The following is a 72,089-nucleotide window of genomic DNA, read 5'->3' on the forward strand; positions in this document are numbered from 1 at the left end:
CATTACAGGTTTTTGTGGCGATACAGTTTTGTACAGAACAGAACTTCTCTAGGAAGATCTGTTGAGTCTGTGTTTCCAAAGGTAGTTATGCTGAATAACTGGACACAGACTACAGAAATAATTAAACAGGTCTTTAGTAATTGAGGGTCAGGGCTGAACTGGAATACACTTTGCTCCACAGGGTTTATATACCGGTGTGGTCACCACCGGTACTACAATGTACAGGAGCCATCAAAAAGTAGTCCATCACCTTAAGGTGTCCTCTTAAGGTGGTACAGGTTACATACACTACAATTCCTCCCCTTTTAGCTTAACAGTGTACACCCCAATTTAAACATTACATGGATAACATATATACAACTTTCACACAAAACTGTTCAAAGATTCAGACTCTGAGGAGGCCTCCTGATCCGGGCCGGATAACGCCTTTCAGGGGTCTCTGGTTCTCGTTGCTGGGGTGACTCATCCGTTTGATCTCCTATGGATTGAACATCACCATGTACGTTCGAGTCTGAGGTAGATGCTACAGGCACAATAACTTCTTCAACTGGTGTCTCTGCCGTAGACATGGGGTCGACCCTTGTTCTCGATTCCACAAGTTGGTCAGCATGACGTCGTATTACGTTCTCTCCAACGTCTACCGTGTACATCAAGGGCCCTTGTCGGGCACGAATTGTTCCGGATTGCCATTTATCATTCCTATAGTCCCTGGCCAACACTGGTTGTCCTATTTTGAAACTCCGAGTGGCCTTGTTATTTACGTGCTGGAATTGCTTGTTTTCGACTTCCCTACGCACATTGGGTTTTAACAAATCCAACCGGGACCGCAACCTCCTGTTATAGAACATTATGGCAGGGCTTTGATTTGTCACTGCATGCGTGGCGTTTCGATATGCCATCAGGAAATTGTCCACCTTGTAGCCGGATGATATGGGGCAGATGTATAGTGTTTCACCCCATTCTTTTTCATGAATTTCTGGAATTCTTCTGACACGAACTGTGGTCCGTTGTCTGAACATATTTGTTCCGGCAACCCATTCCTTGCAAATATGGTTCTTAGAACTGCGATCGTCTTTTCAGAGGTAGTGGTCGACATCTTAATCACTTCTGGCCATTTAGAATGTGCGTCTACTGCTATTAAAAACATGGAATCCATGAATGGACCTGCAAAGTCGATATGCACACGTTGCCATGGGGTTGAAGGCCATTCCCACGGATGCAGCGGTGCAATTGGAGGTGCGTTTTGAACTTTTTGGCACCCTGAGCAGCTTTTAGTCAGATCCTCTATTTGTTTGTCGATACCTGGCCACCACACATAAGCCCTAGCAAGGCTTTTCATCTTGACTCCCCCCAGATGACCTTCATGCAATTCCTTCAGAACTCTCTCCCTTAATTTAGGAGGAATAATCACCCTTGTGCCATACATCAATGTTCCTTGACAGACGGGCAGCTGTTCTCGTCTGGCTGAGAATGCTGGTAACAGTGGGTCGCCATGTGCTGGCCATCCCTTCACTGTCAAATCGTAGACCCGAGACAGCGTTGGGTCATTTCGGGTCTCTCTCTCAATACCCGCATTGGTGACTGGTAAGCATTCGATGATGGTCGAGTGAAATATCTCGACAGGGTCAACTGCCGGTGCCTCTTCCGCTGTAGGTAGTGGCAGGCGCGACAGCCCATCAGCATTACCATGTTGCTTTGTACCTTTGAATTCGATATCATATTGATGTGCCCCTAGGAAAAGGGACCATCTCTGAAGCCTCTGCACCGTCATAACCGGAACACCCTTCTTAGGGTTAAAAATGGAAACCAACGGCTGGTGATCTGTCAGCAGCGTAAACTTTTGGCCTTGCAGGTAATGGTTAAATTTCTTAACTCCCCACACGAGGCTGAGAGCCTCCCTATCTATCTGAGCACAGTTGCGCTCAGCGGAGGTCAATGATCTGGATGCGAACGCGACTGGCCTTTTCAAGCCATTAGGAAACTTATGTGAGAGCACTGCCCCGATACCATATGGAGAAGCATCACAAGCTAAGCGAATAGGCAGCGCTGGGTTAAAGTGAGCCAACACTTCGTTAGAGGTGATCAGTGCCTTGCTTTTTTGAAAAGCCCGCTTACAATCCTCGCTCCACTTCCATGGTATTCCCATTTGCAAAAGAGTGTTCAGCGGGTGTAACACCGTGGATAAATTTGGAAGAAACTTGTGGTAATAGTTAACCAACCCAAGGAACGACCTCAACTGGGATATATTTTCCGGAGCGGGAGCTTTCACAACAGCTTTGATCTTGTCAGGTGACTTATGGAGCCCCTCCTGGTCAATGACATGGCCGCAGTACGAGATTCGCTTTTGAAAGAACTCACATTTCTGGCGATTAACTCTGAGCCCATATTCTTTCAATCTGGTGAGCACCTGCTCCAAATTCGCGAGGTGATCCTTATCATCATCTCCTGTAATCAGAATGTCATCCAGGTAGCATTGTGTGCCAGGAATTCCCTGCAATACCTGCTCCATGGCCCTTTGCCAAATCGCTGGAGCCGGTGCCACTCCAAAACCAGTCTATTATACCAAAATAAGCCCTTATGTGTGTTGATCGTGAGATACTGGCATGACGCTTCATCAACTTCCATCTGTAGGTACGCCTGCACCAGGTCTATCTTGGTGAAGTGTTTCCTGCCAGACAGCGAAGCGAAGATATCTTCAATCCGCGGAAGCGGATATTGCACCGTGTGAAGAACCGGATTAACAGTGATCTTGAAATCGCCACAGATGCGAACCTTCCCAGGTTCCCCCGGCTTGTTGCTCAACGAACGCTTCATGACAGGAACAATGGGTATGGCCCATTCGCTCCAGTCCACCTTTGACAGTACTCCTGAACGTTCTAGCCCTTCCAGCTCTGCTTCCACAGCAGGTCGTATCGCATAAGGCTTTGAAAAATTTTGGGTTTGCATGTTCTTCAACCTTGATGTTTGCCGTAATTCCTTTCAGTGTTCCCAGTCCCTGTTGGAACACCTCCTTAGCATCGTCCAATATTTTGGACAGTCGTTTAGGTTTGACGTCATCCTCTTTACAGGAATCTACAGTCAGTGCTTGTATGGCATGCCAGTCCACATTTATTCTCCGGATCCATTCCCGTCCCAGTAGTGGTGGGCCTCCATCAGGTAACACATGCAAGTCCATTTCCTGACTTTCTTTACCATTGTAGACCACATTTACTTTTATCTTTCCAATGGGGTATACTATTTGCCCCGTGTATGTTTTCAATACAATCTCCGTATCCCTCAGGGGAATGTGCGAGAATAACCTTTTGTAATCTTGCTTATTCATGACCGTCAATGCCGATCCAGTGTCCAATTCCATCTTCACTTGGACTCCTGCTATCCGAAGCGTGACCCAGATAGTTTGGTGGTCTGCTGTGTTACCCACATTATGTATTTTTAGACAACCCAGTTCCTTACTGCTGGAGTCTGAATCCATCTTCTGTTCATCCGAACTGTTCTCTGTCACCTTGTGTACTTTTTTGTACTTCTCCTGCGGCGACTTTTTGCTGCTGGTCTTCTTTCCTGACCGGCATACTCTCACTATGTGACCAAGTTTGCCACATTGCCTGCATTCTTTATCTTTGAACCAGCACTGGTTCTGGTCATGCGTTGTCCTTCCGCAACAATAGCACTTTACTGCGCCCAATGCCATTTCATTGGTGCTGAATTCCAATGGCCTTTGCTGTATCTCTGCAGCGCCTCATGCTGCTGCCTCGTGCGATGCTGCAATGCTGAAAGCTTTGTCCAGCGTAAGATCCTTTTCCTCTAGCAGTCGCTTCTGGGTTCCTTCCCTTAGGAGCCCACACACAAACTTATCTCTCAGTGCGTCTGCTGGTCCTGTACCAAACTGACAGTACTTTGATAACTTACGCAGTTCGATTAAGAATTCAGCGTTGCTTTCCTCTTTAAGTTGAATTATTTTGTAGAATTTAAATCGTTCCGCTATCAGCAGCGGCGTGGGGTTTAAATGCTCTTGCAGGATAGTAACAATATCTGCGAAACTCTTTCCTACCGGTTTATCTGGTGTTACAAGGTTCCTTAATAACCCGTATGTCTTTGCACCCATCGAGTTTAATAGGGTTACTGCTTTCTTATCCTTCGGTACCTCATTCGTTGTACAGTAAACTTCGACGCGTTCCACATAAGTGGCCCAATCTTCCACATCGCTATCAAAAGCAGTGATGTTACCTGTTTTTGGCATCCTTGTTGAGTTTCCTTTCCTTCGGATATGATTATTATTTTATTTTATTTTATTTTTTCAAAATGGTGGCTTCCCGCGCTTGGCGGCTTTTCCCGCGCTTGTCTTCTTCTCCCGCCGACTCAAAATGGCGATTACCGCGCTGTTGCCGTTCTTGCCTCCCAGCGGTCCTTTATTTTCCCCTACGCTGCTGCTCTTGTTCCCCGCCGCTCCCGCGGTCCTTGTGGACATAAACGCTTTTCTGGCTGCTGCGCGTCTCTGCCCCGATTGCAGTCCGGCCCCTGACACCGGCTGCGGTTGTGTTCTCCGCCCTTTTCGTCATTTCGCTCCCCAACTCGGCCGACTTGCCCCCCGTGCTGCTCGATCGGGCTTACCCGCCGCTGTCGTCGAAGGGATGCTCACTGATGTTTGACTTCGTGGCCAGAAACCAACCCGGGTTCCCGATTGCCTCCCGTGCTATACAGTGCCCAGCAGGATGTTGAGGGTGGATGTCCTTGATCGACGCCCGTTTCAGAGGCGAAGCTTCCTTTGATGCAACTGCCGCTAGGTAAGATCAGACTCGTCGCCACTGTTGAGTCTGTGTTTCCAAAGGTAGTTATGCTGAATAACTGGACACAGACTACAGAAATAATTAAACAGGTCTTTAGTAATTGAGGGTCAGGGCTGAACTGGAATACACTTTGCCCCACAGGGTTTATATACCGGTGTGGTCACCACCGGTACTACAATGTACAGGAGCCATCAAAAAGTAGTCCATCACCTTAAGGTATCCTCTTAAGGTGGTACAGGTTACATACACTACAAGATCCACTCTGGAGAGGACACTGATAGCAAGAGCCAACAGTCCGTTCAAAAGAAATCTAACTTTTTGAACTAAAGATGGTCAGGTCTGTTTGATTCAAATGGTGAATTCTGTGGTATCAACCAAGTCCAGTGGGCTTCTAGCAGATCAGCAGGTGCCCTGTATCTGTACTCCAGGGCCACCCAGGCAAATACCTAAACTCCAATGTGACAAGCAACGGGATACAGCCTTCCCAGTGATACAGTGGATTATCTGGTCTCTGAAAAAACATTAAATTGTAACCTGAGTTAAGTTATTCAGATCAGCTAGATATTTGAGTTGAGAACAATTATCAATAAACTGCTAACAAAATTTAGACAGAGCTGCGAAATTGGCCCCAATATTTACAGGGAGGTGGAGAATGTGCTGGGGGAGGAATTCCGGACGGAAACCCAGAAGTACGGGTTTCCCGGCTGTCCTGTTGAAATTAACAGCAGGACGTATTTTTAATTTTTTCACCACGCTTCCTGCCCGACAGCCATCCTGATTGACAGGTTGGCTGTCTGTCAGACGGGAAAGCTGGGGAGCGGAGAGGATCTGGGGAGAAATCGGGAGGTGGGGCTTCATGGGGGGTGAGGAGATCTCAGGGTGGGGGAGATCGTGGGAGGTGGAGAGATTGCAGGGGAGATCGTGGAGGTCGGGGGGAGATTATGAGGGAGATTGTGGTGGTCGCGGGGAGATCGTGGGGAAGATGGGTGGGGGCCAGCCGATCATGGGGTAAATGAAGAGCTTTGCTTCTTGGGCCTGAAGGAAACGCTCCTGCTCCTTCTGACCCACAAGCAGTGCTGTAAAAGCCACTTACCTGATGGACCGGCCCTTCTCGCCTCCTTTTACCTGCCGGGTTTCCCAAGGCTCAGGAAGCCCAGCCGAAATGGGTAAAAACTAAAAAGCCTGTTAAAATGGAGGCATGCAGCCTCCTTAAAAGATTTTACAAACCTGTCTCCTGAAAGCAGCATGGTTACTTGCCTCCTGACCCACCCCTGTTAAAGTCCTGTCGGCAATTTGGGGTCAGGTTTGAGATTTAAAATTTTGCTTTTACTCACCTGCCCCCAACTCACCCTTTCTTGGGGGTTAAAATCACTCCCTATGTGTCCATGACTTGTTAGGCTGACTTAAATTGTGTGCATTCTCCTGCACACATATTCCTTTCATATGGATGGACTGGAATATAAATGATGTACATACCTAGTAACCAAATGTTATCATAAAAATGGCTGTGTTCTATGTTCTATTCCAAGAAATGGAAATGTGAATAATGAAAATTGCATGTGTGAAGAACGTGAATACCTTAACTGGGATTCTGAAGGATTCAAACGTTATTACAGTTATGACCCATGTTCACAGGAAGCACCTGAGAACTAATGAGAAGTAGAATTTTTATTGGAGTAAAGAAATAATACTAGAGAGCAAATAAATCAAATCCCGAAGAGGTGTGAGCCTATTCCTTATATACAAGACAAAAAAGATTATCCAAGTATGAAGGCATTTCTGCTTGGCCTTTCTGAAGGAGAATGCAGCTATAATAGACTCCATATATAGTGGTCAGATAGCATCACTACCATGGAGTCCGCACTAATGGATACAATGAATAATAGAGTGTTCGACAGCCATCCATAGCGACTAAATGTTTGCAGCATGATATTTATGCTCAGAGTTTGAGTACAGCTGATAAAATCTCCAAAAAGCCATCCCCAAACAGTAATGTTGAGGTTGCGGATGGCATTAAACGGGAAATTAGAGACGCGTGCAATAAGGGCACAGTAGTTATCATGGGTGACTTTAAACTACATATAGATTGGGCTAACCAAATTAGTAACAATACTGTGGAGGAGGAATTCCTGGGTTGTGTACGGGATGGTTTCCTGGACCAATATGTTGAGGAACCAACTAGAGATCGGGCCATCATAGACTGGGTATTATGTAATGAGAAAGAATTAATTAGCAATCTTGTTGTGCGAGGCCCCTTGGGGAGGAGCGATCATAATATGGTAGAAGTCTTCATAAAGATGGAGAGTGAAGTATTTGACTCAGAGTCTAGGGTCCTGAATTTAAATAAAGGAAACTACGATGGTATGAGGCGCGAGTTGGGTAGGATGGATTGGGGAATGTTACTTAAAGGGTTGATGGTGGATAGGCAATGGCAAACATTTAAAGTTTGCATGGATGAACTACAGAATTTGTTCATCCCTGTTTGGCATAAACATAAAACAAAAATGGTGACTCAACCATGGCTAACAAGGGAAATTAGGGATAGCATAAGATCCAAGGAGAGGACATATAAATTGGCGAGAAAAAGCAGCAAACCTGAGGATTGGGAGCAGTTTAGGATTCAGCAAAGGAGGACAAAGGGATTAATTAAGAAGTGGAAAATAGAGTATGAGAGTAAGCTTGCAGGCAACATAAAAACTGACTGTAAAAGCTTCTGTAGATATGTGAAGAGAAAAAGATTGCTGAAGTCAAGCATAGGTCCATTGCAGTCAGAATCAGGGGAATTTATAATGGGGAACAAAGAAATGGCAGACCAATTAAATACATACTTTGGTTCTGTCTTCACAAATGAGAACACAAATAACCTCCCAGAGATGTTGGGGAACATAGGGTCTAATGAGCGGGAGGAACTGAATGAAATCAGTATTTGTAGGGAAATGGTGTTAGGGAAATTGATGGGATTGAAGGCCGATAAATACCCAGGGCCTGATAATTTACATCCTAGGGTACTTAAGGAAGTGGCCCTAGAAATAGTAGATGCATTGCTGGTCATCTTCCAAAATTCTACAGACTGTGGAACAGTTCCCATGGATTGGAGGGTAGCTAATGTTACCCCACTATTCAAAAAAGGTGGTAGAGAGAAAACAGGGAATTATAGACTGGTAAGCCTGACATCAGTAGTGGGGAAAATGCTAGAATCCATTATAAAAGATGTAATAGCAGAGTACTTGGAAAACAGTGACAGGATCGGACAAAGTCAACATGGAGTTACAAAAGGTAAATTGTGCTTGAATAATCTACTGGAATTTTTTGAGGATGTAACTGATAGAATAGATAAGGGAGAACCAGTGGATGTGGTATTTTTGGACTTTCAGAAGGCTTTCGATAAGGTCCCGCATAAGAGATTAGCAGTTAAAGTTAAAGCACAAGGGATTGGGGGCAAGGTACTGACTTGGATAGAGAACTGGTTGGCAGACAGGAAGCAAAGAGTTGGAATAAACAGGTCTTTTTCCGAGTGGCAGGCAGTGACTAGTGGGGTATCGCAGGGATCGGTGCTAGGATCCCAGCTATTCACAATATATATTAATGATCTAGACGAGGGAACTAGATGTAATATCTCCAAGTTTGCAGATGACACAAAGCTAGGTGGGCGTGTGTGCTGTGAGGAGGATGCTGAGAAACTCCAGTATGATTTGGACAGGTTGGGTGATTGGGCAGATGCATGGCAGATGCAGTATAATCTGGATAAATGCAAGGTTATCCAGTTTGGTGGCAAAAACAGGAAGGCAGACTATTATCTGAATGGCAATAGATTGGGAGAAGGGGAAGTGCAACGAGATCTGGGTGTCCTTGTGCACCAGTCGCTGAAGGTAAGCATGCAAGTGCAGCAGGCAGTTAAGAAGGCAAATGGTATGTTGGCCTTCGTAGCGAGAGGATTCGATTACAGGAACAAGGATGTCTTGATGCAGTTGTACAGGGCCTTGGTGTGACCGCAACTTGAGTATTGTGTGCAATTTTGGTCACCTTAACTGAGGAAGGATGCTCTTGCCATTGAGGGAGTGCAGCGAAGATTCACCAGACTGATACCTGGGGTGGCAGGAATGACGTATGAGGAGAGATTGTGTCGATTGGGCTTATACTCGCTGGAGTTTAGAAGAATGAGAGGGGATCTCATTGAAACTTATAAAATTCTAACAGGACTAGACAGACTAGATGCAGGAAGGATGTTCCCGGTGGCGGGGGAGTCTAGAACTAGGGGTCACAGTGTAAGGATAAGGGGAAAGCCATTTAGGACTGAGATGAGGAGGAATTTCTTCACCCAGACAGTGGTGAACCTGTGGAATTCTCTACCACAGAAGGCAGTTGAGGCCAATTCATTAAATATATTCAAGAAGGAGTTAGATGTATTTCTTAAGGCTAACGAGATCAAGGGATATGGGGAGAAGGCAGGGGCAGGGTACTGAGTTTGGATGATCAGCCGTGATCTCATTGAATGGCGGAGCAGGCTCGAGGGGCTGAATGGCCTACTCCTGCTCCTGTCTTCTATGTTTCTATGTTTCTATCTCAGCTTGGCTTAGCTGGTAGTTCTCCCACCTCTGAATGAAAAGATTGTGCCTGAAGCCACATTCCAGCACTTGAGCACAGCCTATAGACCTCAGTGCGGCACTGATGGAATGCTGCGCTATCAGAAGTCCTGTCATTTGGATGAAACATTAAACGGTCTGTTCTGGTGGTTCAGGTGGATGTGAATGATCCAATTGCACTTATTAAAGGAAAGTTAGAAGTTGTCCCAGTGTCTTGTGGAGCAAAGCACTTGTTAAATATCCCCACCAATTTCCACTTAGCTTCTATTCACTCACTATCTGTTCCTCTCAGGAGGCTCAATCACATTTATTAATGCTCTTTTTACTGATATGCTTATATAATACTGCTAATTTTATAATTTTTGGAGATTCTCTCCTCATACTTTCTTCTTGCTTTCCTTATCGCTTTCTTAGCCTCTTATGTTCACATAATCCCTCTTATTTTTATCATACCTATAAGCACCGCATTCCCTCATCTTCAATTTTATTGTGATCTGTAGGATTTCGCAATCATTTCAAAATTTCCTACAGCTCCGAAGATTAATTTTGATTAAAGAATACCTGGGCAATATACCATTAAAAATCCAGGGGATCAAAATGGCCGCCAGACCGCATGGCAAAAGACAAAGGACTTGAAAAGGCAGCTTGTATGTGTCTGTGGAAAAGGGTTCAATGGAGCAGTCAAAACTGCCAATCAAAGGGCAGTTCCCCCCCTCCCTGCAGAGACAATCGATGTGTTTACAGAAACTGCTACACAAAGGATTAAGCACTTGAGACTGGTTTCAGTCTGACCACAAGGGCAATGACTTTTGTTTACACTACTCAAGCAATCAAGGAAATAGTTCAAACCACGGCAGTTTTATTCAAAGGACACATTTAAACTGCAAATTTATTCAAAGCCATCACAGACAATGAGGACACATTTAAACTGGAAACAGTTTAAACGAATGGGTGATTCTTCCAAACCCATTACAAGACAATGGGGCAGTTTGGATCCCTTTTGTTTAGCCCAGGTCCATCCGGATCTGGGTGGGAACATTTTGGCCCCAAATTGGGGTGTAAAAGATAGCTTCTCAGAAGCCATCTCTCTCTCTGTGGCCTCACCTCCATGCTCTCTGCAACGTGGGAGCCTGCCTGAAGAAGTGGAACACCAGCAGTTTACTTTTAAAATACTGGGGTGTTTTTACTTTGGGGCAGTGAAGATCAAAGATCGCAGGGCACGGGGAAGGTGTTTTCATTGGTGAGCATATATTTTTCTGGCCCTTTTTAGTCGATCTTCCCTCGTTGTGTCCGTTCTCTCCTCCCCTATTTAAGTAACAGTGTTGCACTAGCAGATAAGGCTGTAGTGAACACTGAGAGTAGCTGTACTAAAGTGCTATTTTAAGTAAAAGCCACTAAGCAAAGGTGCTGTAATGAGCAAGGTGCTTCAGTATTTAAAAGTGCTGTATTTTTATAAAGGAGTGTTGCACTGAGCAGAGAAGTGCTCCAGTGAACACTGAGTGGCTGTATTTAAAAGTGCTGTATTCTAATAAAGGAATTTTGCACTGAGCAGAGAAGTGCTCCAGTGGACACTGAGTGGCTGTATTTAAAGGTGCTGTATTTTAATAAATGAGTGTTGCACTGAGCAGAGAAGTGCTCCAGTGGACACTGAGTGGCTGTATTTAAAAGTGCTGTATTTAAAAGGGAGTGTTGCCCTGAGCAAAGAGCGCTCTAGTGGACACTAAATGTACTGTGTTAAGCAAAAGTGCTGTACCAGGCATAGCTGTGCTGTATCGATTTTTAAGTTGTTTCTTTCTTTTTGTTTCAATAAATACTGATCTGTTTTGCACCCAAACCACGAGTCACATTTTTCTGTCCACGTTGCTACCGAATAAGTCCGGCAGTCAGAACCAGGAATAGGGGAGCGCTTCAAAACTGCACGGGGGTCCCTGGAGCAGCTCAGAGGCTTCTGACTGGCTAGAGACAATAACCCCAACCCGGCTGTTAATTCCTACAAAATGGCAACCACGGCAGGACCGTCGGCAACGGTGTGCGATGTGGCAGACAGTGGTTTGGGTGTGGAAAGAGCAGCAGTTATTGGGTTTCTTTTTATCCCACTGGTTTGTTTGTGGTTAGGTTCCTGCAGGCTTGGAGAGGTTACCTGCAGGCTTAGGGAAGCCAGGGCAGAGAGTTGGGATAGGGAAAGGGAGGTTGAGGAATGCCAGGCCAAGATAGAGCACCTGGTGTTCCAGTTTAGTGAGGGCGAAAGCCACACGAGGTACGAGTCAGTGTACCTGAAGTGCCTAGTTGCAGAGGCCAAGAATAATGAGATGAGGGTGTGGGAGGAGAACGCTCGCCTCATACAAGAAATAAAAGAGCAGGTGGAAAAGGTTAGGGAAGAAAAGGCAGCATATAAGCTAGCCTGCGAGCAAGGGTTTGAGAAAGCAGATCATGGTCCCTGTAGAGCAGAGATAGAAAGCCTGAGTATGGCGTTAAAAAGAGCAAAGGGGATGATATGTCTGATCAGCCCGAAGGCAGGTCAGTCAGATTTTACTGGCAACCCAAGTAAAACCGTCCCACTGGCAACACCCAGGGAAAGGTTGGTCAGGGAATCAGAGGTCCCATGACCGCCACCCACAGGTCCAAGAAACAGGAGAGTTATTGAGACGCCCCAGCCCAAGGGAAAAGTGCATGAGGTTAAACCTGGGAGCCAGAGTAAGAAAGAGTGGCACCAGGAGGGGAACCGGCCCTCTCAGGCTAGGTTAAATTGCCATGGGTGCGGGAAAGACGGTCACTGGAGAAAAGACTGTAAAAATCCTTGGAAGGACAAAGGAAAGGATCCCACAGCCACAGTCCAAAGGGTAGAGACAGGAGTTTCCCCCGCCTCAGTCGAGTCACTACTGGAGGCAGTGTGGTCTCTTCTGACCAACCAGGGGAGAGTAGCAGCCACCACCGGTGTTCTAACCCGTCTGCCCCACCTCACTCCCAGCAATGACTAGAGCCAGCGCAGCCTGTTGACCTGTGTCCCCGCGAAAATGCTGAGGTGAGCAGGCCCTATGTTGAGATGAGGGAGGAGGTGGTGCAGGGGAGATATTCGGTGGAGACTGGAGCTTCCAGCACAGTGGTCCACTCGGAGGACCTGACCAATTCACCCCGGTCTAACAAGGTCCCATTTAGCTTAATGGGACCCACAGGGAAACAGGCAGCTGGGAGTGAACCTGAGAATAGTAATCCCCAGCCCACAGCAAGTCCAAGTTCACAGGCTGCACAGGCAGGCACTGTGGCTTGCGTTAGGGGAGGAGCTATTCATGATTTTGAACAGGATTATTGGCAGGCAGCCAGTTATATCAAACAGTGCGGTTTGTTTAAGCAGGGGGCAGGGGAACAGGCAGCTGGGATTGTAGAAGCTCCCCAGCACTTGGCCCGAGTGATTCCCCCTCTCTTGTGGGACTCCGGGAAGGAGCCTGAACCAGGTTTGAGACCTGAAGGGGAAGGCTCTCAGCCACCGGCAGCCGGTGGCAAGGGATTGCCTGTCCCCAGCCCAGGTTTGGGAAGGGAGGGACCCGAAGGAGGAGGTCCCCAGCCAGCAGGGAGTGTGACCCAAGCTAAGGGTCTGCTTGCTAGGGTAGCCCCACCGGCAACACTCCCTAGGAGATCTCTTTGGGTACCCCAGCCCAAGAAAGTATGGTCACCCACTGTCCAGTGGAGTAGGGCAGCCTCCCGAGTCAGGGAGAGGCCAAAGAGCAGAGGTTCCCAACCAGCAGCCATAAGCTGCGAGGGACCAGAAGCTGGAATCAGTCCAGCCACGCCGCAGGGAACAGCCTGTGGCAGCCCAACCAGGGACTGAGCGGGCCACCCGGAGACGGGCGGCGCTTGTATATAGTTTTGTTCAAGTAATGTGTGATTAAAGAATTAAGGTAGAACGTGTTATTAAGGTAGAACGTGTTAAGTTTTGTTTTTATATTGAAATTAATATTAGTGTATAAGTTTTGAGTGTGGTACGGTTCCAGAATTGTATTGTGCATCAAGGTCACGGGACCTGATTAAACTTCCCCGAGCCAGGGGACCTGGCGAGATGTTTTCTTTTGTTTTTTCAGAGTTCGGGAAGGCACCGAGGACCAGCGTGTCGTGAGACCCGAGGAAGAAAGCACTCCCAGCTCGTGAAGAAAAGGGGACCGCGGGAGGCGGATGCCCACAACTTTTAAAAACTGCTGCTGGAAATACAATTTAAGACTAAGGATTTACAGATTTATTTTTACTGCTTGTTTGAAGTTAAGGGAACGGATTGCATATGCCTAGGAATTGTTGTGCCTGCAGTTCCATGAATATTTAAAATACATTTCTGGCTGACGAACAGTGCCATTTAATAAAGTGCCTCATTGCAATAAAAAGAAAAGGAAGCTCGTTGTCTTCCATCTGTTTTTTTTTGCAGCTATGTTGGCTGGGTGACAATCCCTTTAAAGATGTTAAAATTATGTTACAAGCGGTGCAGGGGCATAGGTCCCCTCCATGCTTGACTTATTATGAATATAAGCGGTGCAGGGGCAGTGGTTTTTCTGTCAATAGATGCCAGCCATACTATGATTCTCTCTGGGCAGGGGAGATGGAGGTGTCGGGGGATCAAAGATAGATTTAGTTAAGTATAAGGGAAGGTTGTTTGTGGGAGGTCAGAAATTATTGCTCACTTTTGGCAAGGATACTACAAGCAAGTTTTAGTATCCGAGGGGGGACTGTAGGATTTTGCAATCATTTCAAAATTTCCTACAGCTCCGAAGATTAATTTTGATTAAAGAATACCTGGGCAATATAACTTTAAAAATCCAGGGGATCAAAATGGCCACCAGACCACATGGCAAAAGACAAAGGACTTGAAAAGGCAGCTTGTATGTGTCTGTGGAAAAGGGTTCAACGGATCAGTCAAAACTACCAATCAAAGGGGAGTTCCCCCCCTCCCTGCAGAGACAATCGATGTGTTTACAGAAACTGCTACACAAAGGATTAACCACTTGAGACTGGTTTCAGTCTGACCACAAGGACAATGACTTTTGTTTACACTACTCAAGCAATCAAGGAAATAGTTCAAACCACAGCAGTTTTATTCAAAGGACACATTTAAACTGCAACTTTATTCAAAGTCATCACAGACAATTAGGACACATTTAAACTGGAAACAGTTTAAACAAATGGGTGATTCATCCAAACCCATTACAAGACAATGGGGCAGTTTGGATCCCTTTTGTTTAGCCCAGATACATCCGGATCTGGGTGGGAACATTTTGGCCCCAAATTGGGGTGTAAAAGATAGCTTTTCAGAAGCCATCTCTCTCTCTGTGGCCTCGCCTCTGTGTTCTCTACAATGTGGGAGCCTGCCTGAAGAAGTGGAACACCAGCAGTTTACTTTTAAAACACTGGGGTGTTTTTACTTTGGGGCAGTGAAGATCAAAGATCGCAGGGCACGGGGAAGGCGTTTTCATTGGTGAGCATATATTTTTCTGGCCTTTTACAAGGCAACTTAGAATAGGTATAGGGGTGGGAATTAAGTGGGAATTTTGTTACAACTGTGATTTTAGTTGATCTTCCCTCGTTGTGTCCATTCTCTCCTCCCCTATTTAAGTAACAGTGTTACACTAGCAGATAAGGCTGTAGTGAACACTGAGAGTAGCTGTACTAAAGTGCTGTTTTAAGTAAAAGCCACTAAGCAAAGGTGCTGTAGTGAGCAAGGTGCTTCCGTATTTAAAAGTGCTGTATTTTAATAAAGGGGTGTTGTACTGAGCAGAGAAATGCTCCAGTGGATACTGAGTGGCTGTATTTAAAAGTGCTGTATTTTAATAAAGGAGTGTTGCACTGAGCAGAGAAGTGCTCCAGTGGATACTGAGTGGCTGTATTTAAAAGTGCTGTATTTAAAAGGGAGTGTTGCACTGAGCAAAGAGCGCTCTAGTGGACACTATGTGTACTGCGTTAAGCAAAAGTGCTGTACCAGGCATAGCTGTGCTGTATCGATTTTTAAGTTGTTTCTTTTTGTTTCAATAAATACTGATCTGTTTTGCACCCAAACCACGAGTCACGTTTTTCTGTCCACATCGCTACTGAATAAGTCCGGCGGTCAGAACCAGGAATAGGGGAGCACTTCGAAACTGCACGGGAGTCCCTGGAGCAGCTCAGAGGCTTCTGACTGGCCAGAGACAATAACCCCAACCCCGCTGTTAATTCCTACAGATCCTAATTTGTATTTTAGGAGAGTGTCAATGGCGGATTTCCCCCTACTTGGCTGCATGTGAGAGGCTGGGAGTTCCACTAGCCACCACGATCCCGCCATAACCCTGACCAATTTTCCTGAGTCAAGGTCATTCAGGATGCAGTGCAAGCCTCCAAGAGGGAGCACGCCACTGTGGAGAAGGGAAATTGAATGGGAGATCCACTGCAGCACCAGGAGAGGTGAACAGCTTAAAGGGGGCAGAAGAGCCTGAAGGATACATAGATACATAGATACATAGAAGATAGGAGCAGGAGTAGGCCATTCGGCCCTTCGTGCCTGCTCCGCCATTCGATGAGATCATGGCTGATCCTTTAATTCAGTATCCCGTCCCCGCCTTCTCTCCGTAACCCTTAACCCCTTTTGCCCGTAGAAATATATCTAATTCCCTCTTAAATATATTTAATGAGCTGGCGTACACTGCCCTCTGTGGCAATGAGTTCCACAGGTTCACCACTCTCTGAGTGAAGAAATTCCCCCTCATCTCTGTCCTAAATGGTTTAGCCCTTATCCTTAAATTATGTCCTCTAGTTCTGTTCTCACCCGCCAAGGGAAACATTCCTTCTGCATCCAGTCTGTCTAGACCTGTCAGAATTTTATACACTTCTATGAGGTCCCCTCTCAATCTTCTAAACTCCAGTGTGTACATCCCTAAACTACATAGTCTCTCCTCATAGGTCATTCCCGCCATTCCTGGTATCAGCCTGGTGAATCGCCGCTGCACCCCCTCCATGGCAAGAACATCCTTCCTCAGATGAGGCGACCAAAACTGTACACAGTACTCGAGGTGTGGTCTCACCAGTGCCCTGTACAGCTGCAGCAAGGTATCCCTGTTCCTGTATTCTAACCCTTTTGCTATGAAGGCCAGCATACCGTTTGCCTTCTTGACCGCCTGTTGCACCTGCATGCTCGCCTTCAGTGACTGGTGTACAAGAACACCCAGGTCTCTCTGTACTTCCCCCTCTCCCAATCTATTGCCATTTAAATAATAATTTGCCCTCCCGTTCCTGCACCCAAGGTGGATAACTTCGCACTTGTCCACATTATAGTGCATCTGCCATTTATCCGCCCAATCGCCCAGTCTGTCCAAATCGCTCTGGAGCTTCCTGGTCTCTTCCTCTGAGCCCACCCCACCTCCTAGTTTAGTGTCGTCTGCAAATTTGGAAATGCTGCATCCGACTCCCTGATCCAGGTCATTAATGTAAATTGTGAACAGCTGGGGGCCCAGGACAGATCCCTGTGGTACCCCACTTGTTACTGCCTGCCATTCAGAAAATGAGCCGTTTATTCCAACTCTCTGTTTTCTATCTGACAGCCAGTTCCCTATCCACGCCATGATGGAGACATTTGTAGTGAAAGCCTCAGACTGGACCAAGACCTTCAGCAGGTACATTTCTGGAGCCATTAGGGAGAAAGTGGAGGCCCTTGTCCTTCAATGAGCAACCTCTCACTGAGTTACCTTTCTCATGGGGATCACTAGGGTTGTTGGAGACAGCTGATGGAAAATCAGCCAAGAGGCAGTTCAGAGACGATTCACTAGGTTAATTCCTGAGATGAATGGGTTGACTTATGAGGAAAGGTTGTGCAGGCTGGGCCTATAATCATTGGAATTTAGAAAAATGAGAGGTGATCTTATTGAAATATATGAGATACTGAGGGGGCTCGATAAGGTAGATGCAGAGAGGATGTTTCCCCTAGTGGGGAAATCTGGAATGCAGGGGCAGAGTTTTAGAATAAAGGGTCGCCCTTTTAGAACCGAGATGAGGAGGAATTTCTTCTCTCAAAGGGTCGTAAATCTGTGGAATTCTCTGCCCCAGAGAGCTGTGGAGGCTGGGTCATTAAATACATTTAAGGTGGAGATAGACAGATTTTTGCAAGATAAGGGAGTGAAGAGTTATGGGGAGCGGGCAGGGAAGTGGCTTTGAGCCCAAGATCAGCCATGATATTATTGAATGGCTCAGCAGGCTCGAGGGGCCAAGTGGCCTATTCCTGCTCCTATTTCTTATGTTCTTAATCCAGGCACTGCCTCCCCACCGAAATTTAGCTGCACCAAGCAACAAAGGGGTGGTCAGTGGACAGTCCTGGTGAGGGCAAAAGGAGGCAATGCAGCAGTAGGCCTATTATGCCTTGTTTTCCGCCACTCTCCTGCCTGATTTGGAGTGGGATTGCTAAGTAAAATCCAACCCAATATATCTACATTAGAATTCTTTTAAAATTGGCGGTTAGCCAATTCTTAATTGCGAGTGAATTTCAGAGCTCCAAAAGTGTCTACATTCCCACAACCCTGTCCACCTCAATATTATTTTAGAGAATGTTTTGGTAACTATATGCTTGCTCTGGAAATTCTTAGAACCATAAATTCTCTCACAAGGTTATCTGAAGCCACCTATGTTATTCTATAGTGGAGAATACAAAGTCATGTGATCTCATACTGAGAAGAGTCAGCAAAAGTGTAATCATCTAAATAATACTTCAGTTTGTATCGTTATCCATATATTGATCTGTCTCTATTTAATCAATAATACAGGAAATTAATTATTGATGGAAAACCAAGGATTATAAGATATACTGCCTGGTGGCTGCTCTTAGCATTATTGATAAAATTGACTTTGTGTCCCTTTGTGTCCATCTGTGTGTGCATTTTCACTGTTGCTCTGAACGCAAGTCCATTACTTCTATTCCCCTTTTATTTTTTTGGCACCTCTGAGACCCTTCTCTCTTGTCTCCTCCACTCTCTGACAATTAGTAATGCCATCTTTAATTTCTCATCTCTGGGGTACTGCACTCCCCCACAACCCTAATCCCAACCCCAAACCTTCACTGCTCCTCTGCTTTCCTATTCTCCTGCCACATTCCCATGCTTGTATCTTCCTTGAATAAGCCTACAGCTAACCTGTATGCCTCTCCTGGCATTGTCCGAAGGGCCCATTCCATGCACCCATTGCCACCTCCTTGGGAGCAGCAACCCCAACTGACCAATCCTCCTCTCTCACTGACCTTTCCTCCCAGTGTGTCCATTAACCTCACCAACCTCCGCCTGTCCTGCTCATCACATTCATTAGTGCTCCCTTGGTGGATCAATCACCAGTCATCCTATAATTTTTCTCCGGAATGTCCATTCATTCACAAACAAGGCCCTTGCCATCCATGACCTTATTATGGATGATTGCATTGACATCCTAGCTTTGTCTAAAATCTAGCTTGTGTGTGGTGTCACATTTGTAGTGTATGTACCTTTAAGAGAGAACTACTTTTACAGCTCCTGTATACTGTAGTACCGGCAGTGACCACACCTGTATATAAACCCTGTGTAGGGATCTGCACTGTTAGTCTTTAGACTACCCTCATCCAGTAAACACCTGTTGATTGTTAATCTGCAGTCTCCGTCTATTTATTGAAGAACACCATACCTTAAGATTCACGGATTTAACAACATTGTCCGCTACTGAAGCCTTGCTGCCCAGCTATACATTGTCTACCATCCCGCAAGCCCTACCCCAAATTTCTCCCCAAGATCTCCTGCATCCTTTCATCTCTCAGCCTCTGCACTGAGCGACTCCTCATCCTTGGTGATTTAAATCTCCATTTTAGCTCCCCTTGCAATCTCTCCTCTTAATTCACTCTCCTCCTTTCATAAACTCACATCCATGGCCACCTCCTCGACCTTGCCATTTCATGTGGCCTCTCTACTCCCATGGACTCAATCACTGACACGGCTATATCCAATCACTTCCTTGTATCCCTCACAGCCACATTTTCTTACCCCCATCCAACCCCACTTCATTCTGCATTTGCCCCTGGAAAACCACCCCCCCCAAAGTCATTTACAAGCCTTTGGGTCTCCATTCACCATAATATTTTGGCTTCTGTTGATCTGCTCAATCAGTCCCTCATCTCCACTTTGTTGCTTTGGTCCCCGACAGAATCTTTACTCTTTCCCATCCTGGTTATTGCCCCTTGCTCTCTCAACTCCAAGGTGTGCAGACTTGAGTGTATCTGTGCACAACTGATTTAGCCATCCATCACCAGATCCAGTTGTACCACATCAAGTGATATAGTATCTCAAATGACATCCTCTGTGACTGACCGTGGAGCACTTGCCTTCCTCATCTTCCTCAGCCTCTGCAGTCTTTGACATGATCAGCCATACCATCCTCTTCCAGTGCCTCTCCACTGTCCAGACCAGTGGAACTGCTCTCGCTTGATGCCAGGCTTATCTGGCCGCTTATGCATTCTTCACCCCACCATTTGCAGTCATGCTTTTAACTGTATACACCCCACGTTCTGGAATTCCCAAACTGAAACCTTCCATCTCTCCACATCCCTCTCCTTCTTTAAGACCCCCTTTATAACCAACCTCTTTTTCCAAGCTTTTGGTCATCTCTCCTACTATCGCCTTCTTTGGGTCAGCTTCCATTTTTTTGATTATGCCTGTGGGAGATTTTATATGTTAATAGCTCTATATAATTGCAAGTTTTTGTTGTTATTGTAGCAACATAGCAGATAAGCAATTAGAATGCTGCAGCCAGATGGCTCAAATATTTAATTGATTGTTAGGGTGCATTTACACAGCATGTTTAGTGTTGGTACAAAATTATTTAATCTTCATGGAGTGTACATCCAGTGGCAACATCAAACAGTGTTTACAAATTATTCAGGGGCTCGATTTGGCTCTTTAGGGCACTTTTTGTACTCAGCTTACCTTCATTTAAATGTTTATAGAGCAGGAAACGCCCCCCCCCCAACCACCCCACACTCTCTTAATATTTAAAATTCTAAATGTTAAGGCAGCTCCGCACATGCATGTACCAGGAATGGGCAAGACAGTTAGAAGAAAGAGCTAACCAATGTAAACAGGCTTCTATCTTGCTAGAACCCAAACAACAGTGAATGGTCTCATGCTCTGTTGGCTAGGAAACAAAATCAAATATTGTAGATATCTTAAGTTGTATCGCAGATCAACTGGTACTCTAGTTAAAATGCTGGAAAGGGTGTTGAACTGAATACAGTAATTGCAAACACAGAGAACCTTTTACTCACAATATAAGGTGAAAATAGAACAATGCATTGTTATGCAATGTCATTTATGCAGCTGCAGCGCACTCATCTTTCTTTACAGCTCAGAAATTTGGAACAAAAGGTTGGAATGTTGTATGGAAAGTTTAGCTAGATGCATTGATTGGGAAAAGTTCACAAAAGAATGGTACAAAAGAGAATTCAACAGGAAGTGATAACTGATGTGCAATGCTTTGCATTTTAAATTTCATGGGGATTCACCAGCAGACCAGCAGAACCCCCAAGGAAATAGCATAAACAGCAGATTTTTTGGCCATTTATGCCATTTCCCTGGGGGTTCCATCGGGATATCCCACTGAAATTAGAACAAGCGACCAGGAAAACCCCTGTGGAATTTTAGGGCCTACATTTTTAGTGCATTTTGCCTCCAATGGTGAATGTCTTTAGTGATGGAAATGGGACACTATTCAACTTTTTGCAAACAAGTGTTGGTACAAAACTCTCATGTGTAAAGTGGGCCTGATGCACCTTCTGCCTCATCAGTGACATAAGAATTTCTCTGATCGCTGTGTGTGGTAACACTGTAGATACATTTGTGAAATTTTCCAAAGTTGAACTTTTTCTCAGGCTTCACCAGGAAATTAACTTGGGCACAGCCGCACAATACTGTGGAAAACCATGATATCAAGTTCCCAGCTATTTTTACACTGATTGAAAATTCCAATTGAGGTAAGGGTGAGAGGTACAAACAATAGGCCAACCAAAGTCATGCCCAGCTGAGCATGTGCCCGCAGAGTAGGATCACAAGAAATCTGGCCTCAGGCCTCTGTTTACTGTTTCTAGTAAAATCATAAACACATCCTAAAAGAATTAATTTAAAATTTGGTAGGAACACCAAACAGAGGAAATCTTTACAAAGACACTTAGAATGTCATTGCACATAGCAACTGAAGGAATCTTATCCTAATATGCTTTATTCCTACCTTAGAAAAGGACCTGTCTAATATAAAACTGTGACTTTTTCCCATTGCCCATACCAGTCACCCTTATGGCCTGACTGGGTGAGGTTTCCGATTTAGTGCTAATTTACCTAAGAATTATGGGGGGGAAATTTGGTTGATTAGCGCCTCTCGTTAGCGCCTCCAGGGGGGCGCTAACAGGGCGCTAGGAAGTTAGCGCCCGAGCGCGGCGATTTTGACCAGACATTTTGCGGCAGTGCAAAACACTACCGTCACGATCTCCTGTGTCCGCAGATCGTGACGTCAGTCAAGCATGCAACGCCCCGGTAGCACCCCGGACCAGATATTGAGTGGCGCCTCCTATCTTTCTGCCTGCTGCTAGCAATGACAGGTAGAGGGGAACGTTTTGCAGTCGGGAAGGGGCTGGGGGAGCGCTATTTAAAGGCGGCCACTTCCTGCCTTTTCTTGTCGGCGAAATTTTTGCACCACGCATACACAGGGGGAGAGAGATGTCTGGAGATATTCAACGCTGTGTGAAGGAGTTTTGGGTCCTGAGCAGCACTTTGCAGGTTCATTTTGATTTGACCTTTATTCCAGCGATTTAGAAGAGACTATGGGAGCTGCACTGAATTGGGGCATCATCCTGCATCTGCAGAATCGGAGGCAGCAGAGGTGCAGAGAGAGAGTGGCACACATGGGCAGAGGGAGGAGGGCCAACAGGCCTCTGCACAGGAAACCTTACCCTCCGAGGGTATTCAGGGAGCAATTCTCCTACATTCATTTGTCTGAGGAGCAGTGTTTGCACAGGCTGCGCTTCAGCAAGGAGGTAGTCACTGAGCTCTGCCACCTCCTGCAACCAGATCTGCAGCCTCAGCTCAGGACCAGGACATCTCTGTCGGTGGCAGTGAAGGTGACAGTGGCTCTGAATTTTTATGCCAGCGGCTCCTTTCAAGCATCTACTGGGGACATCGCCAATATCTCCCAGTTTGCTGTCCATTGTTGTATCCAGGAGGTGACAAATGCCCTGTACATCACTTTCCCCATGACCCAGGCCAAACAGCATGAACACGCCTGTGGCTTTTATAGGATAGTGGGCTTCCCCATGGTGCAGGGCGCCATTGGCTGCATGCATGTGGCATTGCGGGCACCGCATGAAAATACAGAGGTATTCCAAAACCGCAAGGGCTACCAGTCCTTAAATGTGCAGTTGGTCTGTGACCACACACAGGTCATACTCACCATCATTGCCCGCTATCCTGGCAGCAGCAACGATGCTTTCATCCTGCGCCAGACTGGTGTGCCAGACATTTTTCAGGCACCGTATCACCCAAGTGGATGGCTCCTCGGGGACAAGGGTTATCCACGCTGCACCTGGCTGATGACACCGCTCCGTAACCCCAACACACCTGTCGAGTTGCGGTATAATGAGAGCCATATCGCCGCCAGGAATATAATTGAGCAGACGATTGGCATGCTCAAGCAACGATTCTGCTGTCTGGACCAATCAGGAGGAGTCATGCAGTACTCTCCTGAGCGAGTCTCCCTCTTCATAGTTGTGTGCTGCATGCTTCACAACCTCACAATCCTGAGGACCCAGCCATTGCCTCCAGGGATTGGTGCACTACCTGAGGAGGAGGAGGAGGAAGAGGGCGAGGAGGAAGAGGAGGATGAGGAGGAGGATCAGCAGCACCAACATGGGAGGGAGGCGCACAATGTTGCTAGTGCAACGGCCGTCCGTGAACGGCTAATAAGAAGCCGCTTCTAGACCGTTACTGAGAAAATGGCTTCTGGCTTGGAGAGCAACATCATGGAAAGCAATCCACACCCGCTATTGCCGGCCAAAGCTGGAATGATTCAAAAGACCAAAAATGTAAATATTGAATTAAAAAACTTATTTATTTTACAAATTCTGTGTGTGTCATTTATTCAGGACAAACAATTAGAAACCAGCACAACAAATCATGAACTAACAGAACTTGTTCTCACAACATGGAGATAAATGACAAAACAGTAAACAAATGTCATCACACGAAACTCGACCTTTACCACAAACATTCCCACCATTTATTTACACATCCTACTGGTGGGCCTTCGAGGGTGATCTCCATCCCCTGCACACTTCCCCCCTTCCCACCCTACTACTCCTCAGTAATGTGGCCCCAGTGGCTGCAGCAAGGCTGGTGGAAGGCTGCTGAATGTCAGATGCAGAGACTACAGACACCCTTGAAGGACACCCTCGACCAGCTCTGGGCCTGGAGGCCACGGCTGCAGACTGCACCAACTCTGCATGGGCAGCAGCAGTCTGGCTGTGTTACAGGCTATGCTTAGTGCAATGGGGAAGTGCCAATGGTGGGAGCAGGAATGCTGTCATCCTGAGAGAGGACAGTACCTTCCTGGTCGACCGACAGACTGGCACTCCCATGGGGCAGCACTTCAGCATCTTGAGCAATCTGCTCGAGCACAGATTGCTGGCTAAGCGGTACCGTGAGATCCCTGGTGGACTGTGGGCGACCCAGCGAGGATGGCAGCAGTCAGTGCTTGCGTGGCATCAATCTGAGACTGCATGAGAGCAGTCTGAGACTGGATTGCACCAGCCCATGACTGAATTGCAGCACTAAGCCGTTGCGTTGCATCGGCCTGTGCTGCAGCGGACTGCTCCACACTCCTAGCCAGTCCATCCATGCTTTCGGGCACCCTTGCCATTGTACCCATGAGCTCAGTGTGCATGCTCAAGGCTTGGCTATTCATGGCCGCGATGGCGCAGTCCTCATCTGAGTCCTGTGCAGCAGGACCCGCTTGCCTACTCTCCCTCCGGGGAGATGGCCCCCGAGCTTCCCTACCCCCATGGTGTTGCTGCAGCCCACTGGGTTGAGGAGCTTCGCCCTCATCAGACCTGTAGTGTCCGAGGATCAATAATACTCAGACTGCAGGAGAACAATAAAACAGGTATTTACTGAACAGGGAGTAATTCAAGACTGAAATACAGAAGCCTGCTATGGCTTTATATACAGGGGTGGTCACTGCCGGTAATAACACTGGGCCCCCAGGATCCCTTGCAGAACTTGTTCCATCGCCCTCTGCCAAATAGCCGGGGCTGATGCTACCCCGAATACCAGTCGATTGTACTGGTAAAGGCCTTTGTGAGTGTTTATCGTGAGGTATTTCCTAGATGCTACTTCCACCTCCATTTGAAGATACGCTTGGGCCAGATCAGTCTTTGTAAAGCGTTTCCCTCCAGATAGTGAGGCGAAAATATCTTCTATCCGTGGAAGTGGATATTGTACTGTGTGCAGGACTGGGTTCACAGTTACCTTGAAGTCCCCACAGATGCGAACCTTCTTCGGTTCCCCAGGCGTGCTGCTCAATGATTTCTTCATTACAGGAACGATGGGTGTGGCCCACTCGCTCCAGTCCACCTTGGACAGCACACCCGAATGCTCCAGACTCTCCAGCTCTGCTTCAACGGCTGGGCGGATTGCGTCAGGTACCGGTCTGGCCTTAAAAAAATTTGGGTTTGCGTTATCTTCGATTTTTATCATTGCCGTTACTCCTTTTAGAGTCCCAAGTCCTTGTTGGAACACCTCTTTCGCGTCAGTTAGAATTTTTGACAGTCGTCCAGGTGTGACGTCATCATCCTTTTTATCAGTCACAGTTAGCGCCTGAATGGAATGCCAATCCAATTGTATTTTTCGGATCCATTCATGTCCCAATATTGGTGGTCCTCCATCTGGTGGTATACATAGATACAGTTTCTGTGTTTCCTTGCCGTTGTATTCAACTAGCACCCTTATTTTTCCTCTGGGGTAGACTTTTTGCCCCGTGTATGTCTTCAATACAATGGACATGTCCGTCAAGGGTATGTGTGAGAATAGCCGCTCATAGTCTCGTCAATTCATGACAGTTAGGGCTGATCTTGAGTCCAATTCCATCTTTACTGGGGACCCTGCTATCATGAGGGTGACCCAAATGGTTCGGTGATCCTCCTTTGCGATCACGTTATGTAACTTTGGACAACTTAGTCTCCTGCTCCCGGAGTCCTTATCACTCTCCTGATCTTCCGAACTACTGTCTGTCAATTTCTTTACTTTCTTGTACTTTTCCTTAGTAGTTCTTGTAGTGTTGGTTTTCTTTCCGACCTGCAGACTCTTGCTATGTGTCCCATTTTCCCACATTGCCTGCATACTTTGTCCTTAACCCAGCAGTCCTTCTGATCATGGGTTGTTCTGCCGCAGCGATAGCACTTTTCTGCTCCATACGCCATTTCGTTAGCGCTGTATTCCTGTGGTTTCTGTTGTATTTCCGCAGCTCCCCGTGCTGCTGCTTCATAGGATACTGCCACGCTGAAAGCCTGTTCTAGCGTCAGGTCCTTTTCCGAAAGTAGTCGTTTCTGGGTTCCTTCACTCTGGAGCCCGCAGACAAACTTATCCCGCAAGGTGTCTGCCAGTCCTGCTCCGAACTGGCAGTACTTCGATAACTTGCGTAGTTCCATAAGATAGTCAGCATTGCTCTCATCTTTGTGCTGGTTTCTTTTATGGAACTTGAATCTTTCTGCTATCAGCAGCGGTGTAGGGTTTAGGTGTTCCTGTAAGATATTAACAATCTCCTCAAAACTTCTCTCCATTGGTTTAGCTGGGGTAATTCAATTCCGCAATAGGCCATACGTTCTCGCGCCCATCAAATTTAATAATACCGATGCCTTCTTTCCATCGGCCACCTCATTTGCCTCGCAGTACACTTCAATTCTTTCCACATACGTGGTCCAGTCTTCTACCTTGTTGTCGAAAGCAGTGATACTGCCACTCTTCGGCATCTTGGGTGATTTAAAATGGCGCCTCCCGCGCTTTTTCTTCTTCACCAATGAATTAAAATGGCACCTCCCGCGCTTTTCCTTCTTCCCCAATGGAATAAAATGGTGCCTCCCGTGCTTTTCCTTCTTCCCCTTGCTGCCACGCTGCTCCTGGCGTTCTACACGGTAATGGCGGCGACCCGCGGCTTCGGCTCGTCTCACTTTTCCTTCCCCGCGTTCTATCCTCTCCACGCTGCCCTGTTCTTGAGCACCGACTGCGCCCTGTGCGCTCCACCCTCTCTCTCTCTCTTTTCCTCCCGACGACGCTGCACGGCCCCTTTGCAGAGCCACTCGATTGAGCCCGAGCCCGCCGCAGTCCGGAAGGGTCAGTGCACTATCTGCTACCAGCATGACTTGCTGGAACACCTCGACTGGGGAGCCAGGCCCAGCTCTCCACAACCTCCCCTGCAACTCTGCAATGAATCCATGGGCGGTTGCCCGCGGTCGAGGCCCGCCGTTCTGACTTCGACCTCCAAGTAGCTTCTCTTCAGGGAAAAGATCCCCGTGAGGTGATGCAGTACTGCAGGTGAGTTCAAACCTGCCCGCCGCCAGCGTAGTGTCCGAGGATCAATAATACTCAGACTGCAGGAGAACAATAAAACAGGTATTTACTGAACAGGGAGTAATTCAAGACTGAAATACAGAAGCCTGCTATAGCTTTATATACAGGGGTGGTCACTGCCAGTACTGCAGTATAGAATCAATTCTTCTCTTAAAGGCACATACACAACAAGACCCTACCCCCCTGCTCCCCTCCAGGGAAGGCGTGGCCCCAGTGTCAGAACTGGCTGACTCAGGAGACACAGGCGGTGAGGCTCTGGCTTCCTCTTCCTCCTCCTCTGGTGCGTCGCTGCCACTGGCAGGTTGGCAGGTTGAGGGATAGGCTGGTCAGCTGGTGGTTCACTGTCTGAAAGCAGGGAGGCACAAGAGTGGCTTTAGCGTGAGGACAGGGGGGCAGGAAGGGAGCAAGGACTGGAGACAGTAAGTTGGATTGAAAGTGTAAAAGGCTGGTGTTGTGAGGGGCAAGTGGTATGAGAGAGGAGAGAAAGCTGATGAACATACCATTGCTGTCCCCAAGGGGGTCGACATCTCCAGCAGCCACGGCATCTATGACTTGGCTGACAACGATCCTGTGCACGTGCGCCTCCAAATCGGTGAGGGTGTGTAGGTCAGCTGGTCCTCCTCCTGTGCATTGCTGCTCCCGCCTGTTATGAGAGAGCATGGCCTGCAAGAAAAAGGAAGGCATCGGAGTGAATGTGCAGCCATGTGCTTGCCTGATATGCATCCTATAGTTGAATAGCCCTTAATGGTAGGTCTTTCCAGCACCAGAGTCAATGCTACAATGAGAAGGGTGTGCCTGACTAGCAAGATGGACCCTCCCCTTTAAAAACTGGATGGCGCCAGTCTGTCTGGGTTCCATGGTAACTGACATCACCTGAGCTTTAGTAGTGTTCTGAGGTAGTGCCTTGCTCCCCAATGTTAGCATCTTACGAGAGGTGTGTAGCGCCTGATTTAGCGCTCAAATCACCTCCAGGGCGATAGAGGTAAATTTTGCAGTTGGAGGCGATAATTAGCACCGGGCGCTAAAATTTGCTCCCGGTCGATATTAGCGTCCCAAAATGGGCGATACCGAATTTTTCCCCCAGGGCTCTATGACAATGATTGCCATTTTTTGCCAAGTTATGGGTAATTGATACCATGGATCTATGTCTATTAGCATTTGAGTGAGATTACCCAAACCCATTCATTTAGAATTGTTAATGACAGCTGATAGGAGGCTTTTGCCCATCAGTCTGGTCTGAATTTGTCTATATCTCAAAGGAGTTAACTCATTATGCTAACTCAATTTCCCATGTGTATGATTTGTGAGAGGATTTCACAATGTCTGATGAAATAACACCCAGAGGGAAACAGGTAACTGATAAACGTAAGGTAAAAATGACTGATATGATTGAGAGATATTGCAGTGAAAAGATTAAAAAGAACTGTTATGACTGTTAGCAACGAGCCGTGATCAATAAAACCATTTTGCACTGAAACTACGTAATGAATATTGTGCAGTATACAACAATAGCGTTGATCATTAAGCTTCTCCTAAGCCTGCCTATCATTCCTACATGCTATAACAGGTTTTCTTTCTTTCTTCAGCCATTAGCTTGGGACTACATGCTGATGCTATGCCCAGAGAAGCACATAAACTAGATTGAGTTGATTATTTGGCATCTTTGAGTCCAGTACTGATCACGTATTTTAAAGGTAAATTATATGGTCAAGTTTATTTTTAACTCTTTGGTTAATGCCTTGTCATTTATGACAGAGCAGTAAAATAATTGCTTCCCTTTTGCCAAGTTACAGAATAACCTCAAGCAGGCCTTGGGATATTTCATAGTTGGATTAATGAGCAATTCTTTTAAAATTTCTCTAGGTCTTTGACAGACTGACCAATATTTTGACTGGTTCACATTCCCATTAATAGCATTTTAGGCATGAGAGCGTAGCAACGTATGATGGTCTGCACTGAACCTTCAAAGGAAATCAGGGAGCTTATGAACATAGAAAATTGATGGACAGGAAAAGACCAGCTGATCCATCAAGCCTTCCCCAAGCTGGAGAATCACGACTAAACACTTCACCCACCCCCGCCCCCCCCCCCCCGCCACACCCCCCCCCCCACTGCCCCCAGTGGCCATGTAATCTCATGGTTTTCATTTTGCATGGCTAAATTATGAAAGATAGTCTGAAGTTGTGGTGATTTTCTGGATTTCCACACTTTTCTTTTCAATCAATGCTTTGTTAATTTTATTACCACAGAAAATTCTTCAACTTTTGCTTAAAAGGGGTAGAATTTTTTTTGTCAGTAGCTAATTTTTTTTAACAAAAGAATACTTCTGCGGTTTGATTTATTTTAGTTACATAAGGAACCAAAGTAATAACAAAAACATAAACCTTTTCTAATATAAATGCAACAAATTGCAAAAGTGTACCTATTGATAGTATCCGTTCCATGGTTTAAGTCACATCAGAGAACTAGTACTACATAGAAACATAGAAACATAGAAGAGAGGAGCAGGAGTAGGCCATTCGGCCCCTCGAGCCTGCTCCGCCATTCAATGTGATCATGGCTGATCATCTAAATTCAGTACCCTGTCCTTGCTTTCTCCCCATACCCCTTGATCCCTTTAGTCTTAAGAACTATATCCAACTCCTTCTTGAATATATTTAATGAATTGGCCTCTGCTGCCTTCTGTGGTAGAGAATTCCACAGGTTCACCACTCTCTGGGTGAAGAAATTCCTCCTAATTTCTGTCCTAAATGGCTTACCCCTTATCCATAGACTGTGACCCCTGGTTCTGGACTCCCCGACCATTGGGAACATCCTTCCTGCATCTAGTCTGTCCAGTCCTGTCAGAATTTTATAAGTTTCAATGAGATCCCCTCTCATTCTTCTAAACTCCAGCGAGTATAAGCCCAATTGACCCAATCTCTCTTCATACGTCATTCCTGCCATCCCAGGTATCAGCCTGGTGAATCTTCGCTGAACTCCTTCCATGGCAAGAACATCCATCCTCAGATAAGGCGACCAAAACTGCACACAATACTCAAGATGTGGTCTCACCAAGGCCCTGTACAACTGCAGCAAGACATCCTTGTTCCTGTACACAAACCCTCTCGCTACGAAGGCCAACATACCATTTGCCTTCTTAACCGCCTGCTGCACCTGCATGCTTACCTTCAGCGACTGGTGCACATGGTTATATGTGGCAGTAAGTAGCCGCAGTGGTGTTAACTCTCCACAAAGCCACAAGTTTGGGTTAGCACTCATTCTGTTTGATCATCTACTGTGGCAATCACGTTTTAGTAATTTGGGATGGTTCACCCACAGATATGGCTTGATCTTTAATTTTGAACTGGTGTTGACAACATATTTCTTTATCAAATGCAGTTAAAATGTTGATCTGGGCTAAATCAAACATCAACTCAGTGTTACCTGTAGGGCTTCCCATCATCTAACCTACAAGGCATTTCAACCACTGATAGCTATTATGTGTACCTGTTCATTTGACGAGATAAATAGTTGTCTATTGCTCTCAGTCCTTATGAGTCAGCTGACTGGATAAATACTGGTCACAGTGAGTTGTCAATATTTTGTTCGTAATTATCTTGGTTGTTTTGGGATCCACTGCAAAACTTAATCAATCATTTGTATATGTTAATCTTTTCTCCCCTCTGCTAATGGATAGCAGACAGCGATATTGTAGAGTAACAGGCAGGAGGATGAGCTGAACAAGAGACACCAGATTCTCATTTGCAGCTGTACAGGTGCTCACGGACTAAGTGAGCAGCAAGAAGGAGGTCCTGTTCCCCTCTGATGGGTGACGGGTGCGGAGACCAATTAGTCAACAGGGATGGAGAGAAGTGGCAGACCAATGCCAGCAGCAATGCCTCCAAGACCTCTCTGTAGTGCAGGAAAACATTTAATGATATGACCAGGAGTGCAAAGGTAAGACATGCTCTTCAAATCTCTCTTAGAGTCGCACCCCCCTAAATTAGCACTAGCACTATAACTCCTTTCCTCTTCCACTTCCCTTGCCTCTCCTCAAATTAGCACAGAACACTTTCACTACACCACCTCTCCACTTTCGCACACACCTTCAAAACCTGCTACAACTACTTCTCCCTCTTGCACACACTTGTTGCTTCTTCATGGCATCATGCACACTATGGTAAGCTGTCTCATACAACTTCAAAACCCTTAAACAGGGCACATACTAACCCACTTACATTATTCTTGCGGGAGAAACTGTGCACTAAAAGTCAACAATACCTCACACACTGCACAGTTCCCATTCACATAGCAGGATTTTCTACCCTTTTATTGCCAAATTTATTAAAACAATCTAATTCTCAGCCAGTTTTAAAACATATTGGATTATCATTTATGTTATACAACAATTTACTAATTATTTGTAATAATTTATAGCCCAGAAATTATACAAATAAAAATTGTGTAAAAATGGTGGATTTCCGGTGGTGGCGGGTGTAAGATTTGCAAAATGTCTGCATTTCCCCGAAGGCTGTTATTAATAAACGGGACCCTGAGTGGACATTTCAAATCAAAAAGGGTACCCAAGATGGCATCCATGCCTCGTGGCAGGAAGCCTGTGAGATTTTAAAATGGATTCTGCAACGCAGACAGCTTGTGGATCGAAACCCAAAGCTGCAGTGTCTGTGAAGAGAGACTTTGTATTTTGAAACCAGACAGGACTCTGAATTATGCATTAGACCGAATTGGAGACAAATCTAAATTCAGTTTAGGCCTATAGTTAAGGCCATCAAGCAGTCTACATATATTATCGGAAACAGATCAACAGAGCCATTGAGGCTGGACAGGCCCATCAAGGAACTTTCATGACAATACAAGTCGATTATCGGGCCGGTAGATGCGATTACCGGCCATCTAAAAACAGTTAGTATGGATTGCTACCATTATTTAAAATAGCCCACCAAGATTAAGACAAAGAACTAACCTGATTTGGTGCGCAGATAAGGGTTTTCGACAAAGGTATAATTGAAGGCCCCCGGGTAGCAATTGGTGTGTTCTTTGTTGGTTGGTGTGCTGGTGCTGCTGCTCTTCGGCCCCTCGCCCTCGTGGCTGCCGCTCTTTCCCCGTCCCGCGCTTACCCCTTGGCCTTTGCCCGTGCCTTTTTCCCACTCCATCTGGAACAAGCCCCGGCACCGGCACCGGCCGGACACGGACAATTCAGGCCAGGCGAGGCGGGACGCGATGAGAGAAGGAGGGAAGACCACCGGAGGGAAGGCCACCTGAGGAAGACCGGCTGAAGAAGACCAACTGAGGAGACGAACTGAGGGGAGGCTTCGAATTATCGGGCCTTCAGCCTCAGCCGACCTTCGAATATCTGCACACCAACTCAATCTATCGGCTGTCGACGAAGAATCATCCCTACAAAGTAAAGTACCCAAACAGAGACTTTAACTTTGGGGTACTCGAACCTGGACAACGCCCTTGCAGCACTCAGAGGCCACGTGATGACGGCAGGCTCCAGAGAGCACCAAGAGCGAACCCCGAACCCAACTGCTGTTTTGAGTCTAACAAACCTTTTGATTGGTGAGCATGAAGTTCTGACCCCTCATAGCTTAATCTAGTTAGGTATAGGGGGTGGGATAAGGATAAGGGGCTTGTTAAGATAGTTGTTTTCCCTCGATGTGCCGTGTGTTCCCCATTCCCTGTATAAGTATAGTTATTCTTCTTTTGTATTTTTCGCCTGTAGAAGTGTACATTAGTAATTTTTTCATGAGATTGTATCAAGTTTTTCCTCTTCAATAAAATCTTGGTTTTTATTTACATCCAACCACCTGTCTACTCGAGTCTTCTCTGTACCTCCGCCTTGTACCTAAGTCCGGTGTCTAGAACCCAAGGGCGTGGGAATGATTCGAACCGCTCACAAAACAGTCAGGGGCATAACTGACTGGTTGTACGCGCCAAACAGCACCACCACACTGCATGGGGTATGGGGTGGTGCTTGGAATTTAGCACAAAACTCAGAAACGCTGAGTGCTGGCCTTTTTATTGCATGCATTGCAAATTCCAGCAGAAGTGGGTATAAGGCAGGTGAATCTTCATAATTGATGGAATGACAGGATGATGTTGTCTAGCAGAAATCCCATCATCTCCGCCGATATCACAGCATATTTGACTCGCCCTGTATAAAGCAGGCATGAGTGCGAGGATCAGTGGGTGGATGAGGAAACTACTGTTTAATATGCTTCTGGGTGTCCTAACACTCTGGTGAATGTCTGTGCAGATACTGACGTGATTCAAAGATTTATTTTGTTTTGCAGCACAGGTAGGTTTCCATGAGCTTCCTCTGAGCGCTGTCTGGTTCAGTGTTTTTTCTTTCACTTTACAACATTGCCCTCACCATGGGATCCCTATAGGCATTCTCCAGTATGCTCTAATTGGAGCTAGAGGAAGATGATTTCTGGGAGGCACACTGCCTCAGGCCGCATCAAAGGAAAATGAGACCCACATGGTGGTATACTTTGTCCATTTGAAGATGTATCTGAGGAGAAATGCTTAAAGAGGCTGTGCTTCAATGAAGCATTAAAGGAACTTTGTGTTCTTTTGCAGCCAGATTTCAACACCTCCTCACACACTGTCGGTCCAAGTGAAGACTACTGCAGCCCCCAATTTTTAAACCACAGGCTCATTTCAGGCAGCAACAGGGGACTTGCCCAACATTGCCCAGTTTGCAGCCCACTGTTGCATCTGCCAAACCCTCTTTAGCAGGGTATTCCAATTGATCTAATTTGGGACGTCAGTACAGGAAAAAAAGCAAGAGGCTTTTATGGTTTTTCCCCAATATGTAAGCGGCTATAAATAGCACCCATATTACTATTCAGGCCCCATCTCTTCAAACCGTGAGCTTCTAAGTTGAAAACGCTTCCACTCTCTCAATATTCAGGTGGTTTGTGACCAATAATATAAGGTCCTACATGCAAATGTAAAAATTGCTGGTAGCTTTCACAATGTATTTATGCTAAGAAACTCCAGCATTCCAGATCTTTGTCAGGTAGAAGGGGAAGGGTCCAACTGGCACCTAGGAGAAAAGGGCTAGCCCCTTCTACTGTGGCTTATTACCATTGTCCATATGCCCACCATAGCAGCAGAGGAGAGTTACAATGACACCTTGTATTTTGATAGAAGATACCATTGGCAATTCTGCTATTTCTGTAAGTCTGGAGAAGCTCTACAATCATGATAAAGAATCATCATGACAATAAAAGCCTTCCAGGACATCCAGAATTGCCATTGCTTGCTGTCTGCTGCACAATTCTGTCCCACAGAAAGGGCCTCCAGTCGGGATCTCTAATGAGGAAGGTGTGGGACCACAGTATCTATCCAGAGCAGCAGCTGGAGGAAGAGGCCAAGGAGGAGGAAGGGGGATTCGGCAACCGCCAACCGCTCATTTCATCCACATTGTCAAGCCAAAACATGTAGAGAAAGATGTTCCTTGTTGGTCTTACAGTTACTGCAAACATGCCATTTCGTCAAATGACTTTTCCAAACAATCCTGTTTTTCCCACATCACTACTTCTAGATGCTTCTCCAGTGACTGAAGCAAGTGAGGAATCTGTCAGCGGGAGCTGCTTGCTAGTTGAATGTGTTACCTGCTAGAGTATGGCTATGCATGGCAAACAATGAAAGAGTTATTGGATTGTTTGAGGACAGTGAGTCATGACTAAATGTGGAGCATGTTGACAGGCAACACGTTGTGGCATGCATGGCTCAACTATCTGGCAAATGGCAATGTTGGGCAGACTTACTGTAGCAGCTTCCTTAAGGTGTGTCATCTTCTTCCATGACTGTTCCCAGGTCCTGCGAGTACACAAAAATGTGACCCTGTCTGTCATTTCCTGCAGGACTACCTTTGAGAAGGATGCCTTGGAATACTAAACAGGACAATCCTCCTCGCATCCAACCATGAAGTAATATCACCACTTCAACAGGAGGTTCGGGTGCTGGCCACACCACTGCTTCCCACTTTTCTAACATACAGCTTTGTGAAGGCTGAAAAATTATTTCCAAGTCATTGAAGCCTTTGGAAAGGCCAAAAAGAACTTAACCCCCACATGTAGCCACTTCCCTTTAAGTTGCGGTGTTCATTTAATTCTGGGTCACAGCCTTTGAAGGGTTGATGATACATACAATTTCCTCTCTCCCTCTTGTGAGCTTCTATCTGCAGACGTACTCCAGGATGAGAACTAGCCTCGCATACTAAATGAGTGTAAAACACAGAAGGTCTGCCAAGGTCACGTTTTCTCATTTCAGGCAAACAAAAAGCTCACAGCATTCCGAGGCTGCTACTTCAGAGCTGGGAGCAGAAAATAAAGTGCCTTTATTCCTACTTCTTACAAGATAAAATAACTGAAGTGTCACAGCTCCAGAAGTGAATATTATGTTACTAAAACAATGGAACGCACATCTTTACGTGGTCCCAGGGACCATGTGAAATTGGTGCTGAGACTTCATTATAATGTTTTACATGCAGCCAGCATTACAAATGCTATTCATTGTCTGCATGCCTGTGGTGGGGGGCGGGGGGCGGGGGGGGCGGGGGGAGGCTGGAAATTGGGCTTCACATGATGCCACTTAAAGGTGGCCAGAGCCTCTTAGATGGGAGGTGCACTCTAGCTGCAGAGAACAGAGAAACACTTCTGTACACAGAAATGTCTGAAAGAAGTACAAAGAGGGCACTAAGGTTCTGTAATGCCACCTTGGAGGTCTTGGTCCAGGTGGTGAACAGAAGGAGAGAGATCCTGTTCACCCCAGGGGGTAGTAAGTCCTCCGCTACCAGTGGGAAGAGGTTGCAAAGGAAGGTCCTGCAGGGATTAGCTCCCAGGACATGGCTGCAATGCTGAAAGATGTTCAATGACCTCACCAGAGTTGTTACGGTAACATTACTGCTCTCTTACTGTCTGCTCACACCTCCCTCGCCTCTAGCCTCACAACACTCCCCTCCCCCATTTCCTTGCACTATTCTACAATCACTGCACCACACTTCACTACACCTCCTTCTCCTCAAACTCACCCACTCACCATTATTGCAGCACTCACTTCCCCACACCTCACATCTTACACACTGTATACCAACTATTCTACCGTGACAGGCACATTCTTTACATACCAAATGAGACTGTCACTAACACACTCCCTTTTTTCTTGCAGGTGGTCACGTACTACCTGTGCCATGAGGCTGCCATGGAGGAGGCCGAGCCCACCTGTGCATCCTCTATCCATTGGAAGAAGATGCGCTGGCCATCACAGGCAGGGGGAGAGTCATGGCTGTAGCGAATGGCAATGCTGGAGGAGATGTGGCGCAGGGATTTGTCACACCTTATCCTCTTCATTCAGCCTATCTCACCCTGCACACCCTGCATGACAAACAGCCGCTGCTTTCATCAGCCACTTCTTCCTTTGCTCTCCATTCGCACTAAAAGCTGACCCTTGTCCTTCTCTTTCATTTCAGGTACTCAAAATGTGAAGACACCTCCCTGAAGATGCACCATCACTCAATCTAACCCTCGCTAGCACCAGCTTAGAGACTTGCACCAGACATACTTTAGAGGCTAGGCAAGAGGAGGGGATCTTCACATGGTGAATCAAGGGCCACAAGTGTGCAGGGTCTAGCGCAGGGGGATAGGACAACATAAGAGTCAGCTCGGCAGAGGGCGAGAGCACATTCTAGCTCTGCTGCAGAGGACTCAGATGCTGACTTTGAGGGCCAAGGCTACCAAAGAAGGCTGATGGGTATACACCAGGAAATGCTGAATGCACTGGGCAGCCTGCCAGCGAGCTTGCGCACAATGGCTTAGAGCATGGAGGGGTCTAGCTCTAACTTATGTCGGGGCTTCGCACGGTCTATGGAGACTACTCTCTTCAACATGGTATGGGTGGTCAGCTCCACGAACACTACAGTGCCCCCCACCACGATGGAGCCTCTTCTGATATCTCTGAAAACTTCCGTGGCATCTCACCCTGCTGCCCTGGAAGCTCAGATGGCTGCCATCTTGGGGGCCAGTGTAGACAGGGACTTCCAGAGCATCACATCACTCCTGCACTCTGAGATTGCTCAGGCAGAGCCAAGGAGTGCTGAGGCACAGTCCCAGGAGAGTGGCCTTGGTTCCATGGGCAAGGCACCTGCTGTCTTCTCCCAGGACGACAGTAGGTCAGCTCCTTCGCCACCCACTCAGCAAAATTATTTTTGACAGTTAAAAAATGTGCAAGTTCCAAAAGACATTCAGCAGTCAAAAGGGTTAATCTACGCCGTTTCATTTCAGTGCCCTTATTAGTGCCACACAGCCAGCAGTGCCAGACTGCCCGGCCCATGCCGATGCTGCAGTCTGCAGCAGAGTCCTCAAAGTCCAGAGCTGCTCGAGGTCGCCCATCACGGCCATCTGAAATGTCCGCAATGGGATCTCAGCAGCCTTCCACCTCCCAAGCTGTAGCAACTAGGGAAACACCTTGTAGGAGCACAAGGGTAGATAAACAAGCACACAAGACAGGCAATAAGGGGTTGCATAAAGGTGATACTTTAATTATTTTGGTTAGCTGTTAGATAGAAATGGAATTGAGTTGCTGGACATGTTTGTTTGTAATTCTGGGTTTTGTGTTGGTTTTTATATTTGTAGTTAAATGAGAGCAACACCTATAAGGCCTGGACTGAAGGAAAGCAATTGGATGTACTAGTAATCATGGTGGTGTTTCTCCTCTTCATGCTTCTCATGAATGTGTCAGCCGTGGCTCAGTTGGTAGCATCCTTGCCTCTGAGTCACAAGGTTGCGTTTTCAAGTTCAACTCTAAAGACTTGAGCACAAAAATCTAGGCTGAGACCTATGTTCCCTGTAATTATTTTTGGCCCTGTGTGGTTTCTTTAAGGGGCTGGGCGGGCCATTCAAAATACCACACATGCACAGTTTTTACATTGAAATGCCAGCAAGCCGGCCGTGTGGAATCCCTGGAGCAGTGCGCGGCCACGTAGCTTACAGGGAACACTGGCTGACACTCCAGTGCAGTACTGAGGGAGTGCTGCTCTGTTGGAGGTGCCGTCTTTCGGATGAGATGTTAAACCGAGGTCCCGCCTGCTCTCTCAGATGGACGCAAAAGATCCCATGGCACTATTTCAAGGAAGAGCAGGGAGTTATCTCTGGTGTCCTGGCCAATATTTATCACACAATCAACATCACTAAAACAGATTACCTGGTCGTTATCGCATTGCTGTTTGTGGGATCTTGCTGTGCACAAATTGGCTGTCATATTTCCTACATTACAACAGTGACTACACTTCAAAAGTACTTCATTGGTTGTAAAGCACTTTGGGACAGCCTGAGGTCATGAGAGGCGCTATATAAATCCAAATCTTGTTTTGCTTTTTCTCCTCCTCCTCTTGCTTCTCCTCATCATCCTGCTTTTCTTTCTCCTGCTTCTCCTCCTCCTCCTCCTCTTGCTTTTCCTCCTCCTCTTGCTTCTCCTCATACTCCTGATTTTCCTTCTCCTGCTTCTCTTCCTCTTCCTCCTCCTCCTGCTGCACTTCTTGCAGGGCTGGTCCCTCATGAGGACGAAGTTATGCAGCATGTACTAAGCAACCACAGATCTAGATACCCACACAGGGCTGTACTGCAAAGCTCCTCCTGAATGGTTCAGGCAGCCTGGCCTGGTGGGACATTGATGGGTTAGTATGCAGAGAGAAGGTAGGGAGTGTTATATCCGTGTATCTTAATGTTGTGTCCTTCAATAATCAGACAACAGACTGCAGGGAAATATTCAACAGATGTTTACTCAACGTGGTTCAAATTGCAACTGAACAACAGATTAATACTCAGCATTATATACAGGTGTGGTCACTGCCGGTACTACAGTATACATGAGCTGTAGAAAGTAGTTCCCCCCTTAAAGGTACATACATTACAATTCCTCCCCTTTTTGATTAACAGTGCCATAACACTCATTTAACAATGAAATATCAAACTAATTACAATTAACACTTTTAACATGCAATATTAGCTGAAAATAGTCTATTTATAAATTCAGTCTTTGGGGAGGCTTCCTGATCCTTTCTGGATAGCGCCTTTCCCGAGTGTCTTGCTCTTGGTGCGGAGGCGATTCTGGCCCCCTGTCGTCGGTTGGTTCATCAGATTCCGATGCTACTGTTTCTGGGGTAGATGCTACCTGTACGTCAGGTTCATCACCAGGTACGTATGGGCGAGGCATGGGGTTGACTCGTTCCTGTGACTCTAGGATCTGGTCAGCATGGCATCTGACGATGCTCTCCCCAATGTCCACTGTGTACATTAGTGGCCCCTGCCGTGTGCATATCGTTCCTGGTTGCCATTTCTCTATTCGGTAGTTGCGGGCCAAGACTGATTGCCCTACATTGAAGCTCCTTGTCGGCTTCTCGTTGATGTGCTGGAATTGCTTACTCTCAACATCTCTTCGCACATTTGGTCTGAGCAAATCCAGACGAGATCTCAACCTTCGGTTAAAGAACATCATGGCCGGGGCCTGGTTGGTGACTGCATGTGTCGCATTTCTGCAGGCTAACAGGAAATTGTCCACCTTATGCTGCAGTGGAATGTCGTCATTGCACATGACTATTACTGCTTTTTAAAAGGTTTGTACGAACCTCTCAGCCAATCCATTTGTGGCTGGATGATACGGGGCGGATGTGTAATGCCTTACCCCATTCCTTTTCATAAATCTTTGAAACTCTTCGGACACAAACTGTGGTCCGTTATCAGTGCAAATCTGCTCTGGCAAGCCGTTCCTGGCAAAAATGGTCCGTAGGACTGCAATAGTTTTCTCCGTGGTGGTGGAGGACATCTTGATCACCTCAGGCCATTTCGAGTGCGCATCCACGGCTATTAAAAACAATGAGTCCATGAATGGACCAGCAAAATCAATATGCACCCATTGCCATGGTGATGAGGGCCACTCCCATGGGTGTAGAGGGGCATGTGGTGGTGCATTTTGGACCTTCTGGCATCCTGAGCAGCTCTTTGTCAGGTCCTTGATTTGCTGATCGATCCCCGGCCACCACACATAAGCCCTAGCAAGGCTTTTCATTTTCACCCCTCCCAGATGACCTTCGTGAAGCTCATTGAGCACTCTCTCCCTTAACTTGGGTGGAATTACCACTCGGGATCCACACATCAAGGTCCCCTGGCATACTGACAGCTGTTCTCTTCTGGATGAGAATGCTGGCAACAGTGAGTCGCCATGTGCTGGCCATCCCTTCACCGTCAAATCATATACCCGAGACAGTGTCGGGTCATTTCGGGTCTCCTTCTCTATACCAGCGTTAGTTACTGGCAAGCATTCAATTAAAGTCGAATGAAATATTTCGACAGGATCCACTGCTGGTGCTTCCTCTGCAGTAGGCAGTGGCAGGCGTGATAGCCCATCAGCATTTCCATGCTGTTTCGTGCCCTTATACTCGATTTCATATTGGTGCGCCCCTAGAAAAAGGGACCAACTTTGTAGCCATTGCGCAGTCATCACCGGAACGCCCTTCTTTGGATTAAAGATGGAGACAAGTGGTTGGTGGTCAGTCAGCAAGATGAACTTCTGCCCATGCAGATAGTGATTGAACATTTTCACTCCCCACACTAGGCTGAGGGCCTCCCTGTCAATCTGGGTGTAGTTACGTTCGGCTGAGGTTAGTGACCGAGATGCAAAGGCTACTGGCCTCTGCGAGCCGTCTGGGAATTTGTGCGACAGCACCGCTCCAATGCCATAGGGTAATGCATCACATGCCAACCGAATTGGTAGTGCTGGGTTGAAATGAGCCAACACCTCTTTTGATGTGATCAATGCTTTGCTCTTCTGGAAAGCTCGTTTACATTCGTCACTCCACTTCCATGGCACCCCCGTTTGCAGTAGGGTGTTCAGTGGGTGTAGTACGGTAGACAAATTCGGCAAGAACTTATGGTAGTAGATCACCAGCCCGAGGAACGACCTCAGTTGTGACACATTTTCCGGTGCTGGAGCCTTGACTACTGCCTCAATCTTTTCAGGGGACTTATGTAACCCCTCTTTATCAATAACGTGGCCACAATACGAGATCTGCTTCTGGAAAAACTCGCATTTGTGGCGATTAGCTCGTAGCCCATATTCCTTCAATCTAGTGAGCACTTGCTCCAGGTTGGCGAGGTGATCACTGTCATTTTTGTTCGTGACCAGGATGTCGTCCAAATAACACTGGGTCCCTGGAATCCCTTGCAGGACTTGTTCCATTGCCCTTTGCCAAATAGCCAGAGCTGATGCTACCCCGAACACCAGCCGGTTGTATTGGTAGAGACCTTTATGAGTGTTGATCGTGAGGTACTGTTTCGGGGCTTCTTCTACCTCCATTTGCAGGTACGCCTGTGCCAGATCAATCTTAGTGAAGCGTTTCCCTCCAGATAGCGAGGCGAAAATATCTTCAATCCGCGGAAGCGGATATTGTACAGTGTGAAGGACTGGGTTCACTGTCACCTTAAAATCCCCACAGATGCGAACCTTCTTTGGATCCCCAGGCGTATTACTCAACGACCTCTTCATTACAGGAACGATGGGTGTAGCCCACTCGCTCCAGTCCACTTTGGACAGTACACCTGAACGTTCTAAACCATCCAGCTCTGCTTCGACGGCTGGGCGGATTGCATAAGCTACCGGTCTGGCCTTAAAAAACTTTGGGCTTGCATTTTCCTCTATTTTGATCGTCGCTGTTATGCCTTTTAGTGTTCCGAGTCCCTGCTGGTACACTTCTTGTGCGTCAGTTAGCATTTTTGACAGTCGTCCAGGTGTGACGTCGTCATCCTTTTTGGCATCTACAGTCAGTGCTTGTATGGAATGCCAATCTAGCTGTATCTTCCGGATCCATTCACGTCCTAGTAGTGGTGGTCCTCCATCTGGTAATACATATAGGTCCATTTTTGGTGTTTCCTTGACGTTATATACAACATTCACCCTTATTTTTCCTTTGGGGTAGACTTTTTGCCCCGTGTACGTCTTCAAGACAATCTTTGTATCTCTCAAGTGTATATGTGAGAATAGCCGCTTGTAGTCCCTTCGGTTTATGACTGTTAGGGCTGATCCTGTGTCCAATTCCATTTTCACTTGGACTCCTGCTATATTGAGCGTGACCCAAATAGTTTGGTGATCCTCCATTTTGATCACATTATGTAGTTTCAGACAACCCAGCTCCTTGCTTCCGGAGTCTGTATCACTCTTCTGTTCATTTGAACTACTCTCCGTCACCTTATGTACCTTCTTGTACTTCTCCTGTGGAGATTTCTTGCTGCTGGTTTTCTTTCCCGACCTGCAGTCTCTTGCTATGTGTCCTACTTTTCCATACTGTCTGCACACTTTGTCCTTGAACCAGCAATCATTATGGTCGTGTGTTGTTCTGCCGCAGCGATAGCACTTCACTGTTCTGTATGACATTTCATTTGTGCCATATTCTTGCGGTCTCCATTGTATCTCTGCAGCGCCCCGTGCTGCTGCTTCGTGTGATACTGCAATGCTGAAAGCCTTGTCCAGCGTAAGATCCTTTTCTGATAGAAGCCGTTTCTGGGTTCCTTCACTTTGAAGCCCACACACAAACTTGCCCGTTAAAGTATCTGCTGGTCCCGTTCCAAACTGGCAGTGTTTCGATAGCTTGCGCAGTTCCGTTAAATACTCAGCATTACTTTCATCTTTATGCTGGTTCCTTTTGTGAAACTTAAATCTTTCTGCTATCAGCAGCAGTGTGGGGTTTAAGTGGTCCTGTAGGATTGACACTATGTTTTCCAAATCCTTTTCTACTGGCTTCTCTGGGGTTACTAGGTTTCGTAGTAAGCCATACGTTTTTGCACCCATTGAATTCAACAATACCAGCGCTTTCTTGTCATCTGGCACTTCATTCGCCTTGCAGTATACTTCTATGCTTTCGACATATGTCGTCCAATCTTCGACTTCATTGTCGAACGCTGTGATACTGCCACTCTTCGGCATTTTTGGGTGTGGTTAGACTGGCTTAAAATGGCGTCTCCCGCGTTTTCCTTTCTTCCCCGCTGCGGCTTAAAATGGCGTCTCCCGCGCTTTCCTTTCTTCCCTGCTGCGGCTTAAAATGGCGTCTCCCGCGCTGCTGCCAACGCCGCTCTCGGCGGTCCTCGTGGCAAATGCCGATGCCGTGTGAGTTTCGTGCGCTGCTCCTGCGCTGCTGCCAATGTGGCTCTCTGCGGTCCTCATGGCAATGGCAGCACCTCGCGTTTTCCTGCACGCCTCTTTCCCCTGTTGACGCTGCTCAGCCCTTGAACACCAGCTGCGCTCTGGCAGCACCTCGCATTTTCCTGCGCGCCCCTCTCCCCCGTTGACGCTGCTCGGCCCTTGAACACCGGCTCCGCTCTGCTCTCTCTCGTCTCTCTCCCCATTGACGCCGCTCGGTCCTGAACACCAGCTGCGCCCTGTGCGCTCTGCCCTCTCTCTCTCCCCCGTCGTCGCTGCTCGGCCTTTTTCTGTGCCGCTCGGTCGGGCTCTAGCTGCCGCTGTCCGGGATGGGTCTGCGCAGTACCTGTTGCCAGCCTGTTTCGCTGGACCACCGTGACTGGAAAGCCAAGCCTGGCTCTCGACAGCCTCCCCTGCGATGCTCAAATCTCCGCTGGATGACTGGGCAGTTGCCCGTGGTCGACGCCCGTGCTTCTGGACTCGACCTCCTTCCACTGTTCTCCAGGAGCGAATCCCTGGGAGGTGATGCAGAGTTGCAGGTAGATTCGAATCTGCGTCGTCGCCAATATTATATCCGTGTATCTTAATCTTATCTCCTTCAATAATCAGACAACAGACTGCAGGGAACGATTCAACTGGTGTTTACTCAACATGGTTCAAACGGCAACTGAACAACAGATTACTACTCAGCATTATATACAGGTGTGGTCACTGCCGGTACTACAGTATACATGAGCTGTAGAAAGTAGTTCCCCCCTTAAAGGTACATACATTACAGGGAGTGACGCTCACTTTGGGGTCCAGCTGGCACATTCCATTTCAGTTTGAGACCTTTTGGGACAGGCAGGCACCCGAGATTCTCCCCTAGTGACTTGGGTGCCTGCCCTTCATGTTTGAATTATGTGACCCCACTACCCTTTGTGGGATAAGTGCTGGAGGTCACAGGCAGTTGCATTCCAGCATCGATATTGACATGCTTGTAATGTGGATTTTTGATCCTAATATCTAATCATTCTTAATTAGAAAAGCCATTGGAAAGAGATAAGTAAATAAAGTGATCAAGGAAGAGCAACTTGTTTTATTAATGCATTTGCATTATGTTTCTCCCTTTAAAAAAAAATCAGTCAATATTCTCTATTTAGTTGGGCTCAGCTGCTTTGCTTTAAACATAACATAAGAACATAAGAAGTAGGAGCAGGAGTAGGCCATACGGCCCCTCCGGCCTGCTCCGCCATTCAATAGGATCATGGCTGATCCGAACCTAGACTCACGTCCACTTCCCTGCCCACTCCCCGTAACCCCTAATTCCCTTATCCGCTAGGAAACTGTCTATCTCCGTTTTAAATTTATTTAATGTTGCAGCTTCCACAGCCCTCTGAGGTAGCAAATTCCATAGATTTACTACCCTCTGAGTGAAGAAGTTTCTCCTCATCTCAGTTTTGAAAGGGCAGACCCTTATTCTAAGATTATGCCCCCTAGTTCTAGTCTCACCCATCAGTGGAAACATCCTCACCGCATCCACCTGATCAAGCCCCCTCACAATCTTATATGTTTTGATAAGATCGCCTCTCATTCTTCTGAATTCCAATGAGTAGAGGCCCAACCTACTCAACCTTTCCTCATAAGTCAACACCCTCATCTCCGGAATCAACCGAGTGAAGCTTCTCTGAACTGCATCGAGAGCAAGTATATCTTTTCTTAAATATGGAAACCAAAACTGTATGCAGTATTCCAGGTGTGGCCTCACCAGTACCCTGTATAACTGAAGCAAGACTTCCCTGCTTTTATACTCCATCCCCCTTGCAATAAAAGCCAAGATTCCATTGGCCTTCCTGATCACCTGCTGTAACTGCATACTAACCTTCTGTGTTTCATGCACCAGGACCCCCAGATCCCTTTGTACTGTAGCACTTTGCAGTTTCTCTCCATTTAGATAATAACTTGCTCTTTGATTTTTTCTGCCAAAGTGCATAATCTCACACTTTCCAACATTATATTCCATCTACCAAGTTTTTGCCCAATCACTTAGCCTGTCTATGTCGTTTTGCAGGTTTTTTATGTCCTCCTCACTCAATGCTTTCCCTCCCATCTTTGTATCATCGGCAAACTTGGATATGTTGCATTTGGTCCCCTCCTCCAAATTTTTAATATAGATTGTAAAGAGTTGGGGTCCCAGCACTGACCCCTGCGGAACACCACTAGTTACTGATTGCCAACCCGAGAATGAACCATTTATCCCAACTCTCTGTTTTCTGTTAGATAGCCAATCTTCCACCCATGCCAGTATATTACCCCCAATCCCGTGATTTTTTATCTTGTGCAGTAATCTTTTGTGTGGCACCTTGTCAAATGCCTTTTGGAAGTCGAAATACACCACATCCACTGATTCCCCTTTATCCACCCTGTTTGTTACGTCCTCAAAGAATTCGAGCAAATTTGTCAAACATGACTTCCCCTTCATAAAACCATGCTGAGTCTGTCCGATTAAATTATACTTATCCAAATGTCCTGTTACTGCTTCCTTAATAATGGACTCCAACATTTTACCAACCACAGATGTTTGGCTAACTGGTCTATAGTTTCCAGCCTTTTTTCTACCTCCCTTTTTAAATAAGGGCATTACATTAGCAGTTTTCCAATCTGCTGGGACCTTTCCTGAATCCAGGGAGTTTTGGAAAATGATCACCAATGCATCCGCAATCCCTACCGCTACTTCTCTCAAGACCCTAGGATGTAAGCCATCAGGTCCAGGGGATTTATCCGCCTTAAGTCCCATTATCTTACCGAGTACCATCTCCTTAGTGATTTTAATCGTGTTTAGCTCTTCCCCCCTATAGTCCCCTGTTTGTCCGGTGTTGGGATATTTTTAGTGTCCTCTACTGTAAAGACTGATACAAAATATTTGTTCAGCGTTTTTGCCATCTCCATGTTCCCTACTACTAATTTCCCGGTCTTGTCCTCCAAGGGACCAACGTTCACTTTAGCCACCCTTTTTGTTTTTATATAACTGTAGAAGCTCTTGCTATCTGTTTTTATATTTTTTGCTAGTTTACTTTCATAATCTATCCTCCCTTTCTTAATTAATCTTTTGGTTATTCTTTGCTGGCTTTTAAATGCTTCCCAATCTTCTATCCTCCCACTAGATTTGGCTATTTTATATGCCCTTGTTTTCAGTCGGATACTATCTTTTATTACTTTATTTAGCCACGGATAGCTGTCTTTTCTTTTACGCCCCTTTTTCCTCAGTGGAACATATTTTCTTGAAAGTTGTGAAATATCTCCTTGAAAGTACACCACTGCTCATGTACCGTCTTACACCTTAATCTGTTTTCCCAGTCCACTTTAGTCAACTCTGCTCTCATACCTTCATTGTCTCCTTTTTTTAAGCTTAGTACACTGGTTTGAGATCCAACTCTCTCACCCTGTCAGGGTGGCTGTCACGGGGTTGCGTAGACACGGGCCGTGCTGTCAAGGTGAGGCTGGTTCTGTACCAAAGTGCAGACAGACGAGGCGAGAAGCAGATATGCAGTCTTAAATAACAGTACTTTACTAGAATCACACAGGTAAACAGTTACAAAACATAGGAGCTCAAGACAAGCTACCACATAGGCAAATGGCTAGTCAATATAGGAACTCAAGCCAAGCTACCGTGAGGCAACCGGCTTGTCAAGACTGAGCTCAAGACAAGCTACCCCAGGGCAACCGGCTTATCCAAAACTGAGCACCTAGTCAAGACAGAGCACCTTGTCAAGACTAACTCCCTTGTCAGGACTGAGCCTTTAGTGTATGTACCTTTAAGAGAGAACTACTTTTACAGCTCCTGTATACTGTAGTACCGGCAGTGACCACACCTGTATATAAGCCTTGAGCATGCCTCTGTACCCCAGTCTTGAGACTACCCTACTCCAGTAAATACCTGTTGATTGTTAAGTTACAGCATCCGTGTGGTTATTGAAAAACATCATACTCTCAGAATCACGGATCTAACAGAGCCCAGAGGGAAGAAACCACAGAACTTATATGCAAGCAAAAACAGATGAAACCAATAAGCCAGATGAAAGGCAGTTAAGTAATAAACAGGAGAAACAAGTAACATAACAAAGGGAAACAAACAAGTGAAGGTGCCATCTAGGGGTTACTGAAGGAACTGACCGGCACCCTCACAGGACCCGCTCTCCTAGGAACGGCTCCTGAAGTTCCTCCTAGACGATCAGGGTGGCGACGGCGAAAATCCCTGATGAGTTCAGGATCCAAAATGTCCCAGGCCGAAACCCAGGAACGCTCTTCAGGACCATAACCCTCCCAGTCAACCAGGTATAGAATGCTACTCCTAACCCAGCGACTATCAAGGAGGCGACGAATAGTGTAGGCTTGCTGACCTTCAATCATGCAGGGCGGGGGGGGAGGGAGAGGCCTGGAAGCAGGAACCAAAGGACTGATAAGGCAGTAATCGTGGTCCTGGTGTACAAAACTCCATGCCTGTACGGCCAAAAAAGGAGTCATTTAGCAAAACAAAAAAAAACCAGAAAGCTTGCTGCCCAAGAGCAGTGGTGAAATGACCAATACACCTCCTGCAATTTGGGTAACCAGCAACATGGGAGCAAACAAGCAGCAAAACATTGCTCAAAACAAACCATAAAGCACATAACCAGAAACAGACAAGTATAAAATGGCCCTCGCTTCATTATAAAGACATAAGGCACAGAATAATCATTTAAATGAAAATAGAGCATATGCTTAAATTATCCACACTTCTATATTATAGTAGTATGGATACCCAAGGGGGGAAAAGACTTAAAAGGCCCAAACTTGATAAATCCGAAGTCACAGTCACACGTGTACAACAATAGCCAGCCACACACCCTCCTGGGCATTTAGAACTAGAAGTCAAAAATGAAAAAGTCTGTATTAGTACACATAGCAAATTTTCTTGGCTTTTCAAGCAATGATATTTCCCATTCCGACTGATCACGAACTGCAGATGTTCAGAAATCTCAAGACAGAATCATCCTCCTCATCCACTAGCGGCAGGTACATGTCATGGCGATCATATGATCATACTCTTTGTAAGCGACGGAGCCATCGTTTTCCAGAGTTAGCACGCTCAATGGATTATATTCCAAAGGGACGCAAGAAGGGCGAGGAAAGCACCTTAACGGACGAGAATAAAACGAAATTCCTCCATCGTTGCTGGGTCCATACTGGCTCAGTCCTACTGTCAGGGTGGCTGTCATGGGGCTGTGTAGACACGGGGCTGTGCTGTCAAGGCGAGGCTGGTTCTGGACCCAAGTGCAGACAGATGAGGCGAGAAGCAGATATGCAGTCTTAAATAACAGTACTTTACTAGAATCACACAGGTAAACAGTTACAAAACATAGGAGCTCAAGACAAGCTACCACAAAGGCAAATGGTTAGTCAAGATAGGAACTCAAGGCAAGCTACCGTGAGGCAACTGGCTTGTCAAGACTGAGCTCAAGACACGCTACCCCAAGGCAACTGGCTTGTCCAAAACTGAGCACCTAGTCAAGACAGAGCCCCTTGTCAAGACTAACTCCCTTGTCAGGACTGAGCCCAGAGGGAAGAATCCACAGAACTTAAATACAAGCAAAAACAGATGAAACCAATAAACCAGATGAAAGGCAGTTAAGTAATAAACAGGAGAAACAAGTAACAATTAACAAAGGGAAACAAACAAGTGAAGTTGCTATCTAGGGGTTACTGAAGGAACTGACCAGCACCCTCATACACCCTCCAACTGAATTTGGAATTCAACCATGTTATCGTCACTCATTCCAAGGGGATCCTTTACTAGGACATTTTTTATTAATCCTGTCTCATTACACAGGACCAGATCTAAGATTGCCTGCCCCCTGGTTGGTTCAGTAACATACTGCTCAAGGAACCCGTCCCTAATGCGCTCTATGAACTCCTCCTCAAGGCTGCCCTGCCCAATTTGAATTGTCCAGTCAATATGAAAGTTAAAATCTCCCATGATTATAGCTGTTCCCTTATTACAAGCCCCAACTATTTCCTGATTTATACTCCGACCAACAGAGTTGCAACTGTTAGGAGGCCTATAGACTATGCCCACTAGTGACTTTTTCCCCTTATTATTCCTTATCTCTACCCAAACTGTTTCACTATCCTGATCCTTTGACCCAATATCATTTCTCATTATTAACATAGCCACCCCACCTCCTTTCCTTCCTGTCTGTCCTTCCTAATAGTCAAATACCCCTGGATGTTTAGTTCCCAGTCATGGTCACCTTGCAGCCATGTTTCTGTAATGGCCACCAGATCATACCCATGTGTAGTTATTTGTACCGTCAACTCGTCTATTTTGTTACGAATGCTGCGTGCATTCAGATAAAGAACTTTTAAATATGTTTTGTGACAATTTATTCCTGCTTTTACCCCCTTTACTACTTTACCTTTATCTTTATATATTCTGCCCCTTCCTGACATTCTCTGGTTTTTAATTCCCCCACTGCTACCTTGCTCTATTGCCTTCTCTGCTGACATTTTTATTTTTTGCTCTCTTGAAACCTCCACCCCACTAATTAGATTAAAGCCCTCTCTACAGCCCTAGTTATTCAATTCACCAGGATTCTAGTCCCAGCACTGGCCAAGTGAAGTCCGTCCCAACGGAACAGCTCTCTCCTGTCCCAGTACTGGTGCCAGTCTCCCAAGAAGCAAAACCCATTTTCCCACACCAGTCTTTGAGCCACGCATTTAACTCTCTGATTTTATTCACCCTAGCCAAATTTGCTCGTGGCTCAGGTAGTAATCCAGAGATTATTACCCTTGTGGTTCTGCTTTTTAAATGTGAGAAGTCACTCAACACCAGGTTATAGTCTAACAGCTTTATTTGAAATCACAAGCATTCGGAGCGCTGCTCCTTCGTCAGGTGAAGTGAAGAGATGCATATAGGCACAGCATTTTTAGTCACAGAACACTGCCAGATGATTACAGGTAATCTTTCTAACTACCCTTTATCACACCTCGGCAGAGAGATAATCACAGCAATCAAAGGTGTGAATGGTGTCCAAACAGGTCAGTCAGGAAAACATTGCATCAAAGAACAATGAGGTGGGGTCACAAGGGGCCAAATGTTGCAGATGCTGGGGTCTGTATGAAAAACAAAGAACAAGCAAAATACAATATAAAAAAAAAAAAATTTTTTTGCTGGAAATCACAGCAGGTCCGGCCGCATCTGTGCAGAGAGAACAAGCCAACGACGACTCAAGTCTGGATGACTCTATGTCAGGTGGGGTTACATGTAGCGTGACACGTACCCAAGATCCCGGTTGAGGCCGTCCTCAGGAGTGCGGAACTTGGCTATCAGTTTCTGCTCGACGATTTTGCGTTGTCGTGTGTCTCGAAGGCCGCCTTGGAGAACGCTTACCCGAAGATCGGAGGCTGAATGTCCTTGACTGCTGAAGTGTTCCCCGACTGGGAGAGAACCACCTAGCGATTGTTGTGCGGTGTCAGTTCATCCATTGTCGCAGTGTCTGCATGGTCTCGCCGATGTACCATGCTCCGGGGCATCCTTTCCTGCAACGTATGAGGTAGACAACGTTGGCCGAGTCACATGAGTATGTACCATGTACCTGGTGGGTGGTGTCCTCACATGTGATGATGGTATCTGTGTTGATGATCTGGCATGTCTTGCAGAAGTTGCCGTGGCAGGGTTGTGTGGTGTCGTGGTCGCTGTTCTCCTGAAAGCTGGGTAATTTGCTGTGAACGATGGTCTGTTTGAGGTTAGGCGGCTGTTTGAAGGCGAGTAGTGGAGGCGTGGGGATGGCCTTAGCGAGTTGTTCGTCATCATCGATGACATGTTGAAGGCTGCAAATAACATGGCGTAGTTTCTCTGCTCCGGGGAAGTACTGGACGACGAAGGGTACTCTATTCGTTGTGTCCCGTGTTTGTCTTCTGAGGAGGTCTATGCGATTTTTCACTGTGGCTCATCGGAACTTTCGATCGACAAGTTGAGCGTCATATCCCGTTCTTACGAGGGCGTCTTTCAGCGTCTGTAGGTGTCCATCGCGTTCCTCCTCATCTGAGCAGATCCTGTGTATTCGCAGGGCTTTTCCATAGGGGATGGCTTCTTTAACGTGGTTAGGGTGGAAGCTGTGATTTCCAGCAAAAAAAATTTTTTTTTAAATATTTTATTTTGCTTGTTCTTTGTTTTTCATACTGACCCCAGCACCTGCAACATTTGACCCCTTGTGACCCCACCTCATTGTTCTTTGATGCAATGTTTTCCTGACTGACCTGTTTGGGCACCATTCACACCTTTGATTGCTGTGATTATCTCTCTGCCGAGGTGTGATAAAGGGCAGTTAGAAAGATTACCTGTAATCATCTGGCAGTGTTCTGTGGCTATATATGCTGTGTCTATATGCATCTCTTCACTTCATCTGACGAAGGAGCAGCGCCCCAAAAGCTTGTGATTTCAAATAAAGCTGTTGGACTATAACCTGGTGTTGTGTGACTTCTCACATTTGTCCACCCCAGTCCAACATCGGCATCTCCACATCACAAGATCTGCTTTTTAATTTGGCCCCTAGCTGCTCATACTCCCTCAGCAGAACCTCTTTCCTTGTCCTATCTATGTCGTTTGTACCAACATGGACCACAACAACTGGATCCTCCCCCTCCCGCTCCAAGTTTCTCTCCAGCCCAGAGGAGATGTCCTTAACCCTGGCACCGGGCAGGCAACACAACCTTCGGGACTCTCGCTCTCAGCTGCAAAGAACCCTATCTATCCCCCTAATGATACTATCCCCTACCACTACAACATTTCTTTTTACTCCCCCCACTTGAATGGCCCCTCGTTCCACGGTGCTGTGGCCAGGTTGATCATCCTCCCTGCAGTCCCCATTCTCGTCCTCACAGGGAGTAAGAGCCTTTATATGAGGAGATTGAACTATTGAGTTGTTGCTGGGCTGACTCAATGTTCCACAGTGCCTGCTGAGTACAACCATCAAAAGAACACTTAACTCCCACAAGTTGCAAGCTGGCCAATTTGCAATGGTATATAATTGCAATATTTGACGTCACTCTTTCTCCGCTGTTTTAAAATTATATTGGCACAGCTTTACAGAGTTCCGAAGCATGGGCCGACAGTGCGGTAGGAACATGTTCCTGCCCATGATTCACAACTTGGCGAGCTCTGAATCTCACATGCCAAGCTTACCTGTCAACATAGGTATCATAGTTACATGCAAATAGATTTTTGCCACTTAGTGTCACACTGAATTCAAATTTACATCCATACTTGCACTCCCATTCTGAGTGTAGAGTCTCATTTTAGTGGCCACACTTTTTCTCCCACACGTATAATAATTCTCAACAGAAAATGCTGGAGAAACTCAGCAGGTCAGGCAGCATCTGTGAAGAAAGAAACAGAGTTAACGTTTCAGGTTGATGGCCTTTCGTCAGAACAGTCGTTCCGGCAATGATGGTGTCCAGCCATTAAAAAGGGCTTATCTGTCCTTACATTTTTGTTAAGAGGCTCCCAATATTTATGTGGGGCAGATTGAGCAGAAACTCTCCTGACTGCATCTCCTAAACCTTCTACTAATTACTGTATTCCTTTTCAGAGCTACATTTGGTACAATTGTTTCGTCTGTAACCTTGGATTTCGCATGCATTATTTATAGTCCTGCATTAACAGAGAGGTCAAATATCTCCTTCTTAATCTCAAAGAACGTAGTTGTTTATTTTAGTGTTGATTTTTGAGAAGATTATGCCTTACCCAAGCACAATTTCTTAAGTTCATAATGTTAAGAAAAAAAAAATCATGTAAAGACCAACATTTTATTATTCTTAGAGTTGAACTGGCTGAGTAAACTTATGAGAGGTTATATTAATGTAAAATCAACGCCTCCTGTAAATCTCTAGAGTTTCATGTTGCCACTAGTGCACTCTGTCACTATTAAACCTTGGTCATTTTCTTTTCTCTTGTGTGTTAGTTAATGAATGTGCTTCAGCTATTGTGAAGTTAACTCAATATTTAAAGCAGGGCAGCTGCAAGTTTAAAGCGTGCACTGAGGAACATAGTCCCCAAGAGCTTCTTCCTTGTATGATATTAATATAAAATGTCATAACAAGATCATTTATTGTAATGACTTCACTGTACATTTTGCTAACATTTTAATCAATGCTGTTTTTGTAATTCAATTTATATAAATTGCATAGCCTATTACATAATTAATTTAGCAATGTGTTCTAATCAGACCATTTGCCTTTTAGCTTAATTTAATGAACTTTCATTTTTATGACTTGTTAATCTGATTATACTATAACAGAATACTGCAGCATTTTGCATACATGAGGCCATCTAATAGATAAAAATGTAGTTGTTTGCTTATTTTAACCATTATTTTGCTTACTTGCACAAGCCATATGCTTATGGTACTAGTTTGCAATGACACAGTGTAAAAAAAGCTACATAAATTTTTGCAGCTTTTTATATTGAATTTTGTTCTCATCTCTTCCAGAAAACAAGGTTGCATGCTGTAGGCCCATGCCCATTAAGTACTGGATTGAGATTGTCCACATAAAACCATACAGTTTACAGACAAAGAAGACTTTCAGCTCTTTAGTTCAGGTTGGATTTGAGCCCAGATTGCAGAGGTGAGAGGTCAATAATCAAATGTATTGCTTCATCCAGTGTTCTTCTGCCTTCATACAGATTTCCAATCACATGGATGTCCTTGTGATTTATGCACCTACAGAAGCAATTTTTGTCACCTATTTATCAGACTGCACTCTTATTTGTTCTACTCATAAAGGTAGAATTCAAAATCTTTCTTAGTTATGGAGCTTTTCCTCCTTGCTCCTTTCCAAATAGAATACGTTGATTCCTTTAGGAATTCCACCTGGTAGTCCAATTGAGGATTTATGTAACCCATTAATCTAATTAGACAAGTTCAAATGGCAGATGGCCTTGGGATTAAACCTCCAGTCCTTGTGGATAGGGAAAGGAGGACCAACTCAGCTATTTGAGCTAATGGCCACTACGAGTACACTTGTCAAAAAATGATTCTACATGTGGATTCAAAGGCTATCCCTTGATTTAATTAAACATTTTGGGGGAAAAATTCGGTATTGCCCCATTTGAGGCGCCATTATCGGCCGTGCGCAAAGTTTAGCGCCTGGCACTAATTATCACCATCGACAGCAAACTTGGCTTTTATCGCCCCTGGAGGTGATTGGAGCGCTAAATCAGGCGCTTTACGCCTGTCTTAAGGTGCAAAGGCCGAGGAGCGAGGCGCTACCTCAGAGCACTGGCGAAGCAAGGAAGGGCAAATCAAAGTAAACCTGCAAAGTGCTGCTCAGTACCCAAACTCCTTCACACAGCGTTGAATCTCTCCAGAAGTCTCTCTCTCTCTCTCTCTCTCTCTCTCAGAATGCGTGGTGCAAAAATGTCACCGGCAAAAAAAGGCAGGAAGCAGTCACCTTTAAATAGCGCTCCCCTAGTCCCTTTCTGATAGCATAACGCTCCCCACAACCTACCGTTGCGAGCGGCAGGTGGTAAGGCAGGGGGCGCCACTTAATATCTGGTCTGGGGCGCTAATGGGGTGTTGCGCACTCGACTGACATCACAATCTGCCAGCGCAGGACATCGTGGCGGTAGTGTTTAGCGCCACCGCAAAATGCCCAGTTAATTTCGCGAGCGGCGCAAACATCGCTGCACCCGGATGCTAGTTGCTTTGCGCCCCATTAGCGCCCTCTTAAGGCGCTAACGGGAGGTGCAAACAACTGAATTTTTCCCCCTTTGTACTTTACTAAACCTCACCACCTTGACACAGACCAGGGGCTAGATTTTTGGGGAGCCGTTAGGCGGGGTTTCAGGTGTGTGGGGGGGGTAAATCCTGACTTTGGGGGTCCCGACACCATCCCGCCCAAAACCCCGCCCCACGTAAGTTTCAGGGGTGGCGGGTACCTGCCCCACACTGGGACCCGCCGAAACCAGGCGGGAAGGGATTAGTGCCAATTAACTGCCTGTTAACAGGTAGTTAACAGGCAGTTTTTAGCCTAATCCCCATTTTGAGGGGTTTTGTGTGGGTTTCCCGATGGCTCCAAACCACGCCAGGTTAGAGCAGCGGGCCGTCAGGTTGAATGAGTTGGAGGGGGTCGCGATGTCGGGGCTCAGGTGAGTGATGGGTGCATGAGTGTAAAGGTAAGTGTGTTTGGTGTGTCTAAAGTGTGTAAAGAACTTTTACTTACCTTTACTTACCTTAACAGCCTTTCTTCCTGTAGCCATCGGGAGCGCAGCACTCAGCCGGAACTGAAAGCTAAACGGTTGCGATCTGTCAAAAGTGACAGCCTTCAGCTTTTAGTGCTGCTGAGATTTCTAAATGAGTCTGCGCAGAAGGACTCATCTTAGAAATCAGACTGTCAGTGTTTGACAGCTTCAAACAGCTGTAAAACACTGATATTTCATCTGTCAGAAATCTTGACAGATGAAATTTCAGTCTGTGATGTCACCTGTTGCCGCGTGGCCCTTAATTGGCCCGCTGACCCCGCTGGGCGGGCTCAACAAGGTCAATCAAGGGAAAATCGTGCGGATTGGCCGGACGTCGAAGTAAGCGGGTCAGAAACCCGAAAGGGGAAGTCCCGCCTTCTTCTCGACAGGTTCGACAAAATCGACCCTCAGGTCTCGCAGTTATGTCCTTCAGGATTTGGTCAGTGCTGGTACTGCTGAGCCACTTTTGTGGTGGATATTGAAATCTCCCACCCAGAGTATGTTTTGTGCCCTTTCTTCCTTCAGTTCTTTCTCTAAGTGATGTTCAACATAGTGGCATACTGATTCATCATTTGAAAGTGGACAAATCAGCAGGGGGTTTCCCTGGCCTTGTTTGACCTGGAGACTTTATCGGGTCTGGAGTCAATTATAATTATTTTAATACTGATAGGTTATCTATTGTGCAAAGGGATTTAGGGATGCAGGTGAACAAATCAAAATAAAAGCAGCATTGCAAGTTAGCACTGCAATGAAAAATGCTATAAAAAAAACACTGGGATTTATTTCCAGGGTGTAGAAATCAAAAGTAGTGCAGTTATGTTGAACTTGTATAGGACCTTGGTCAGGCCGCATTTAGAGTTCTGTGCAAGTTTCTGGTCTCCATACCATAAAAAGGACATAGAAACACTGGAGAAAGTGCAAAAAAAGGTTTATAAGGTACCAGAAATGAGAGATTACAGCTATCGAGATAGGTTGAAGAGGTTGGGGCTTTCTTCTTTAGAAAAGAGATGACTTAGAGGAGACCTGATAGAGGTTTTTTAAATTATGAATGGATTGGACAGGATAGATGTGGGGAGAATATTTCTACAGTACTTGTGAAAGAATCCAAAACAAGGGTCATAAATACAAGATAGCTACTAATAAATCCAATAGGGGAATAAGGAGAAATGTCTTTCCTCAGAGAGTGGTTAAAATGTAGAACTCGCTACCACAGGAAGTGGTTGAGGCAAATAGCTTAGATGCCTTCAAAAGGAAACTGGACGAATACATGAGAGAAAAGGGAATAGAAAGATATGCTGAAAGGCTGAGATGAGGCAGATGGAATGGGAGGAGACTTGTGTAGAGTATAAACAGACTAGTTGTGCTGAATGGCCTATTTCTGTGCTGTATATTCATGTAATTCTATGTAATGACATGTCACCTGTAAGCTATTCTCTGAGTAAGGGAAGTTTGATTTTACAACCCATGCACTCCCCACCCCCACCCCCTTTCCAGCTAAGCTCAACCAAAATGACTCATCAAGATTTCACTCTTCCTACCGATTAATGATATACGCAAATATGATGTCTTAGGTAGTTTTCTGTTATATTGGGAAGTCCAATAAAGGCAGCCCAATAGTGCAGCACATTGTTGTATCGTCTTTCATTGAAGCAGTATGGTGTCGGCTTGCATAGTGACACCTGCAATTTCCACAAGTTGAGCTCCTGATCGTAAGCAAAACCATCAGAGTAATGATGAACTGAGCTGAGTTGTTTCTTCACAGGAAGGGAGGGGACACCTCAAGTTGAATTAATGTATTGTACTGCGTATATTGTAACACTTGTTATTAGATTTATTACAGATCAATCAGTAATACACAAGAAAAGACTTCAGAGCTTCTTCTTCTTAGGCAGTCCCTCGGAAACGAGGATGACTTGCTTCCACATTAAAAATGAGCTCGCATGTGACTGACTAGTCCAATGTGGGACCTATAGGCCTAGAAATTGAGTTTGCGCTGCGCCAGGGCTTTAGCGCCGGAAGTTAGCGCCGGCGCTAAGTCCCTTTGCGCGCGCCAAAAATTCAGTAGCGCCGCGCCCAAACGGCTGCCGGCGCTACTGAAGGGTTTTAACGCCTGAAAACTGGCGCAACGCGCCGCATTGCGGCGCTATTCCGGCGCTGCGGCGCCCGCTGCGGTGCGGCAGGCTTGGGAAGTGCAGGCCTCCTCCTTCCGTTAAGGAGGAGCTGCCTGCACCCGGCCGCGGCCCGCGCAAATCTCGTCAAAAATGAGCCCGGCACCTCGGACAAGTGCCGGGCTTGCATCTGTTCCGGGGGGGAGAAGTCCGGGGAGGGAGCTGCGGGCAGGCGGCCGGCGGGAAAGCGGCCGGCCGCCGCGCCTCCTTAAAGCGCCGGCGCAGACTCCGGCAACACTCGTTTGTCGGAGTCTTAGTTGCGGCTGCCACTGGCGAGGCGGCCGCAACTGAATTTCGGCTTGGGGCCGGGTTACCACGGCAACCGGGACGCTGCGCACACTGATGACGTCATCGGTGCCGGCGCAGCGCTACCGGTCTACCGCCGCGGAAGGGCCCCAGGCAATTTAGGAACCGACGCCAATTGCAGCGCTCGGCCCTCTAGCGCCGCAAAATCGGTGCTAAGGGCACTGAATTTCTAGGCCATAGTCTCTGTCACAGGTGGGGCAGATGGTGGTTGAAGGGGCGGGTGTGTGGGGTGCTTGGGTTGATGCGCGCTCCTTGCGCTGCCTGCGCTTGGCTTCCACTTGCTCCCGGCGAAGAGACTCGAGGTGTTCGGTGCCTTCCCGGATGCTTCTCCTCCACTTTGTGCGGTCTTGGGCCAGGGATTCCCAGGTGTCGGTGGGGATGTAACACTTTTTCAATGAGGCTTTGAGGGTGTCCTTGAAGCATTTCCTCTGCCCACCTGGGGCTCTCTTGCCGTGCCGGAGCTCCGAGTAGAGCGCTTGTTTCGGGAGTCTCGTATCGGGCATGCGGACAATGTGACCCGTCCATCGGAGCTGATTGAGCGTGGTCAGAGCTTCGATGCTGGGGATGTTGGCCTGAGCAAGAACACTGACGTTGGTGCGCCTATCCTGCCAATGGATTTGCAGGATCTTGTGGAGGCAGCATTGGTGGTACCTCTCCAGTGCTTTGAGGTGCCTGCTGTACATGGTCCATGTCTCTGAGGCATACAGCAGGGCAGGTATCACTGCTGCCCTGTAGACCATGAGCTTAGTGCCGGGTTTGAGGTCCTGGTCTTCAAACACTCTCTTCCTCAGGCGACCGAAGGCTGCACTGGCACACTGAAGGCGGTGTTCGACTTCACCGTCGACGCCTGCCCTTGTTGACGGTAGGCTCCCGAGGTATGGAAAGTGGTCCACGTTGTCCAAGGCCTTGTCATGCATTTTGATAATCGGGGGGGCAGCACTGTGTGGCGGGGGCAGGTTGATAGAGGACCTTTGTCTTACGGATGTTTAGTGTAAGGCCCATGCTCTCGTATGCTTCAGTGAAGGTGTTTACGATGGTTTGGAGTTCGACCTCCGAGTGAATGCAGACGCAAGCATCGTCTGCATACTGTAATTCGATGACAGATGATGGGACGACCTTGGATCTGGACTGGAGGTGACGGAGGTTGAACAGTTTCCCGTTTGTTCTGTAAATTAGCTCCACTCCAGTGGGGAGCTTACTGAGGGTGAGATGGAGCATTGCAGCAAGGAAGATTGAGAAGAGCGTTGGTGCGATGACATAGCCTTGCTTGACCCCGGTTCATACGTGAATTGGGTCTGTGGTGGAACTGTTGGTCAGGATCATGGCTTGGATGTCATCGTGAAGCAGGCGGAGGATAGTGACAAACTTTTGAGGGCAGCCGAATTTGAGGAGGACACTCCATAATCCCTCATGGTTGACAGTGTCGAAGGCCTTTGTGAGATCAAAGAAGGCCATGTACAGTGGTTGGTGCTGTTCCCTGCATTTCTCTTGTAATTGATGTGTGGTGAAGATCATGTCCATTGTGCCCCTTAGTGGGCGGAATCCGCATTGCGACTCTGGGAGGAGTTCTTCGGCTACTGGGAGAAGGCGATTGAGGAGGATTCTTGCGATGACTTTCCCTGTGGCAGATAGCAGGGAAACTCCTCTGTAATTACCGCAATCGGACTTGTCACCTTTCTTGAAGATGGTCACAATTACGGCATCTCTGAGATCGTCTGGCATGCTCTCCTCCTTCCAGGTAAGAGAAATGAGTTCATGAATTCACGCCAGTAGTGCTTCTCCGCCATGCTTTAGTGCCTCGGCGGGGATTCCATCTGCTTCTGAGGCCTTGTTGTTCTTCAGTTGTCGGATGGCCTTTTCAACCTCATGCCGGGCTGGGGTTGTACTGCGATGGTGGCGGGTAGCATGCTGTGGGATGGTGTTGAGGACACTCGTGTCGAAGACAGAGTCGTGGTTAAGGAGATCTTCAAAGTGCTCCTTCCAGCGGGCACTGACTGCTTCCCTGTCCTTGATGAGTACCTCTCCATTCTTGGGCCACAGTGGGCAAAGGCCTTGGGTGCTTGGGCCGTAAATGGTCTTGGCTGCGCTAAAGAATCCACGCACATCGTGGTTGTCGGCTAGCTGCTGGGTCTCCTGCACTTTCTCCACCCACCATCTGTTCTTTAGGTCGCGAGTTTTTTGTTGGACCTCGGCCTTCAGGCTTCTGGAGAGCTGCTTTCTTGCTCTCGAGTTCTGTTGCTGTTTCCAGATCAGAAATGCCTTGCGCTTGCAGCTTATTAGCTCCTGGATCTCCTGGTCATTCTTGTCAAACCAGTCTTGGTGTTTCCTGGTTGAGTGACCGAGCGTCTCTTCACAGCTGCTGATTATGGAGGCCTTGAGTGCAGACCAGACGCTGTGGGCACTCTGTGTCTCTGCATCACTGGGAGTCGTCAGGTTGTTTGTGAGGCGCAGGCTGAATAGGGCTTTCTTAGTGGGGTCTTTGAGTGCTCCAGCGTTAATTTTCCTGCAGCATTGTTTCTGTTGCCGCCGCTGCTTTGGGACTACATTGATGGAGATGACAGAGTGGATTAGGCGGTGGTCTGTCCAGCAGTCATCAGCTCCTGTCATGATGCGGGTGATGCGGACGTCCTTGCGGTCCCTCACTCGGACGATGGCGTAGTCCAGCAGATGCCAATGCTTGGAACGAGGGTGCTGCCATTAAGCCTTGTACTTGTCTCTCTGATGGAACAAGGTGTTGGTTATGACGAGGCCATGTTCTACGCATTTCGACAGGAGGAGGGTACCGTTGGAGTTGGCTTTCCCTGCCCCCTCTCTGCCGATCACACCTCTCCAGAGGTCTGTGTCCTTTCCAACTCTGGCGTTGAAGTCGCCAAGGAGGATCAGCTTGTCGCCCGTTGGGACTCGGGACAGGGATTGTTCGAGGCTGCAGTAAAATTCCTCTTTGGTCTCGTCTGTGGCTTCCAGTGTTGGGGCGTATGCACTGATGACCGTAGCGCACTGGTTTTGGGCTAGGGTGAGTCGAAGAGTCATGAGGCGCTCATTTATACCACTAGGGTTGGAAAATCCTGCCACATGAAAACAAATTGCAGAAAGTGAAAAAACTGTTTGCCTTGGCGAACAACACATTGGGCACATTCATACATATGTGAACTGCTGATAAAGTCCAGGCTTCATTTGCGAGACTGTAAGGGGTTTTCGATCGACGAGGTCTCTCTCTCTCTCGCTCTAGAGGCCTCTCTCTCTTGCACAGTAATTTACCGAGTGGTTCGACCCACTCACCCCTTAGGTTCTATAAACTGGACTTTGAGACAGGAACTACAATGCAGAGAATACTCTATAGGCCAAGTTTAATGAAACAAAATGAAATTTTATTGCATGAAGGAAAAATTGAGTGTAAGCCAATAAGGCACATGGGAGGGAAAAACAAATCATAATACAGTACTAACCAAGATATCTACAGGCATATTATGCTTTACAAAGGTTCATCATGAAATAGGAAAGCACACGGAACATCGAGGGACAACAACTCATTGTTAATTATCCCCTAAAATGCCCACCCCCTAAGCCTAGCTAGATTAGATTATGAGGGGCCAGAAACATGCTCACCAATCCCAGTTAGAAACATAGAGGTTTTGAAGTCTGCGTTTTGGTCCTCTCAGGCGTCCTGTCTCCACGTGGTCAGCGGAACGCAGCGGGCTGCGACACACTCTTCTCTCCCTCGAGGTGATGGGCTCGGACAGGCTGGATGTTAGCAGGCCTAGACGTCGGCGTGGAGAGAGACCAACCATTTTCATATAGGTTTCTTCTTGTCTCGTCAACGTCCCGGGGTTGGTCGATGCTCTCCCGGCAGTTACCCCGGGGCTGGATGCTGACTTGATCTCCCCTCTCGAACCTCTCTCTCCCTCTTGAGCTTCTCTTCGAATTCGAATCTCGATCCTCCGAACCCGATCCTCCCCTCGGTCGTCTCCACTCGAACTCTGCACCAATGAAGCTGATGCTCCTCAACGGCTACCGAAAACCCGATGGTCTCCGATCCCAATTCTTTTCTCAATGCTATCCCTGGACTCCAGTTATACTTTTCCATGGAGGCCCTTATCTCCCGCCAAATCAAGGTTAGTCTTTGTTTAACTTTTGGCGGGCTTGTAGCACAGCGGGGTAGTCTTTGTTTTAAAGTATCTTCGGGATGGCCGGTAACTGCCATCTCTGGTCTGGAATGACCTTGTATTGTCTTTAATGTCCCCCTTTGAATATGAAGCTGTTTCCTTTTGTCTGGGTAAACATTTTGATGGCCTTTATCTACAGGCCAATCTGATCGGATCTGCATCCAATCGAAATGTATGGGGCTCTGTCTGGTTTTGTTTTCTCCGAAACTGCCTTCCAGAACTTACTGTGGGCTGAATCCACAAAAGCTGTCTGGGGACTGCAGGAACCATTTTAAAATGAACCAAAAAGCTGGTCACGGGGTCTGGTGGCCATTTTGTGTGCCCCTTTTTCTGGGCTTCTTTTAAAAACAGTCTTTTAAAAATTAAGGCCTTCTGCCACTAGACCCTTATAGGACAATGTTCAATTTTGCGAATTCTACAGAACTTGTATACTAAGTAAGAAATTTACAATAAAGTTTGACTGTACCTCAGATATCTCTCGCAATCCCATATTTTAGTGAATCTCCTGCTACTGTTGGATCTCCAGCTGCAGTGTCATCCTGTCACTGCCTCTTACACTGGTTCTGCCTCTCTCAGTCCTGGACTGCTGGCTTTCTCTTGCACCTATGGTCTATAGACTCTCCCACCCTTGCTGGTTCCCAACTATAAGTTCTGCTGCCGCTTCTCTCACTCCTGCTAGCTCTGCTGCTGGTAATTCCTCTCCTTCTCCTGCTGTTCCTCTTGCTTCTGCTGGTTCTCTCAGTGCTATTTCTGCTCCCATTCCTGCCAGCTCTCCTGTTGACGATTGTTCCCTAGCTCCCGCTGGTTCTCCTGATGATTCCATTCTCCCTCCTGCTCCTGTAGTCTGGCTGGGTGACGTCTGGTGACTGACCGCTGGCGGTGGGGACTATGACTGGCTGTCCGTCCTGGTCTGTATGGCCATTAGGGGAGTCTCCTTTTGTGTGGTTTAATTATCTGGTGTGTTTTTGCACATATGAAGTAGCATAGACATCATAAAATATTGATGAATATATAAATAGTCTGCTCCAAAATGCTAGAAAAGTACCAAATAAAATCCAAAACTTTCTAGGCGAGCACGCACCCCAGCTTCCACATAAAATAAATCTCCTCCATGACATACTACTGCCAGCGATAGAGTAATGCTACACTCAATCTCTGGGTCACAGACTCAGTCCCTGCTTCCACATTTATTGTGTCAGCCACTGGGTCTTTTTCAGGTGTTTGTTACTTAAGCTACTTTTGCAAATGGCCCAGAAATTTGGGTCTCCACGGGTGAGTACACGCTGGTTACTCACCCGTAGGCCCGATGGAAGTGCCGGTTTCCTGCATGCACTGCGCATGCGCGGGAAACCGGCACTTCCGTTCCTCTGAACGAAGAGGTTCAGAGGTCGAATGCGTGCGCGGGGGAGGCTGCGCGTGCGCATCGAACTTTGTTTTTTTTTACAGGTTTTTCCGTGAGGGTAAGCCTGCAGAATTTAGAAATATAAAAAGCAGGCGTAAGGCCTGCTTTTTACAAGGTAAGTGGTGAATTAATTAAAATTAAAACATTTTTTCCACAGGTTTATTATTTTTAAATACTTTAAAGCAAAGTAAGTTTATTTTTAGCCCAGTTAGAATATAAAATTACTTTTTTCAAAAATTTAAATTATTGTTTAAAATAGTTATTTCATGTAATTTATAGTTTATTTTAAAAATGTGATGTTTTTTAAAATTTATTTGAAGGTTTAGTGCTATTTTGGGGCCGTAGTATTTAAAAGTCTTGACAGCACTTCCTGTCAGACTTATGAATGGAGCACTCCCTGCTCCGATTAGCTGCCCATGGCCCACGTGATCCCTGGGGACGCATCGAACTAACTGCGCCCCTGGGATACGCAAGCACTGAGCGCCAGCAGCTGGACTAGGCCCCGGATCGGAATTCCACGGGGCCCTACAGCTCAACGGCTGGCGCGCAAGGTAAGTGCAGGTCGGGGGCTTGCACCCGCGGGAAGCCCCCGACCCAAATTTCTGGGCCAATGAAACATTGAAACTATTGCTTTTCTACAGGCTATCAATATTGTTGTCCCCATATGGACAGTACACATGCTAGGCTCATTATAAATAAAGCTGACTCTGGAAATCAGGTGGGATCAGCACATGTACTGGTATTAATGACGCACTGACTGAATAATTCCATGATAGGAAAATCTACCCTTTAGTGTCTAGACTCAAACATAGAGAACAGTCACTTGGGCAAGATACTGAGGCACAGCTGGCACACATGGAACCAAACCCCAGCATGACTTAAAAAAAAAGACTTGCATTTATACTGTACCTTTCGTGACCACGGGATGGCCGAAAGCGCTTTAGAGCCAACAAAGTACTTTTGAAGTACAGCCACTGTTGCAGTGTAAGAAATATGGCAGCCAATTTGCACACAGCAAGATCCCACAAACAGCAATGTGATAATGACCAGATAATCTGTTTTTAGTAAGTATGGTTGAGTGATAATATTGGCCAGAACACCTGGAAAACTCCCCTGCTCTTCTTCGAATAGTGCTGTGGGATCTTTTATGTCCACCTGTGAGGGCAGACAGAGCCTCGGTTTAATCTCTCATATGACAGACCTTTCCAAAAATGGGAGAAAAGTGGGGAAAAGTGAATGTAAAAATAAATGGTTGGAAATATTTGGGCTTCAGATTCAGATGCAGGCTGCTGAAAATTCAAAAGGCATGATTTAAACAAAACTAGGACAAAGACTGGAAATGGAGACACTACCCAGATTGCTAAGAAATGCAGACGTAGATCAGTAGTTCACTAGAGAGCTCAAATTCAAGCCCTTTACAACTGCCAGGGAGTTCAGAAAAATATATTTAAAAGTTATAATGAAAAAGTTATCCAATTCCTGCTGTCAGTCATTCCCTCCAGCCATGCCAACACAAGCTTTTAATGTGATTTCCAAAATAGAATGCACATGCACAGAAGGCATAACCCAATTAAATACTTTTCTCATGCATTTGCAATTCAATTTTTTTTTTGCAAATGACAAGCTCTTGTGAGTTGGTCCAATTTGACCGAAATTCAATTTTCGTGGATATCCAAACTCTGACCCAATTAAGATTAATTGATATTCAAAAACTGTTTGCTTAGGACTCATTTTCCTACAGTTGTTATAATGACAGAAGCTGGAGACAGAGGTCTAGGGATCACTCTGGTATTGTGTTTTATAGGCTCAAAATTTATCAGGCTACCCAAGCTCATGCTTACAGTTTTCAAGCTGAATTTGTTCTTGTCAAAATTGCATTGAAATAAAACAGCCAATTGCAAACAAAGCCCAGTAACTGGTCTGTTAAGGTCAATCGCTGACATTGCATTCTCTTTATTTTGTTTTCTTGTCTAATTTTCTCCCTTGTCACTCCTCACGTCTCCTGAAAGTAATGACTCATGCTGATATATAGTTACATAGGTGCCAGCAGTTCTCTGGTATCTCATCCATGTGTTTCTTTACCATGGGTGAGCCCGCAAGGAGGGTGTCAGCAGGTTTACCAAACAAAGCAGCCTGATGATGACTGATCCTTTTTTCACATCACATTTACTCAACTGCACTTTCAGCAGCGGTCACCAAATAGCAATCAAGAACAAGAAGACTGGTCTTATTTTTTCCACACTTACTCATGAAAGCTGAGGCCAGTTGTACTGCCCCTGCCTTTAACTTTTGCCCCAACTAAAACCAGCTAAAAAGAAAGACAGACTTGCATTTATATAGCGCCTTTCATGACCTAGGGATGTCCCAAAGCGCTTTACAGCCAATTAAGTGCTTTTGAAGTATAGCCACTGTTGTAATGTGGGAAAAGCGGCAGCAAATTTACACACAGCAAGCTCTCACAAACAGCAATGTGATAATGACCAGATAATCTTTTGTTGTGATGTTGATTGAGGGATAAATATTGACCAGGACACTAGGGATAACTCCCCTGCTCTTTTTCAAAATAGTGCCATGGGATCATTTACATCCACCTGAGAGAGCAGATGGGGCCTCAGTTTAACATCTCATCCAAAAGACAGCACCTCCAACAGTGCTGCACTAGAGTGCCAGCTTAGATTTTTGTGCTCAAGTCTCTGGAGTGGGATTTGAACCCAGAACAAGATATTGGGAAGCTCCGAGATCCACCAATTCCCAATAAGTAAATTATGATAGTTAGATGTATATTTGCACTTATTTATGAAACCATGAAATATTTGTAAAACTAAGTTTTATCTGCAGGATAGACCATAATCAGGGATCGAGACCATTAGCTGTTCAGTTTCTTCCTGGTGGAACCTAAATGCAGTCCACAACAACACCAATACCTACTTGTGGCATGCGTTGGTACTGCTGGGACTTAGGGCACTATATTTGGCTGGATTTCTAGGGGATCCTAGGATATGCCACTAAACTAAAGTGAGGACGTGGGTAGAAGAAGCGCCTGATCCAGCATCCCAAACCCCCGCACCCTTCCCCCATCCAAATTTGCCGATGCTACTCTGAAAGGACAAAAACACAGAATTTTTCAAAATCTTACCACATTTTTCTCCTAACTTATGTCTAAGTAAAAGAGACAGTTACATTACTCGTGTCACCTACATAAGCATCGTCTTCAATTTAAACCAGAACTGTTGTCTTGTGCCCAGGGAAAACATCTATGTGCCAAACTTATCATGGTCTGATAGTAATCCCCAACAACATAGTACATTAGCACCACTGTCATACAAAGGGAGAAATCCCCACATCATTTCTATCCTTCCATATTTACATACAATGAACACAAACTTTAAATGTACCACATACATGCTAATTATCAGATTTTCTTCTCATATGCCAGCTTGTCAGCATTTCACAAGGAAAATCAGCTTTCTACACTGGGGCAACAGCAAAATACTGCGGCAACTGTAAATCTGAAAGAGAAATGCTGGAAACACTCAGCAGGTCAGGCAGTATATGTGGAGCGAGAAACGGAGTTAATGGCCGGAATTTTACCGGTGCTCAGAGTGCGGATTTGGAGGCGGGTCTGCTGTCAAAATCACAAAGATTGACAGCGGGTCGGTATTCCGCAGCAAACCCGCTTCCTTGTCAGTTTCCCAAGTGTCGGGTCTGTCATCCCTAAACAGACCCAACACCAAGCGGCATGTCAGCCAATTTAGATAGTTAAGAGCTTATTAAAAGGTAGTTAAGCACCATGTACTTAGCATTTTACCAGGTTGTTAATGAGGTTCCTGGAGAGCAGGTATCACGTCAGGTAAGTATGTCATGTTCTCAATGACTTTCCATTGCTGTGAATAGGTGAAAGCTGCAGAAGTTGTATAAAACCTAACATTTCAAAGCTGTACACTTCCCAATCTTAGAAACTGGAGCCTTCAGGATTTGGAACCCACTTTTGAGCTTTATGCAGTTTGGAAGTGTTTGGAGTAAACTCTCTATCCACTGTCACCTCCTTGGAGCAAGCTCTCTCACCATTGACAGATCACTTCTATCATCTCAACTTCAGCTGCCATCTATTCCAGCAACATCAGTGCCCTTGAAAAAATCTCACCTTGGTCCTCTAAATCCCTCCACGATCGGCCCCAACACCAACATCACCAGGCACACCAGCACCACCAACAACAACACCAACCTTCTCCGCAATCACCTGATGCTGTGCAGGACAGAGGGCATCAGCACCCAACTACATTGCTGCCCGGGATGCCAGCAATGGCCTCACCATGGTCAGATTTACTTCACTTGATCCTGTACACCCTGCCACATGATGTGCCAGGTTGGCACCACCCCACACCAACAACATAAAGCATCTCTACAAAGTCCTTTTACACTTGTCATCATTGTAGGGGGGCGGGGGGGGGGAGGGTGGTAACGTTATGTCTCACCATTCACTTCAACTCACTAAGCCACTTCCAAAGGTGCACACAAATCTGTCCAAGAATGCAAAATGTTGAAAATAAAGATTTCAATGTTTCACAGCACATTAACAGAAACGTCATTTGAACATTGACTAAACCACCCAAGTGCCTAACCTTTCGTGTTGTTAGTTGATATGATTGGACAAGGATGAGGGTGAGTGTGTGGGGTGGCTAGTAAGATGGGGATGTGATGATGTAGATAGATAGAGAGGGATGGGCGGAGGTGAAAGGTAAGTTGGTGTGAGTAAGGATGTGCTGGAGTAGGGTAGGGAAGGCAGAGTGATGGGGATGTGATGAGTGGCACAGCAGGATGAGGTTGAGTGTGGCTTTGCAGTAACGTTTCATGATCTACTGAGATCAGTGAAAGGTTTGCGCCACTGCAGCCTGGTCCTCCTGACGACATCCCTGCTTGTGTCCTCCTGTGCAATGTGCAACCAGGCTGCGTTGGTGTCCTGGGGAGGTCTCTTCCGCTCATTGGAAGCCAAGAGGACCTCCCTGCGTGCTGTGATTCCCTCCATAAACATATGGAGGGAGTCATGGGAAAGTCTGGGTGTAGCTGTGCACCTCTGTGCAGTGTTTGTCAGTGTTTGCAGCACCTCAATGCTGTAGAACACTGACAGCACAACTGTCAAAATCAATGTGGACATGGTCCCTTGAAGGAAACCGGTCAATGACGCGTCATCAAATGACATCATCAGACCCGCTTCCTTTTAATTGGCCGGGAACCTCACAGGACGGGCTGAACAAGCGCAATCAATGGAAAATTCTTCGCACAGAGCGAGATGGAGCCAGGAGTGGGGTTGCAACCTGCCACCTACCTCGGCTGCACTGAGCCCGCCTCAGTAGGTGAAATCGCGGCCAACGTTTCAGGTCGATGACCTTTTAACAGAACTGGAAGAAGTTAGAGATTTGACAGTTTTTAAGCAAGTGCAGCACCAGTTATAAAATGGGGGCGGGAGGGAAGTAGGGGACAGAAAGAACAAAGGGCAAGGTCCTACACTGGGGTATGCAGGCTGCCAGTAACTCTGGAGGGTGGGACTGGAGCCCATCAGAATCCGACTGGTTGGAAGTTGGAACTAAAATCGGTTACAAACCTGAGGCGGAAAATTAAAAAATGAGCCATTTGATTTTGAGTGCTGTACCTACAGATGTGTTCAGTTTGTGTTTGTCCCCAAGAAGTTACATGTAACAAATAAAGGCCTAGAAATTCAGTTGGCTGCGCCAGCCGTTAGCGCCTTAGGAGGAGTAGATCTTGAGCGCTAGGCACTTAGCGCCCGGGCGCAGCGTGATCTGCGCCTCGCCCCAACTTCAGTAGACATTTAGCGCCGGCGCAAAGTCATTGCGTGCGCTCATATGGGCGCGCAGATCATGACATCATTTCGTCGTGCAACGCCCTTTGTGCGCCCGGAACCGGAACTTCACTCGCGCCGCCCCATTGTGCGCCTGGCGGCCCGAATGACTGTGAAGTGCAACAGTACACAGCCGAGGCGGGCCGCGGGGAGCGCAAATTAAAGGGCACTCCTGCAGTAGAAAAGGCAGCCGTTTTGCAACGACGGAGGAGGAGGAGGAGGAGGATGATGATACCACATAACAAAAACTGATGGAGAGAAGCCCTCCCCAAAAACACAAATACACTAGTCTCGGCCTTTTAAAAAAACAAATCCACCCTCCCCCTTTAAGAGCTCACCGGAGCCAGAGTGTCTGCCGGCAACCAGCAGCTCGCCGCACCTCCCCTGTGCCCAACTTCCGGTGTTAGCGCCCCAGGCTGCCGGCTTAGCGCCTAATGATAGTCGTGCATCACCTGTTTTAGCGCAGCAGCAACCTCTTAGGGCGATGCAACTGAATATCGGCGAAGGGGGCTCGACTTTGCGCCGGGCGCAAACTTTAGCGGCCGCCCGACTTTACCGCCCCAAAAGGGGCTATACTGAATTTCTAGGCCTTTCCGGAGAATATCCAGTAGTTGATTTATGTAAATATTTAGGGGAAAAATTGGCTCGCACCCCCTTTGGAGCGCTAAAATTGCCAGAGCGCTACTTTTAGCGCCCCAATAAAGTTAGCACCCCCACGCTGGAAATTGAATGGTGGGGCCCCAAGCAGGAGGAGGGGCACTATTGGAAGCACTCCCCCTCCCCCTTGGGGCGCTACCATTCAATATCACGAAGCTACATGCTACAGCGCCAAGCACGTAGCGCCACGGTATTACAGGCTTCCCTCCCCTGATTAAAGGGGAGAGGCCTAGCGCAGCGTTCACCAGGCCCCTGCTGGACCACCGGGGAGTGGGGTGCCAGGAAAATAGCCCAGCACTCCAGAGGACTGATCGTGACCGGCATCCCTCAGGAGGAAGCGAAAGGGGGCAGGTGCTGGCAGGCGGCAGGAAAAAATGGCTGCCCAGCACCTGCCCTTTAATTTGTGCCACTGTGTCCGCAAACACAGCACCCTGACCCTGTCGAACATATCGTCCGATGGTAGGTCAGGGACGCGAGTGAAGTTTGTGGCAGGGCGCGAGCGGGGCTGTAAGGAATTAACAAGGGGGTTGGGGTTACTTGTCTCTGGCCAGTCAGAAGTCTCCGAGCTGCTCCAGGGACCCCCTTGCGGTTTCGAAATGCTCCCCTATTCCTGAGTTCTGAGGGCTGGACTTATTCGGTAGCGGTGTAGACAGAAAAAAATGTGACTCGTGGTTTGGGTGCAAAACAGACCATATTTATTGAAAACAAAAGAAAGAAACAACTTAAAATAATCGATATAGCTCTTATGCCTGGTACAGCACTTTTGCTTAATGCAATACACTCAGTGTCCACTAGAGCGCTCCCTGCTCAGTGCAACACTCCTTTATTTTAAATCCAGCACTTTAAAAATAGAAACCCCTTGCTCACTACAGCACCTTAGCTTAGTGGCTTTTACTTAAAAACCGCACTTTAAAACAGCTGTGCAGTGTTCACTGAAGCACTTCTCTGCTTAGCGCAACACTCCTTCAAATACAATACTTTAATATCGAAACACAGCGTTCACCACAGCACTTCTCTGCTTGGTGCAACACTCCCTTTTAAAACAGTTACTTTATAAATAGCTACACAGTGTTCACCACAGCACTTCAGCTTGATGCAACACCCCTTTTAATACAGTTTTAAATACATTACTTTAATGTCGAATTCAGTGTTCACTATAGCACTTCTCTGCCAGTGTCAGGGTTGGGGAGCCACGGGGCCGTATAAATACGAGGCCGTGCTCTCCGGGCGAGGTAGGATCTGGACCCAAGTGCAGAAACCAGACAAGAGACAAATATACAGTACTTTGTTTGAACTTTACTAGATTCACACATAACCAGATTAACACAAGGGACACAGCAATATACATAAGAACTAGAGACAAGAGAACTAGAGACAAGTTACAAGACAGCTAGTCAAGATAGGAACTCAGGACAGCTTCCATGAGGAAGCTCACTTGTCTATACTGAGCTTGCGACAAGCTACCACAAGGGGCAACCGGCTTGCCGAGGCACAGCTCCAGACAAGCTACCCCAAGGGTAATCGGCTCACCAATGCAAAGCTCAAGACAAGATCCCAACGGCTCCCACATAGCAACACGCTAGTCCAAACAGCACCTTACCAAGACAAGCAGCTCAACAGAACAAGACTTAAATACATCTTAAATCCAGAGACAAGAACACAGACTTAGATACATAGCTCGAGAGAACTAGAACACAGATTTAGGTACATAGCTCGAGAGAACTAGAACACAGACTTAGATACATAACTCAAGAGAACTATGGCACAGACTTAGATACATAACTCAAGAGAACTAGAACACAGACTTAGATACATAGCTCAAGAGAACTATGGCAGCCAGCTTGTGAAGGCAAGCTGCCATAGAGGAAAAGCTAGTCACAGAGAACCTAGTCAAGACAAGGGCCATTGTCAAGACTAACTCCCTGGTTCACCCTAGTGAGGACTGAGCCCTGAGTGAAACAACAACAGAACTTATATACCAAGAAAACCAGGTGCCACCCATAAACAGCTAACAGGCTGATTAAAAACTAACACAGGGTTAGGAACAATTAACACCAGAGAATGAGAAACAATTAACAAAGGAACACAGTGAAGG

The sequence above is a fragment of the Somniosus microcephalus genome, chromosome 12 (assembly GCF_052327205.1).
Source record: "Somniosus microcephalus isolate GS21.2 chromosome 12, FLI_Smic_1.0, whole genome shotgun sequence".
Lineage (NCBI taxonomy): Eukaryota > Metazoa > Chordata > Chondrichthyes > Squaliformes > Somniosidae > Somniosus > Somniosus microcephalus.